The 72,089-nt window shown below is 48.5% G+C and overlaps 1 protein-coding gene across 4 annotated transcripts; it reads right to left on the minus strand.

Annotated features, from left to right (window-relative positions):
* Positions 1–39,992: 39,992 nt before the first annotated feature.
* On the minus strand, positions 39,993–53,684 carry LOC123156340 (probable serine/threonine-protein kinase SIS8). Of its 4 annotated transcripts, XR_006477978.1 has the most exons (14): positions 52,986–53,676; positions 51,820–52,257; positions 51,371–51,474; positions 49,903–51,248; positions 49,544–49,584; positions 48,246–48,314; positions 47,632–47,732; positions 46,669–46,747; positions 46,467–46,565; positions 46,318–46,386; positions 45,204–45,253; positions 44,943–45,119; positions 40,224–40,721; positions 39,993–40,142 (listed from the first exon to the last, which is right to left on the minus strand). XR_006477978.1 is itself a non-coding variant. In XM_044574475.1 (13 exons), exons 1-13 carry the CDS (start codon positions 53,484–53,486, stop codon positions 40,607–40,609), a joined length of 3,189 nt encoding a protein of 1,062 aa, XP_044430410.1. In that variant the 5' UTR covers positions 53,487–53,676; the 3' UTR covers positions 39,993–40,606. The 4 variants fall into 4 exon arrangements, 3 of the variants coding, with proteins under 3 accessions (XP_044430410.1, XP_044430411.1, XP_044430412.1); XM_044574475.1 differs by having other exon boundaries at positions 39,993–40,721; XM_044574476.1 differs by lacking the exon at positions 46,318–46,386 and having other exon boundaries at positions 39,993–40,721; positions 52,986–53,678.
* Between the last annotated feature and the right edge of the window lie 18,405 nt (positions 53,685–72,089).

Genomic DNA, 72,089 nt, shown 5'->3' on the forward strand with positions numbered 1-72,089 from the left:
TGCCCAATCAGATTCGATGGGTACAGATGCACGCGGTCCGGATCCTGAAGCCGGATACGAGTCTGAGGGTCCGGTGACACATATTTATTTCCTTAGAGGCGGAGTCTGTGTTCGGCTCCAACACCGCTGAGTATGCGGCCTCCATGGCAGGGTCTACCCATCCGTCCTCAGGGGGCACGATCTGCTCCAGATTGAAGTCTGAAGCTGCAGCAGGCGCAATGTCCCACATACTGTTCGACGGCAGATCTAAGTCATGCTCATCGTGATCGTTTGGCACTCCTGACGCGGGCTCACACCCGTCGAAGGTCAAGTCTCCATGGATGTTGGCTGTGTAGTTTAAGTTTCCGAACCTGACCTGATGGCCAGGGGCGTAGCTGTCAATCTGCTCCGTATGGCCAAGCGAATTGGCCTGCGGTGCGAAGCCGCCGAATATGAAGATTTGTCCGGGGAGAAAAGCCTCTCCCTGGACCGTGTTGCTGTTGATGATGAAGGAGCCATCAAGCCTTGTCGTGACGACACAGAGGAACTCTTAATGAAAGCACCAATGTCGGTGTCAAAACCGGCGGATCTCGGGTAGGGGTCCCGAACTGTGCGTCTAAGGCTAATGGTAACAGGAGGCTGGGGACACGATGTTTACCCAGGTTCGGGCCCTCTCGATGGAGGTAATACCCTACTCCCTGCTTGATTGATCTTGATGATATGAGTATTACAAGAGTTGATCTACCACGAGATCGTAGAGGCTAAACCCTAGAAGCTAGCCTATGATTATGATTGTTGTTGTCCTACGGACTAAACCCTCCGGTTTATATAGACACCAGAGAGGGCTAGGGTTACACAAAGTCGGTTACAGAGAAGGAGATCTAACTTCCAAATCTCCAAGCTTGCCTTCCACGCCAGGGAGAGTCCCATCCGGACACGGGACGAAGTCTTCAATCTCGTATATTCATAGTCCAACAGTCCGACCAAAGTATATAGTCCGGCTGTCCGGATACCCCCTAATCCAGGACTCCCTCAACCCCTACCCGAGATCCGCCAGTTTTGACACCGACAGTCGTGGCCTGGTGTCGGCAGTGCCTCGTGTGGCCCACGGGGCGGTGGCGCCGGTGGAAGTTTCTTCGGGTGACTCCTGCGGGGGAGGAGAGGAAGACGAAGAAGAAGAGGAGCTAGACTCGGAGGCGACCATTGAGGGGACGGGGAGACCTCTCCTCGGTGCAGGGCCAGCATCCTCTGCACCTTGCCTGACGACAACGAGGCCGACGCCATGCGGGAGGAAGAGTATCCACCCGCGACCCCGAAGAAGGACAGGTTGGCGCTGATCTCTCGAGGGGGTGTTGCTACCCAGGCACCGCCCGAAGCTGCCTCCAGCCCTTCTGCTGTGCCCTCTTCCGCTCCTGGACCTCTTGAGGCTGCACCCCAGACCACAAGGCTCTTGGGCTTCAAGCTTAGCAAGAGTCGGTGACCTATGCCGCGATTCACCGGTAAGTGCTCGAACTCTGTCTTGCTCTTGTTTTTGCTGCTGGGCTTGATGTTCTCCATTGATTGGTTAGGCCGCCGCTTGCGACGAAGAAGAGGAAAGGGGACACGTTGACTCCCTTTGGGGTAGACTCGTCTGCCGTGGCCGCGCCTTCATTCGTGGGAAGGGGTGGCGGTGAAGTTCGCACCTCCCCTGCTCGATCGTCCTCACGAGGCTTGGAGGAGCGCTCTGGCGGGGTGCCAGCCCCCACAGCCCTGCTAGCTCCGGAGGTGCCGGCACCTGATGCGGTTGCTGAGGTAGCCAAGGCTCAGGAGCCCCCAGTCTCTGAAGCCGTGGTTACGCTGCCGCCTTCTCCTCCTGCACCGTTGGTTCCGGGTTCTTCTGCCCCTTCTGCTGTCTTGGACCGTGCCTTTTCTGAATTGGGTCAGCTGCGAGAAGACCTCTAGGGCACCGACTCCCACCTGGTAGCCGGGCGCCTGGAGCTGATCTCTGGCTTGGTCCACTCTGATGCCTCTGTCCGAGCGGCGCTAAGGCAAGCTGCGGCAGCTTCTGAGGAGGATAAGCAAGCCGCCACCCAGGCCGCGGCCGCCCGTGATGCGGCGCTGAAGGATGCCACGGCCACCCAGGACTGCTGCAAGGCGTTGGAGGCCGAGCTGCAGGGCTTGCGTGACAAGCACGCCAAGGAGGCTTGCAACCGCCAGGAGAAGGAGGAGGAGATGAAGGCTCGGGAGAACACCGTCAGGGACCGTGACGCCGAGCTAACGCAGTTGTCGGAGTCGCAAGCTGCTGAGCGCAGCCGGCTAGAGACGCTGGAGCAGAAGCTGAAGGCGGAGAGGGCCGAGCTGAACACCAAGGCGAAGGTCCTGGCCGAGGACCGCGTGGCCTTCGCACGCCTTGAGGAGAGGTCACGCAAGGCACTGAAGACGCTCTACGAGGGCGGCTTGGAGAAGTCGCTGGCTGGTGCTAAGGACAGCCCCGCCCAGCTGCTTCCCTTCTTGGTCGAAGCGCTCAAGGAAGTTGTGATTGGCGTCGGCCCCATGGTCGAGGCTGAGGCTCACGTCCTTTCTTCTGCGGCGCTAACGCGCGTCTTCAGTCATGTCTACCTCCACGATCTTGGCGCGAATCTTGATGAGTTGTTGGAGCCCATGGACAATGAGCGCTTCGCCACTGCTGCTGAAGCTGTGAAGAGCCAGGTGGAAACCTTGCTGGCACAGTTCCGCGCCTTTGCCTCCGCGCCCACGGTAGGTGCTGCTGATCCGCGGCCTCGGGAGGTGGAGCTGGTGGGGGCAACACCACCACGGAGGCGGAGCCCCTTGGCGAATGACGGCGCTGTCCAAGGGTGATCTTCTCGTGGCTTCTTTCCTATTTCAACTCCTGCAATGTGCACCGTGCCTCATGGAGGTGTTTAAACTTGCGTTTGGTATTGCAAAGACAATTATGGTTTGTAATATTTGCTTCTGGATTTGCTTTGAAATCTTGCGGTTTCCTTCCTATTTGCTTTATGTTCTATGTCGGCAGAGCCCGGCCCCGCACATACCTCAACCGCCGTTAGCCCCGACCGGATCACCAGGACGGTACCCAGGAGTGAGGGGCTATGTGAAAAGTTAGGCTCCTGAGTCGCGATGCTCAGGAGTCCCCCTTGACGCGCAAACAACAAATAGGGAGGGAATGTAGGAGTCGATCTGGCGTTCTACGCCGGCAAGGCCCGGCCCCGTGCATACCTCAACCGCCATTAGCCTTGCGGAACTAAGGAGTGAGGGGCTACGTGACCAGTTAGGCTCCTGAGTCGCGATGCTCAGGAGTCCCCCTTGACGTTCAAACAGTCTTTGTACCTTGGCTCCGCTCGGGGAGGGGCGCGCGACGACCAGGTCCGAGGGACCTGGCTGGGTGGCGTGCGCTCGGGCGTGACCTGGGTGCAGCCCCCGTGTCCAGCCCCCTCGCGTGACGCTCCCGAGGGGAGGTGTTGCGATGAGGCCAGACACTGAGCTCTGGGCTCCCTGAGGTTGATACGGCCGTGGGCCGCCCTCAGTTGTTTATCACCAGCGCGGAGCATAGCTTCCGTATGTGTACGGGCATAGCCGCTCCTCGGCAGTGTCGTCAGCCAGCACGGAGCATGGTGCTTCCACTGGTGCGTGGGAGGGGGGCCTCCGGGAGGAGCCCTCGGAGCGTGTACAGCCCCGCCCTGACATGTGGCTTGCACGACAGGGCTAGACGAGGTGTATCTGGCCACTCGTGAGCCAGCCCGGGACTCACGAGGACCTACCTCAAGGCGGGTTGCGCCTGGTCTTGAGCCTTGGACGGCTGTGTGTTCCTGCAAGATGGTTAGATACAAATGCTCTACGTCCTCAGGTCCCGGCCCTTGAGCGAGCTCAGCCGCCGCTGGTATGCAAGGTCGCGATGCCGTGGATAAGGCCAGGGGGTGAGGGCTGGAGAGCCAGTAAGAGCTCCTAAGTCGTGATGCTCAGGAGACCCCCTTTTAACGCGCAAGCGATTTGTATGTAGGAGAAGAGGCCCATGGTAGGTGGCAGATGATAATCATAGGCAGGTTAAGCATGAAAGGCAAATCAGCTTAGATAAACATAGAATGGATACATGCCACCGGGCCAGGCCCGGGCGGCTTGGGGATGATGCATCCCGAGGGGTTCCCCCAGCAAAGTAAACTGAAGACGTAAGAAAAAGATACATGCCGCAGGGACAGACCCATGTGGCCTGGGAATGACGCAGCCCCGAGGGCATTCCTAGCTGAAATGAACTCAGAAGATGTCACCTGGTGCCATTGTAGAACGGGTGTTGGAGTAGCTGAAGATGCACGACGAAGAGGCCGATCCTCATGAGCCACCGGAGCCCTGAGCCTCGGGAGGCTCTAGGGGTCCGGGTGATTCCTCGAGGACCATCTCCGTCTCCGCCAGGGTCGCGTGATGCCTGGCCTCCTGAGCCGCTAGAATGCTCCGCAGATGGCGCTGGTGGGTAGCAGCCATGTTCGGCAGGCTGAAAGGCATGCGAACGTAGCTGTGCGGCGGACCCTCGCAGCATCCCACGCGCGAAGGCCAGAGGTGCTCCTGAGATGTGGATCGGTTGAGCCCTGGGATGTCGATGCAGACGCGCAGCCCACCACATTCGCCTGGATGGGGGGCCACGCCGGGCAAGCAGCGATCGCCGCGCATGCCTCTTGCTTCCTGAAGCTCCTGAGTGACCTTGGTGATGAACTTCTAAACATTGGGCTCTCCACGCTCTGAGACCTCCTGAGGGAAACGTGCTGCGAAGCACGCCTCCAAGTGGTGCCCGAGCACCTCCCTCGTGATTTTGGCAAAGTCAGAGGCCCTCCAGAAGAGAGCCCCCGAGCCCTGCCCGAGGAGGGCGCCAAGCGCGCCTTCCTATGCGCGGGAAGGAGGCGTCCCTTGCACGTGCGCTGATCCTGAAGTAGCACCTCCTGAGATACCAACCTCCCGAGGCCTGGTCCTGAGCGGTGTCTTCTTCTTCTTGGGGCTACCTCAGGAGGATCCTCACCCCTGTTGTCCGGGTCCTCAATTGACGTAGCTTGGAAGGTGGGCTCGAGGGAGCACACTGCATCTCTTTCTTCGCAGGGGACCGTGATGATCTCGCCGCTTCCTGGCATCTTGAGGACATTGTAGCCATGGTGAGTCACCGCCATGAACTTGGCCAGGGCTGGATACCCGAGGATGGCATTGTACGACAGGCGGATGTGAGCGACGTCGAAGTCGATGAGCTCGGTGCGGTAGTTGTCACACTGGCCTAAGGTGACAGGGAGGCGGACCTTCCTTATCGGAGTGGTGGAACCGTCGGTGACTCCTGAGAAAGGCTTGGTTGGCTGGAGCTGATCGTATGGCACTTGAAGATTGTCAAACATCTCGACGGACAGAACTTTGAGCCCTGCGTCGCCATCGATGAGGGTCCTGGTGATTTGCACGTTGCTGATGACTAGGGAGCAAAGCATTGGGAGGACGCCAGCAGTAGCTGCACACTTGAGTTGGTCTGCTGAACTGAAAGTGATGACGCACTTTGACCACCTGAGAGGGCGCGTGGCCTCAAGCTTGGGGAGGACTGCATTCACCTCGCGAGCAAACTGCCTGAAGATGCCCTGAGAAGCTGGGGCCTGGGCACCGCCTAGGATGCAAGCGATGGCACGTGGTTCCTGGAAGCCCCCAGCCCCCTCGTCATGATGATGGTCGTCATTCCTTCTTAGCAGCGGCAGAGGAGGAAGGCTTGCGTTGCCCTGCGGGCAGTCTTCGCGAGGAAGATCCCTCCAGGCGCCCTCGCGAGGCTGGTCCTGCCAGCGATCCTCATGAGGTTAGTCGCGCCACTCCTAGCGAGGGCCTCGGTCGTCCCATCGTCCTCCGCCTCATCCTCCTCCTTGGCCGTAGCCCCGGTCATTGCGCTCGGGGTGTCGACCAAAGCGTCCTTCTCGAACGGCCCTGAGCTCCTGCCATTCATTAGTGTTGTGGGTGTGGAGGTTGTGGTAGGCGCAGAATGGTCGGCTGCCTTTAGACGACTCCGGTTGGTCCCTACCGCGCTTCATGTCCGGCTCTGCTGCAAGCACGGCTGCTCCTTTGCGCTTCACATCCTTGGCCTTGGCCTTCTTCTCTTCTGGGTCAGCAGCTGGGAGCTCGAGGAGGGAGAGGCGTCCTTCCTCAGCCCTTGCGCACTTGGTTGCCAGGTTGAACAGCTCCAGGGATGTGCAGAGATCCTCGTGGATGGCGAGCTCCTCCTTCATCTTGACGTCGCGGACGCCATCAGAAAACCCTGAGATGATGGCCTCGTGCGTCACCCTGGGGATCTTGAGCGAGCGTTGTTAAAGCGCTGGATGTATTTTTGCAGGGTCTCCCAAGGTTGTTGCTTCATGCGGCGCAGGTCACCCATGGCAGGGGGGCGGTCGCGAGTGCCCTGGAAGTTGGTGATGAAACGTATGCGCATCTCGTCCCAGGAAGAGATCGTGCCGGGAGGCAGGTTAAGGAGCCAGGTGCGGGCACCGTCCTTGAGCGCCATGGGAAACTAGTTTGCCATGACCTTCTCGTCTCCGTTGGCTGCCTCGATGCCCAACTCATAGAGCTGCAGGAACTCCGCGGGGTCGGTGGTGCCGTCGTAGCGAGGAGGCAGGTCCGGCTTGAACTTGCCGGGCCATGAGACGCTGCACAGCTCGGCGGTGAAGGCGCGGCAACCTGCCTTGGTCACTGGAGCCTGGTGCGGAGCTTGCTCTTAGTGGTCCCCGCGCGCTGCCACCGGGGCAGTGCGGGGTCTTGACTCACTAGTGCACGAACGCGGTCTTGCCGTGCTGGTGCAGGAAGAACAGGAACGCCTTCTTGGGGGAGGAATTTCTTGGCAGCTTCTTTCTTGTCGCGCAAGCGCTGGACGCGGTGGATCACGTCCAGGAGCCGCGCGCCTTGGAGCCAGGGTGCTGTCTTGGGGGAGAGGTGGCGGAGGCGCTCCCTGAGCTGCGTCGCCCATGCATGATGGAGGGCGAGGCAGCGAGAGGGATGGCGTGGGAGAGCCCCCAGCAGCGCTGACAAGCTCGGTGATGCGGGCGAGCCACTCCTCGTAGAGGTCATCAACGGGGCGATAGTGCAGGAGCTCACGTGCCAGGAGCAACGCGGCCTGCGCGTCCATGGGAGTGCGACGAGCGTGAGACGACGAACCCGCTGGGTGATACGTCTCCGTCGTATCTATAATTTTTGATTGTTTCATGCCAATATTATTGAACTTTCATATACTTTTGGCAACTTTTTATACTACTTTTGGGACTAACATATTGATCCAGTGCCCAGTGCCAGTTCCTGTTTGTTGCATGTTTTATGTTTCGCAGAAACCCAATATCAAACGGAGTCCAAACGGGATAAAAACGGACGGAGAATTATTTTGGAATATTTGTGATTTTTGGGAGGAAGAATCAATGCGAGACAGTGCCCGAGTGGGCCACGAGGCAGGGGGCGCGCCCCAGGGAGGCAGGCACGCCCTGGACCCTCGTGGGCACCCCGTAAGGCGGTTGACACTCTTCTTTGGCTGCAAGAAATCTAATTTTTGGAAAAATATTTGGGCGAAGGTTTCAATCCAATCAGAGTTATGGATCTATGGATATAAAAGAAACAGTGCCAGGGTAGAATTCGAGAGCGCAGAAATAGAGGGAGACAGAGAGACAGATCCAATCTCAGAGGGGCTCTCACCCCTCCCATGCCATGGGAGCCAAGGACCAGAGGGGAAACCCTTCTCCCATCTAGTGAGAAGGTCAAGGAAGAAGAAGAAGAAGGTGGGCTCTCTCCCCCTTGCTTCCGGTGGCGCCGGAACACCGCCGGGGGCCATCATCATCACCGCGATCTACACCAACACCTCCATCATCTTCATCAACATCTCCATCACCTTCCCCCATCTATATTCAACGGTCCACTCTCCCGCAACCCGATGTACCCTCTACCTTAACATGGTGCTTTATGCTTCATATTATTATCCAATGATGTGTTGCCATCCTATGATGTGTGAGTAGATTTTTGTTGTCCTATCGGTGATTGATGAATTGCTATGATTGGTTTGAGTTGCATGTTTTATTATTGGTGCTGTCCTATAGTGCTCTCCGTGTCGCGCAAGCATTAGGGATCCCTGCTATAGGGTTTGCAATATGTTCATGATTTGCTTATGGTGGGTGGTGTGAGTGACAGAAGCACAGACCCGAGTAAGTAGGTTATTTGCGTATGGGATAAAGGGGACTTGATGCTTTAATGCTATGGTTGGGTTTACCTTAATGGTCTTTAGTAGTTGCGGATGCTTGCTAGAGTTACAATCATAAGTGCATATGATCCAAGAAGAGAAAGTATGTTAGCTTATGCCTCTCCCTCAAATAGAATTGTAATAGTGATTACCGGTCTAGTAACATAGTCAATTGCTTAGGGACGATTTCACAACTCCTACCACCACTTTTCCACACTCGCTATATTTAGTTTATTGCTTCTTTATCTAAACAGCCCCTAGTTTATATTTACGTGCTCTTTATTATCTTGCAAACCTATCCAACAAGACCTACAAAGTCCTTCTAGTTTCATACTTGTTCTAGGTAAAGAGAACGTCAAGCGTGCGTAGAGTTGTATCGGTGGTCGGTAGAACTTGAGGGAATATTTGTTCTACCTTTAGCTCCTCGTTGGGTTCGACACTCTTACTTATTGAAAGAGGCTACAATTTATCCCCTATACTTGTGGGTTATCAAGACCTTTTTCTGGCGCCGTTGCCGGGGAGTCATAGCGTGGGGTGAATATTCTCGTGTGTGCTTGTTTGCTTTATCACTAAGTAATTTTTATTTGCTGTTTTTAGTTGTTCTCTATCTTTAGTTATGGATATGGAACACGAAATACCAAAAAAATTAGGTGTACTTGCTACTCATGGAGATGGGGAACCTCCTAAAACCCTCGATGCTCGTTATGTCAAAGAAATTATGTACTACTTTGATAATCCTGAGAAAACCCCATTCAATTATGTTATGGGAGACACGTTGGACCAATGTGAATACTTTAGGGATTATAGCTTGACACAAAAAGGGACACTATTATGGGATCAAATTCATATGTTACATTGGTATGCTCGTCAACTATGCTTGAGATATGATTATACTTGTTGCTCTAGGATGAAGGCTCCACACCTTGACTTTTCATGCAAATTTAATGATAATAAAACCTTGGCTTCTTATACTAATGGTATATATGACTACTATGATGTGGAACAAATAGAAGAATTTGTTGCTTTTATGGGTGCTTATGAAATTGAATCTTTGTTTAAAACATGTGAAAATTTTGATGATTCAGTTTATAGACCTGAAAATTTTGCTAGTTTTAGATATTGCTATGATATTTATGAATATAATGCCAATATTGATGCATTTATTGAGGAAGTCTCGCTGTCCAAGAAGAGACTAATATTTTGCAGGAGTCTATGGAAGAAGGAATTGATGAAACTGTGAGCTCATTGGATGAAAAAGATGATGAGGAGAGCGAAGAACAAAAGGAGGAAGAGCGGATTAGCTACCCGTGCTCACCTTCTAATGAGAGTAGCTCTTCAACTTGTACATTGTTTAATTTCCCTTCGTGCTTACCGAAGGATGATTGCTATGATAATTGCTATGATCCTGTTGATTCTCTTGAAATATCCCTTTTTGATGATGCTTGTTATGCTTGTGGCCAAGATGCCAATATGAATTATGCTTATGGAGATGAACTTGCTATAGTTCCTTATGTTAAACATGAAATTGTTGCTATTGCACCAACGCATGATAGTCCTATTATCTTTTTGAATTCTCCAAACTACACTATATCAGAGAAGTTTGTGCTTATTAAGATTATATTGATGGGTTGCGTTTTACTACTACACATGATGATTTTGATAGATATAATATGCATGTGCTTGCTGCTCCTACTTGCAATTATTATGAGAGAGGAACTATATCTCCACCTCTCTATGTTTCCAATATGATGAAATTGCAAGAAACTGCTTATACTATGCATTGGCCTTTACTTGGTGTGCATGAATTATTCTTTTATGACATGCCGATGCATAGGAAGAGAGTTAGACTTTGTTGTTGCATGATATATGTTACTTTGTGCTCACTAATAAATTAGAAATCATTGCTAATTAAAATTGGCTTTGATATATACCTTGGGATCCTGGTGGATTCATTACTTGAGCACTTTATGCCTAGCTTAATGGCTTTAAAGAAAGCGCTGTCATGGAGACAACCCGGAAGTTTTAGAGAGTCATTTATTTCTTTTGAGTGCTTTTATATAGTCTAAAACAAAAAAATAAAAAAAAAGAGGGGAACCCAGAAGTTTTCAAAAAGGAAACTGAAAGTGAGAGAGACAAGCATTGTTGAAGTGGGAGAGCTCCTTGAACTTTGTTCGTGCTCACGGAAACTTTGTGAATCTTGATTACAAAAACTTCTCATCAAAAATAATTATCCCCTTGTACAATTCCATTGTATTATAAAAATAATGTGCCAAGGTTTGCCTTTAGGATGTTTACAATGCTTGTTGGTTTGTACGGTGCAGGACAAAAACTTTGGCTGTAGTGCGTGATTTTACATTTTTTACTGGAACGTCAAACAATTCTGATTCTTTTTGCAATGTCTTTCTGTAAAAAACAATTATTTTTCCTAATTGTGGTAGAATTTTTAGGGTACCAGAAGTATGGTTAATGTTCAGATTGCTAAAGAATGTTCTGTTTTTAACAGATTCTATTTTTGATGCGTAGTTTGCTTGTTTTGATGAATCTATCAATTTATATCAGTGGATTAAGCCATGGAAAATTTATATTACAGTATACACAATGCAGAAACAAAATATGAATTGGTTTGCAACATTACTTAAAGTAGTGATTTGCTTTATTATACTAATGGATCTTACCGAGTTTTCTGTTGAAGTTTTCTGTGGATGAAGTGTTTGATCGAGGAGGTCTCGATATGAGGAAAAGGAAGAGAGGCAAGAGCTCAAGCTTGGGGATGCCCAAGGCACCCCAAGTAAATATTCAAGGATACTCAAGCATTTAAGCTTGGGGATGGCCCGGAAGGCATCCTCTCTTTCTTCAACAAGTATCGGTATGTTTTCGGATTCGTTTCGTTCATGCGATATGTGCAAGTCTTGGAGCGTCTTTTGCATTTAGTTTTCACTTTTCCTTTATGCACCATGCTGGTATGAGATAGTCCTTGGTTGATTTATAGAATGCTCATTGCACTTCACTTAAATCATTTGAGTATGGCTTTATAGAATGCTTCATGTGCTTCACTTATATCATTTGAAGTTTGGATTGCCTGTTTCTCTTCACCTAGAAAACCACCATTTGTAGAATGCTATTTTGCTTCACTTATATTTGTTAGAGCGTGGGCATATCTTTTTTAGAAAGAATTAAACTCTCTTGCTTCACTTATATTTGTTTAGAGAGATGACAGGAATTGGTCATTCACATGGTTAGTCATAAAATACTACATAAACTTGTAGATCACTGAATATGATGTGTTTGATTCCTTGCAATAGTTTTGCGATATAAAGATGGTGATATTAGAGTCATGCTAGTGGGTAGTTGTGGATTGTAGAAATACTTGTGTTGAAGTTTGTGATTCCCGTAGCATGCACGTATGGTGAACCGTTGTGTAACGAAGTTGGAGCATGAGGTATTTATTGATTGTCTTCCTTATGAGCGGCGGTCGGGGATGAGTGATGGTCTTTTCCTACCAATCTACCCCCTAGGAGCATGCGCGTAGTACTTTGTTTCAATGACTAATAGATTTTTGCAATAAGTATGTGAGTTCTTTATGACTAATGTTGAGTCCATGGATTATACGCACTCTCACCCTTCCATCATTGCTAGCCTCTTCGGTACCGTGCATTGCCCTTTCTCATCTCGAGAGTTGGTGCAAACTTCGTCGGTGCATCCAAACCCCGTGATATGATACGCTCTATCACACATAAGCCTCCTTATATCTTCCTCAAAACAGCCACCATACCTACCTATCATGGCATTTCCATAGCCATTCCGAGATATATTGCCATGCAACTTCCATCATCATCATACATGACTTGAGCATTCACTGTCATATTGCTTTTGCATGATCGTAAGATAGCTAGCATGATGTTTTCAAGGCTTGTCCATTATTTTGATGTCTTTGCTATGCTAGATCATTGCACATCCCGGCACACCACCAGAGGCATTCATATAGAGTCATATCTTTGTTCTAGATATCGAGTTGTAATATTGAGTTGTAAGAAAATAAAAGTGTGATGATCATCATTATTAGAGCATTGCTCTAGTGAGGAAAGGATGATGGAGACTATGATTCCCCCATAAGTCGGGATGAGACTCCGGACTTTATAAAAAATAAAAGAGGCCAAAGAAGCCCAAATAAAAAAAAGAGGCCAAAGAAGCCCACCAAAAAAAATTAAAGAAAATAAAAAAAGAGAAAAGGAGAGAAAAAGAGAGAAGGGGCAATGTTACTATCCTTTTACCACACTTGTGCTTCAAAGTAGCACCATGTTCTTCATATAGAGAGTCTCTTGAGTAATCACTTTCATATACTAGTGGGAATTTCATTATAGAACTTGGCTTGTATATTCCGATGATGGGCTTCCTCAAATGCCCGAGGTCTTCATGAGCAAGCAAGTTGGATGCACACCCACTTAGTTTCAGTTTGAGCTTTCATACACTTATAGCTCTAGTGCATCTGTTGCATGGTAATCCCTACTCCTCACATTGACATCAATTGATGGGCATCTCCATAGCCCGTTGATTAGCCACGTCGATGTGAGACTTTCTCCCTTTTTGTCTTCTCCACACAACCTCCACCATCATACTCTATTCCACCTATAGTGCTATATCCATGGCTCACGCTCATGTATTGCATGAAAGTTGAAAAGGTTTGAGAACGTCAAAAGTATGAAACAATTGCTTGGCTTGTCATCGGGGTTGTGCATGATTTGAATAATTTGTGTGATAAAGATGGAGCATAGCCAGACTATATGATTTTGTAGGGATAACTTTCTTTGGCCATGTTGTTTTGAAAAGACATGATTGCTTTGTTAGTATGCTTGAAGTATTATTGTTCTTATGTCAAATGATATACTATTGCTTTGAATCACTCGTGTCTCAATATTCATGCCATGATTAGACATATGATCAAGATTATGCTAGGTAGCATTCCACATCAAAAATTATCTTTTTTATCATTTACCTACTCGAGGACGAGCAGGAATTAAACTTGGGGATGCTGATACGTCTCCGTCGTATTTATAATTTTTGATTGTTTCATGCCAATATTATTCAACTTTCATATACTTTTGGCAATTTTTTATATTATTTTTGGGACTAACATACCGATCCAGTGCCCAATGCCAGTTCCTGTTTGTTGCATGTTCTATGTTTCGCAGAAACCCAATATCATACGGAGTCCAAACGGGATAAAAATGGACGGAGAAATATTTTGGAATATTTATGATCTTTGGGAGGAAGAATCAATGCGATACGGTGCCCGAGGGGGCCACGACGTAGGGGGGGCACCCCCCAGGGGGCAGGCGCGCCCTGGACCCTCGTGGGCACCCCATAAGGCGGTTGACACTCTTCTTTGGCCACAAGAAAGCTAATTTTTGGAAAAATATTTGGGCGAAGGTTTCAATCCAATTGGAGTTACGGATCTCCGGATATAAAAGAAATGGTGCCAGGGCAGAATTCGAGAGCGCAGAAACAGAGGGAGACAGAGAGACAGATCCAATCTCGGAGGGGCTCTCGCCCCTCCCATGCCATGGGAGCCAAGGACCAGAGGGGAAACCCTTCTCCCATCTAGGGAGAAGGTCAAGGAAGAAGAAGAAGAAGGGGGGCTCTCTCCCCCTTGCTTCCGGTGGCGCCGGAACACCTCCGAGGGCCATCATCATCACCGCAATCTACACCAACACCTCCATCATCTTCATCAACATCTCCATCACCTTCCCCCATCTATATTCAGCGGTCCACTCTCCCGCAACCCGTTGTACCCTCTACTTGAACATGGTGCTTTATGCTTCATATTATTATCCAATGATGTGTTGCCATCCTATGATGTCTGAGTAGATTTTCGTTGTCCTATCGGTGATTGATGAATTTCTATGATTGGTTTGAGTTGCATGATATATTATTGGTGTTGTCCTATAGTGCTCTCCATGTACCGCAAGCGTGAGGGATCCCCGTTGTAGGGTTTGCAACATGTTCATGATTTGCTTATGGTGGGTGACGTGAGTGGCAGAAGCACAGACCCGAGTAAGTAGGTTGTTTGTGTATGGGATAAAGGGGATTTGATGCTTTAATGCTATGGTTGGGTTTACCTTAATGATCTTTAGTAGTTGCGGATGCTTGCTAGAGTTCCAATCGTAAGTGCATATGATCCAAGAAGAGAAAGTATGTTAGCTTATGCCTCTCCCTCAAATAGAATTGCAATAGTGATTACTGGTCTAGTAACGTAGTCAATTGCTTAGGGACAATTTCACAACTCCTACCACCACTTTTCCACACTCTCTATATTTAGTTTATTGCTTCTTTATATAAACAGCCCCTAGTTTATATTTACGTGCTCTTTATTATCTTGCAAACCTATCCAACAACACCTACAAAGTCCTTCTAGTTTCATACTTGTTCTAGGTAAAGCGAACATCAAGCATGCATAAAGTTGTATCGGTGGTCGATAGAACTTGAGGGAGTATTTGTTCTACCTTTAGCTCCTCGTTGGGTTCGACACTCTTACTTATCGGAAGAGGCTACAATTGATCCCTATACTTGTGGGTTATCACTGGGGTCAGCGACGGGGTGGCGGTGCGGCCTTCCTACCGCACTGAAGGATGCAGCGAAGACGCCTGCTGCTCGTTCCCCGCCGAGCCAGTGGCGGCAGGCGACGGAGAACGACGAGGAGGCCCCCGACGGAGATGTCTGGGCGACACGGGCGGCGAGAGCAGCTCGGCGCTCGGCGCGAGCTCGGCGAGCGTCTGCCATGGATGCGATGAAGTGACGGGATGCAGATCACCGAAAAGAAGATTCCAGCGCACCCCTACCTGGCGCGCCAAATGTCGGATATCGGGTTCCGGCAAAACCATTAAGGTTCGAACTCTGGGGTGTGCATGAAGATCTCCTCCCACCGATTCACGCCCACAGCCTCACCGCGATTCTAAGCTAGCACGATGAAGAAAACAAGAGACACGAGGTTTATACTGGTTCGGGCCACCGTTGTGGTGTAATACCCTACTCCAGTTTGTGGTGGTGGATTGCCTCTTGGGCTAATGATGAACAGTACAAAGGAAGAACAGTCTCGCGAGGAGAGGTGTTCTTGTGGTGGTGTGTGGGTGAGCTAGGCTCGGATTTGCTTGGCTCTAGGCAAGATCAGATCTCTCTTTCTACTGTGGTGGCTAGCCCTATTTATAGAGGCCCTGGTCCTCTTCCCAAATATTGAGCGGGAAGGGAGCCAACAACGGCCATTTTGAAAGGGGACAACTAGTACAAGCTATCCTGACTAAAGGTGGTCTTCGACTGCCAAAGGCACTGGTGATGATGCCGCCTTGGGCTCCATGGTGACCTCCGTCCTGCTGGTCTTGGTCTTGTTGCATTGATATGGAAACCTTTGTCTGATGCCTTGGTACTCCGCGCCTGCACTTTCCCCCTTAGCACCAAAGAGGAAACGACAACACTGCGCAGGTTGGCGCCCGCATGGCGCCCGCCTGGTCTCGATCGTCATGGCTTGCGTCATGAGCACCTCGCGAGGTACCCCTTGCCTAGATCTCTCTGCCTCCTCGCGAGCCTGCCTGGTGAGGCCGCCCTTGAGGAGGCCTTGCATCGTACGCCCCGCGAGGCTTGGCCCCTCGCGAGGGTCTTGAGTGTTTGTTGATGAAGACGGGTCGTACTGGGCCACCGGCTGAGCCACGCTGCAGGCCGCAGGCAGGCAAGTCTGGGGACCCCCGTTCCCAGAACGACGAAAATCACCCTTTCCTCTTCAAGGGAAAAACCAACGCATGCTCAAGAGGTAGCAAGAAGGATTTCTGGCACCGTTGCCAGGGAGGTCTTTGCTCAAGTCAAGACATACCAAGTACCCATCACACACTCATCTCCCTTGCACTACATTATTTATCATTTGCCTCTCATTTTCCTCTCCCCCACTTCACCCTTGCCGTTTTATTTGCCCTCTCTTTCCCATTCTCCTCTCTCTTTCGCTTGCCTTTTTTGTTCTTGTGTGTTGGATTGTTTGTCACTATGGCGCAAGATAATACCAAATTGTGTGACTTTTCCAATACCAATAATAATGATTTCCTTAGCACTCCGATTGCTCCTCTTAATGATGTTGAATCTTGTGAAATCAATGATGCTTTGTTGAATCTTGTTATGAAAGATCAATTCTCCAGCGTTCCTAGTGAAGATGTCGCTACTCATCTAAACAACTTTGTTGATTTTTGTGATATGCAAAAGAAGAAAGATACGGATAATGATATTGTTAAATTGAATTTATTTCCGTTTTCACTTAGAGATCGTGCTAAAACTTGGTTTTCGTCTTTGCCTAAGAATAGTATTGATTCATGGAATAAGTGCAAAGATGCTTTCATCTCTAAGTATTTTCCTCCCGCTAAGATCATCTCTCTTAGGAACGACATTATGAATTTTAAACAACTTGATCATGAGCATGTTGCCCAATCTTGGGAAAGAATTAAATTAATGATTCACAATTGCCCTACTCATGGTTTGAACGTATGGATGATCATACAAAAAATTTATGCCGGATTGAATTTTGCTTCTAGAAATCTTTTAGATTCGGCCGCGGGAGGCACTTTTATGGAAATCACCTTAGGAGAAGCTACAAAACTCCTTGATAACATTATGGCTAATTATTCTCAATGGCACACCGAAAGATCTACTAGTAAAAAGTGCATGCTATAGAAGAAATTAATGTTTTGAGTGGAAAGATGGATGAACTTATGAAATTGTTTGCTACTAAGAGTGCTCCTATTGATCCTAATGATATGCCTTTGTCTACTTTGATTGAGAATAATAATAAATCTATGGATGTGAATTTTGTTGGTAGGAATAATTTTGGTAACAATGCTTATAGAGGAAACTTTTATCCTAGACCGTTTCCTAATAATTTCTCTAATAATTATGGAAATTCCTACAACAAATCTTATGGAAATTTTAATAAGATGCCCTCTGATTTTGAGAATAGTGTTAAATAATTTATGATCTCTCAAAAGAATTTCAATGCTTTGCTTGAAGAAAAAATGCTTAAAGTTGATGAATTGGCTAGGAACGTTGATAGACTTTCACTTGATGTCAATTCTATGAAACTTAGATCTGTTCCACCTAAGCATGATATCAATGAGTCTCTCAAAGCCATGAGAATTTCCATTGATGAGTGCAAATAAAGAACCGCTAGATTGCGTGCTAAGAAAGATTGCTTTGTAAAAGCGTGTTCTTCTAGTCTCCATGAAAATAATGATGAAGATCTAAAAGTTATTGATGTATCCCCTATTAAATCCTTGTTTTGCAATATGAATCTTGGTAATGATGGGACTGGAGATGAGTTAACTCTAGTTAAAAAGCGTCCCAATAATTCGGAGTTTTTAGATCTTGATGCTAAATTTGGTAAAAGTGGGATTTGAGAGGTCAAAACTTTAAATAGCATTGAACCCACTATTATGGATTTCAAGGAATTTAATTATGATAATTGTTCTTTAATAGATTGTATTTCCTTGTTGCAATCCGTGTTGAATTCTCCTCATGCTTATAGTCAAAATAAAGCTTTTACCAAACATATTGTTGATGCCTTGATGCAATCTTATGAGGAAAAACTTAATTTGGAAGTTTCTATACCTAGAAAACTTTATGATGAGTGGGAACCTACTATAAAGATTAAAGTTAAAGATCATGAATACTATGCTTTGTGTGATTTGGGTTCTAGTGTTTCCACGATTCCGAAAACTTTATGTGATGTGCTAGGTTTCCATGATTTTGATGATTGCTCTTTAAACTTGCACCTTGCGGATTCCACCATTAAGAAACCTAAGGGAAGGATCAATGATGTTCTTATTGTTGCAAATAGGAATTATGTGCCCGTAGATTTTATCGTTCTTGATATAGATTGCAATCTTTCTTGTCCTATTATTCTTGGTAGACCTTTCCTTAGAACGATTAATGCAATTATTGATATAAAGGAAGGGAATATTAGATTCCAATTTCTATTAAGGAAAGGCATGGAACAATTTCCAAGAAAGAAAGTCAAATTACCTTATGAATCTATCATGCGTTCCACTTATGAATCGAATGCCAAAGATGGCAATACTTAGATCTATTCTCGCTTTTATGCCTAGCTAGGGGCGTTAAACGATAGCGCTAGTTGGGAGGCAACCTAATTTTATTTTTGTTTCTTACTTTTTGCTTATGTTTAGTAATAAATATTTAATCTAGCTTCTGTTTAGATGTGTTTTTACGTTTTAATTAGTGATTGTGCCAAGTAGAACCTATATGACAACCTGCGGTAATAGTTAATTTGATTCTGCTGAAAAACAGAAACTTTGCGTTCACGAGAAAAAATTCAATAAATCACAGAAACTTGATTTTGCGTTGATTCGTTTTGCTGTAGATCAATAGATAAGTTGCCTAGGACTTCCTATTTTTTTAGGATTTTTAGAGTTCCAGAAGTATTCGAAAGTTACAGATTGCTACAGACTGTTCTGTTTTTGACAGATTCTGTTTTTCGTGTGTTGTTTGCTTATTTTGATGCATCTATGGCTAGTATCGGGGGGAATGAACCATAGAGAAGTTGGAATACAGTAGGTTTAACACCAATATAAATAAATAATGAGTTCATTACAGTACCTTATGTGGTGGTTTTTCTTTCTTGCACTAACGGAGCATATGAGATTTCCTGTTGAGTTTTGTGTTGTGAAGTTTTCAAGTTTTGGGTCAAGATTTGATGGACCATGGAATAAGGAATGGCAAGAGCCTAAGCTTGGGGATGCCCATGTCACCCCGAGATATTGAAGGATAACCAAAAGCCTAAGCTTGGGGATGCCCCGGAAGGCATCCCCTCTTTCGTCTTCGTTTATTGGTAACTTTACTTGGAGCTATATTTTTATTCGCCACATGATATGTGTTTTGCTTGGAGTGTCTTGTATGATATGAGTATTTGCTTTTTAGATTACCACAATCATCCTTGATGTACACACCTTTTGGGAGAAACCCACATGATTTAGAATTTATTAGAATACTCTATGTGCTTCACTTATATCTTTTGAGCTAGATAATTTTTGCTCTAGTGCTTCACTTATATCTTTTAGAGCACGACAGTGGCTTAATTTTGCAGAAATTGTTGATCTCTCATGCTTAATTTATATTATTTTGAGAGTATTTTAGAACAGCATGGTATTTTCTATGGTTATAAAATTGGTCCTAGAATAATGGGCATCCAAGTTGGGTATAATAAAAACTATCATAGAAAGTGAATTGAATGTTATGGTCAATTTGATGCTTGAAAATTGTTTTGAGATATGAGGATGGTGATATTAGAGTCATTCTAGTGGGGTAATTATGAATTTGAGGAATACTTGTGTTGAAGTTTGTGATTCCCATAGCATGCACGTACGGTGAACCGCTTTGTGATGAAGTTGGAGCACAATTTATTTATTGATTGTCTTCCTTATGAGTGGCGGTCGGGGACAAGCGATGGTCTTTTCCTACCAATCTATCCCCCTAGGAGCATGCGCGTAGTGCTTGGTTTTTGATGACTTGTAGATTTTTGCAATAAGTATATGAGTTCTTTATGACTAATGTTGAGTCCATGGATTATACGCACTCTCTCCCTTCCACCATTGCTAGCCTCTCTTGTGCCGCGCAACTTTCGTCGGTACCATACACCCACCATATACCTTCCTCAAAATAGCCACCATACCTACCTATTATGGCATTCCCATAGCCATTCCGAGATATATTTCCATGAAACTTTCCATCGTTCCATTTATTATGACACACATCATCATTGTCATATTGCTCCTTGCATGATCTTGTAGTTGACATCGTATTTGTGGCAAAGCCACCCTCATATCCATACATGTCACTCTTGGTTCATTGCATATCCCGGTACACCGCCGGAGGCATTCATATAGAGTCATATCTTGTTCTAAGTATCGAGTTGTAATCTTGAGTTGTAAGTAAATAAAAGTGTGATGATCTTCATTTTTAGAGCATTGTCCCAAGTGAGGAAAGGATGATGGAGACTATGATTCCCCCACAAGTCGGGGTGAGACTTCAGACTTTAAAAAAAGAAAAAAAGAGAAAGGCTAAATAAAAAAAGGCCAAATAAAAAAATGAGAGAAAAAGAGAGAAGGGACGATGCTATTATCCTTTTACCACACTTATGCTTCAAAGTAGCACCATGATCTTCATGATAGAGAGTCTCCTATGTTGTCACTTTCATATACTAGTGGGAATTTTTCATTATAGAACTTGGCTTGCATATTCCAATGATGGACTTCCTCAAAACGCCCTAGGTCTTCATGAGCAAGCAAGTTGGATGCAGACCCACTTAGTTTCTTTTATTGAGCTTTCATACATTTATCGCTCTAGTGCATCCGTTGCATGGCAATCCCTACTCACTCACATTGATATCTATTAACGGGCATCTCCATAGCCCGTTGATATGCCTAGTTGATGTGAGACTATCTTCTCCTTTTTTTTCCACAACCACCATTATATTCCACATATAGTGCTATGTCCATGGCTCACGCTCATGTATTGCGTGAAAGTTGAAAAAGTTTGAGAATACTAAAGTATGAAACAATTGCTTGGCTTGTCATCGGGGTTGTGCATGATTAAATACTTTGTGTAATGAAGATAGAGCATAGCCAGACTATATGATTTTGTAGGGATAGCTTTCTTTAGCCATGTTATTTTGAGAAGACATGATTGCTTTGTTAGTATGCTTGAAGTATTATTGTTTTTATGTCAATATGAACTTTTATTTTGAATCATTTGGATCTGAACATTCATGCCACAATAAAGAAAATTACATTGAGAATTATGCTAGGTAGCATTCCACATCAAAAATTCTGTTTTTATCATTTACCTACTCGAGGACGAGCAGGAATTAAGCTTGGGGATGCTTGATACATCTCCAACAGTATCTATAATTTTTGATTGTTCCATGCTATTATATTACCCGTTTTGGATGTTTATGGGCTTTACTTTACACTTTTATATCATTTTTGGGACTAACCTACTAACCGGAGGCCCAGCCCGAATTGCTGTTTTTTTTGCCTATTTCAGTGTTTCGAAGAAAAGGAATATCAAACGGAGTCCAAACGGGATGAAACCTTCGGGAGCGATCTTTTTGGAACAATTGCAAACCAGGAGACTTGTAGTGGATGTCAAGCAATGAACGAGGCGGCCACGAGGGTGCCCGGCACGCCCCCTGCCTCGTGGGCCCCTCATTGCTCCACCGACATACTTCTTCCTCCTATATATATCCACGGACCCCGAAAACATCAAGGAGCACCACGAAAACCTAATCCCACCGCCGCAACCTTCTGTATCCACGAGATCCCATCTTGGAGCCTTCGTCGGCGCTCCGCCAGAGGGGGAATCGACCATGGAGGGCCTCTACATCATCTCCAAGGCCTCTCCGATGAGTTGTGAGTAGTTTACCACAGACCTTCGGGCCCATATTTATTAGCTAGATGGCTTCTTCTCTCTCTTTGAATCTCAATACAAAGTTCTCCTCGATCTTCTTGGAGATCTATTCGATGTAACTCTTTTTGCAGTGTGTTTGTCGATATCCGATGAATTGTGGGTTTATGATCAAGTTTATCTATGAGAAATAATTGAATCTTCTCTGAATTCTTTTATGTGTGATTGGTTATCTTTGCAAGTCTCTTCGAATTATCAGTTTGGTTTGGCCTACTAGACTGATCTTTCTTGCAATGGGAGAAGTGCTTAGCTTTGGGTTCAATCTTGCGGTGTCCTTTCCCAGAGACAGCAGGGGCAGCAAGGCACATATTGTATTGTTGCCATCGAGGATTAAAAGATGGGGTTTATATCATATTTCTTGAGTTTATCCCTCTACATCATGTCATCTTGGTTAATGCGTTACTCTGTTCTTATGAACTTAATACCCTAGATGCAGGCAGGAGTCAGTCAATGTGTGGATTAATAGTAGTAGATGCAGAATCATTTCGATCTACTTGTTGCGGACGTGATGCCTATATACATGATCATGCCTAGATACTCTCATAATTATGCACTTTTCTATCAATTGCTTGACAATAATTTGTTCACCCACCGTAATACTTATGCTATCTTGAGAGAAGCCACTAGTGAAACCTATGGCCCCCGGGTCTATCTTTTATCATATAAGATTTCCATCTACTTTTATTTGCATCTTTTACTTTCCAATCTATATCATAAAAATACCAAAAATATCTATCTTATCTTATTATCTCTATCAGATCTCACTTTTGCAAGTTTCCGTGAAGGGATTGATAACCCCTTTATCGCGTTGGTTGTGAGGTTCTTGTTTGTTTGTGTAGGTGCGTGGGACTTTTGAGGAGCCTCCTACTGGATTGATACCTTGGTTCTCAAAAACTAAGGGAAATACTTACGCTACTTTGCTGCATCATCGTTTCCTCTTCAAGGGAAAAACCAACACATGCTCAAGAGGTAGCAGCCTGCCATGTTGGCGTCCTTGGCGTCCTAGTCATCGGACGACTGCTGGACCACCAAGTCCGAATCAATGTAGCATAGGATGCAGCGGATGCCGATCTCCTTATCAAGTCAGAGCCCAAAGATGAGCGCCTTGTACTCGGCTAAATTGTTGGAGGTGGCGAAGTGGATCTGCAGTGTGTACTTCAACTTGTCGCCTTTGGGGGAGGTGAGGACGATGTCGGCTCCTAGGACGGTGCGTATCTTTGAGCCATCAAAGTGCATCCACTAGTGTGTAGAATCCGGCACTGGCAGCAGGTACTGGGACTCGACCCAGTCGACTAAGAAGTCGGCCAGCGCTTGGGACTTGATGGCGGTGCGGGGCTCGTAGAGGATGGTTTGGGGAGCTAGCTCAATGGCCCACTTTGCCACCCAGCCCGAAGCATCTCGGTTGCCCATGATCTTGGCAAGGGGAGCGGTGCAGATGACCGTGATGGAGTGCTCTTGGAAGTACTACTTTAGCTTCTTGGCGGCAAAGTACACGCTGTAGCACATCTTCTGATAGTGGGGGTAATTCTGCTTGGAGGCAGACAAGACCTCGCTGAGGTAGTACACTGGTCTCTAGACCGGCTGCACCTTGTCGGCTTCTGGGCGCTCGACCACAATCACCGTGCTAATGACTCGGTTGGTGGCGGCGATGTAGAGGAGCATAGGTTCCTTAGCAGTCGGGGCTGCCAGGATAGGTGGCATGGACACATGCGCTTGAGCTGAAGAAAGGCTTTGTTGCCTAGTCGTTCCATCGAAGCAAGTGGTTTTCTTCATGAGCTGGTACATGGGGAGTGCCTTCTCGCCCAGCTGACTGATGAAGTGGCTGAGGGATGTCAGGCACCCGATGAACTTATGGACGTCACGCAGCTTGGTGGGTCTCTCCATCCGCTTGGTGGGTCTCTCCATCCGCTTGATGGCTTTGATCTTCACGGGGTTGCACTCGATGCCGCGTTCGGAGACAAGGAAGCCAAGGAGCTGGCCGGCTGGTACTCCGAAGACGCACTTCTCGAAGTTGAGCTTGATTTGAAAGCGGCGCAGATTTTCAAAGGTCTCCTTGAGATCCTCCATGAGGGTGTCGCGCTTCTCCGTCTTCACAACAATGTCATCCACATAGACGTGGGCATTGCGGCTGAGTTGTTTCAGGAGGCACTTTTGCATGCATCGTTGGAAGGTGGTGCCGGCATTCCTCAAGCCAAACGTCATGGTGGTGTAGCAGAAGGCGCCGAATGGTGTGATGAAGGCGGACTTCAAGCGGTCAGCCGAATCTATCTTGATCTGGTGGTAGCCGGAGTACGTGTCCAAGAAGGACAACAACTCGCAGCTGGCCATGGAGTCTATCACTTGGTCGATCCGTGGCAGAGCAAACGGATCATTGGGGCGGGCTTTGTTGAGGCTCGTGTAGTCAATACACACATGCCACTTGTTATTCTTCTTCAAGACAAGGACTGGGTTGGCAAGCCAGTCCGGGTAGAACACTTCCATGATGAAGCCGGCTGCCAGAAGCTGGGCGATTTCTTCACCAACGATCCTTCTCTTCTCTTCTGATAGGCGGCGGAGGGGTTGCTTGACCGGTTTAGCATCCGGCCTCACATGGAGTTTGTGCTCGGCAAAGTCCTTCAGAACACCCGACATGTCCTTGGGACACCATGCGAAGATGTCCCGATTCTCACAGAGGAAATCGATGAGATCGCTTTCCTATTTGCTGTCGAGGTTAGTCCCTACGACTGCAAACCTCTCCGGTGCGCTGGGTCCAAGGCGATCTTCTTGGTTTCCTTGGCCAGCTGGAAAGAGGCTCCTGCTTCCGTCTCCTTGGGATCAGTTGGCATGGCCGGCTGCTCGCTGGCCATGGCTACCATCCGATCAAGGAGACGCTTCTCTTGAGCGATGACTATGGACTCGGCCAGCCGGCTGCTGACGGCGGCGCACTCCAGCGACTTCTGGTAGTCATCGAAAACAATGATGATGCCCTTGATACCCAGCATCTTGGCCTTCAGGTAGGCGTAGTGCAGGACCATCATGAATTTGGCCAGCACAGGGCGGCCCAGGAGCGTGTGGTAGGGGTTGTCCAGGTCAACCACTTCGAACCAGATGGTCTCGCGGCGGAAGTGGTTCTTGTCGCCGAACGGGACATCAATCTTGATCTTGCCGATGAGAGAGCAGGAAAGGCCGGGAACTATGTCGTGGAAGATAGTCCGACTGGGCTGAAGCTGCTTGGCCTTGATGCCCAACCGCTCCATGGTTTGGCGGTACAGGATGTTGATGTTGTTGCCTCCATCTATCAGGACCCGAGTGAAGTGGCAAGTCCGCCTCTCCATGGAGAAGGTGGACTCTAGCACCAAAGCGTATGCACCTGACAAGGGCATCATGGCTGGGTGGTCTTCTTGGCTCCAGGTGACAGGCTTCTTGGACCACTACATGAACTGCAGGACCTTGATGTGACCGCATTCACCTCGCGGTGCTGCTGCCGCCTATGGTGCTTATCGTCGGCTTCACTGGTGAAGACAACATAGGTGGCATCCTCATCAGGGAACTCGTCTTGAAGCATGTCGGCAGCTTGGGCTGGTTGCTGAACAGCCGGAGTTACCTGGCCGGCTGGTGGAGGAGGCGGCAGGGCCTCTCCCTTGGCAATTCGGGCAAGCCAGTTGCACTTTCGGGTGGTATGGTTGGACGGTTTCGTGCCATTGTGGAACTTGCACGGGGCATCGAGGACGTGCTCAAAGGAGAAGGCAGGCTGCCAGCCACCCTTGCCGCCTCGCTGACGCTTGGGGCCGGGCTGCCCGGCTGGCTGCTGATCCTCGACTGCCGCCACTTGCCGACTGTTGGAAGCCGAATGCTGGGCCTTGCGCTTGTTGTCGTTCAACTAGCGCCGGTTGGTGCCACCTGCCGGCGTTTGGGAGCTCGGCTGGACCACCTTGCTGGACATGTCAACCCGGATCTCTGACTTCATGGAGGAGTCGGCCGTGGCGTACTTGTCAGCCACGACCAGGAGCTCGTCCAAGGTAGCCAACTCATCGCACAGAAGCTTGTGCTTGAGCAGGGTGCCCTCTCTGCACCCGGCGGTGAAGTACTCGATGGCCTATACCTCGTGGACCCCTCGCATGAGTTGCGCAACTCAGCCCAGCACGTGATGTACTCACGCGTGGACTCCGTTGGCCCCTGGACGCACATGGAGAGTTGGCGAGACTTGAGGGGCCGCTTGTACGTGCTGGTGAAGTTGCAAACGAAGGCGTCGCTGAAATCCAGCCAGCTGTTGATGCTGTTGGGCTTGAGGTTGTTCAGCCACATCCGGGCTGTTCCCTGGAGCATGAGCGGGACGTATTTCACAGCGAGGCGCTTTTTACCGTTGGCAATGCCGACTGCTGTGGAGTAGTCGATCAACCAATCCTCCGGCTTCACGGAGCCGGTGTACTTGGGAGTGTCTCTAGGGAGCCTGAACCCTTTGGGTAAGGGCTCATCATGGATGCGGGGGCCAAAGCAGGCCGGCCCGATCGTGCGCTCTTCTTCCATCGCCGGGGACCAAGCCAACTGCTCGAACCGGTGGCGTGCGTCATTCTCGCTGACTGCTTCACAAGGGCCTAGCCGGCTAGCGAGCGTCGGGTGGTCAGGTGGTGGCGGCGGAGTTGCCGCCCTCTCCCTTCGAGGAGGCGGGCGTTCCTCCGGCCGGCGTCGAGGCTCCGGGTCCTGTGTAATGCCCCAAACACACCCGCCGGTGGTCGTTACTCCTGGCGGGATCTAGAGTGGCCTCATAGATCAATACTAGTCTTTTTTGTGCACTTTGTCCTCACTTGTGCGCACCCAGAAGCAACTTCCCGGTCGGTCACCCATCCTGAAATTACTCCAAGCTGAGCATGCTTAACTTTGCAGTTCTTTCCGAATGGGCTCCCGAAAAAGAAGGAATTCCTTATTGATATGAGTAGTCTATCATCCCTAATAAGCCAGGCTATCACATACACCCCCACTCAGAGGAACCGACGTCCTTGTCGGGCCACGGGAACGTTCCCTCTTGGCACATACGTATGTGCATCCAGTCCGGTACATGTGCCATGTCGTGTGCCACGACGGGTCACAAACATCATGAACAACATGACTGCGCACCTGTCCGCAAACATCCGTGTAACCGCGAGGGTCGGCTCTGATACCAACTTGTAACACTCCGGACACACTCACTGGTGGTCGTTACTCCTGGTGGGATCTAGACTGGCCTCACAGATCAATACTAGTCTTTTCTGCGCACTTTGTCCTCACTCGTGCGCACCCGGGAGCAACTTCCCGGTTGGTCACCCATCCTGAAATTACTCCAAGCTGAGCATGCTTAACTTTGGAGTTCTTTCCGAATGGGCTCCCGAGAAGGAATTCCTTATTGATATGAGTAGTCTAACATCCCTAATAAGCCAGGCTATCACATCCTGGAGCACCTGCTGGTTGTCTGCCATCATGCGGTGCGAATGCTGGTTGTTGCTAGCAGCCGGCTTTGGGTCTCGCAGCTTCTCGCGGCGTCCGCCGCTAGGGGACCGAGAGGTCGCGCTGTTCTCGCGATGGGACAGGTGGGTGTCGACCTGTCGACCTACTCCCGTCGCACGGTTGCCCGTGTCTTACTGTGCGTTCGTAGCATTGATGATCTCCTGGAGGCGCTCCATCTGCTCGTGTAGCTCGTCCCCTCCAAGTACTTCAGCTCGTCTACGGCCGCGTGAGCGGCGCGCATGTTTTGTGCCGGGGTCTCGTAGACTGGGCGTCCGATTCCCAACATGCTGGCAATCGCAGCGCCGCGTTGCCGTATGGCACCGACCCGGCTAGGCTCAGCCGCAGCCGGCGTCCCACAGACTACGCGGTCAATCTTGCGCTGAGTGGCCTCAGCATGGCGCTTCAGCACTGCCATCTTGGAGGCGCTGTCGAAGAGCTTGGTGCGGAACTCCTCCAGCTCCTCCTGGCTGGCGCCAGCGCAAGGAAGGGTCACCAATGCGTGTATGGCCGCATCCAGCGGATCCTGGTTGGATCCGCTAGTGCCTAGACCGTCACAAATGACCATTACCCCCGCGATGATGCCGGCGTCGGGTGCGCCGACAGGGGTGTCGCTAGCGGCAGGAGGGAGTGAATCATCGACGACCTCCACGTTGCTGGGGAAGTCATCGATGGAGGCCGCGTCGGCGATGGAGAGCGTGTTGAAGAGGTCTTCAAGGCCGCTCCCGGGGAGTTGGCCTCCTCAGTAGGCGCGGCGCTGAGGCTAGCGCTGAGGGGCGTGTCGGGTTGGTTGATCGCACCAGCCGCGACATGCTCGCCGAAAAGGAACAAGTTCCCATCCAGAACGTGTCTCCGGCCGACGTCGCGGATGGCCCCAAAGTGGGTGCCAATTGTCATGGTAATATCACGGCAGGTGCCAAGGGATGGCTAATCATGGATGGGGCCAGAAGTACGTCGTCGGGTCCTGGAAGCGGGAGTGAGCACAAGGTCGGATGGACACGAGATGTACCCAGGTTCAGGGCTCTCCTAAGGGATGAAGCCCCTACACCTGCTCTGCGGGGTCTCCACATGATCACTATATCTCAAGGAATACAATGGTGCTCCTAGAGCTGTTTGCCTAGAGGAGGAAGAAGGCAAGGCTAGCTCTCTTGTCCCCTAGCTGTGGTGTGTGGAAATGGTGAGGGAACTAAGATGGGAAACCCTTGCTTGGGTGTGGCCTGGGGGGTTTGATAGGCCAACCCCCCAGGGGTACAATGGTAATCTGGCCGGGTGGTAGGTCCTGGCTGCCAGTGTCTATGGAGGCCGGGTTCTCCGCCGACTGCTGGGGCCCGCCTCTGGTGGGCCCTGCCGGCTGCCAAAGAACCGACCGATAGGTGGGGCCCGCCGCCTACGGGTCCCATTGATGGCTCTTCACGGTTGCGTCGTCCGTGCCGACGGAAGCTGTGTTGGGCGCGCCATGGCTACAGTGTTGCGTCGGGCGGGTCGGCGGCCACCTGGCTGCGCTTACTGTAGCCATGTGGTCGGGATTCGGGGGAGGCATGGCATGTTGTAGCCATGCCCCAGCTTGTCTCTTGGTCGGGCTCAGACTCCTAGGGAGGTGATGTAGGGCGGAACCCTAGGGGCCGATCTTTCACGTTTGGAGAGGATCCCTACGAAGAACACGGAGAACACGAGGAGGGGAACGAGGGAAATCATTGGGAAACACAAGAGAAACACTCAACCAACGAGAATACTGTCACACATGTGCTAGATCATCAAAACACAAAAGGATACAAGATCCAAATCCAACAATGGACGATACATAGGGTAACCGGTTCTTCTCCGTGAGGAGGTCTTGATGATGGTCTTCTCCGCAAAGGAGGTCTTGAATCCAAGATGGATCTTCTCCGAAGAGGTCGCGGTCTCTCACGAGGAGTAAATCCATATGGATGAGCGAAGCTCTATCTCACAAATGAGCTAAATCAATGCTAACCCTAAAACATAGGTAGGAGAAGAGTATATATAGTTTACAGGGCGAAAGGGTACACGGGCCTCTGCCCAAGTCGCTGCACGCAGGTAGCTAGGGCCGGAAGTTCTGGGGGAGGCCGGAAGTTCCGCGCAGCGGAGATTCCGGGCAGGTTCTGGCCTAACCAGAGAGTTGGCGCGGGTGGAGCTGGGCTGGCGTCCGGGGGCCGGAAGTTCTGGGGGCCGGAAGGTTCGGGCCGGGTTCCGGGCAGGTTCCGGGCTAACCAGAGAGTTGGCACGCCCGGGCTGGTCGAAGTCGTCGGAGGCCGGAAGCTCCGGGTCGGCCGGAAGTTCCGGGGGCCGGCCAGAAGTTCCAGGCTGTCCAGAGAGTTGACGCATGTCATTTCTTCTGCATCTCTCGGCTCCATGGCTTGAGCGTTGTACCTGATCACACATATCATCTCGGACTTAGGCAGTAGCCATGTCTCACTGGAAGAAGAGGGAAATTCAAGTAGGAGTGATGTCACCTCGGAATGAATAGCATGGGCCCTTGCTCTTGTCATGGTTCCACTTGGTGCTTGGTGAGACGATGGTAGGTCCATGGAGATGACCGTAGGATGCTCCGCATCATCTCCCCCCCCCCTTGGGAAAGATCCGACCTCGGATCGAAATCCTCATCACCATGGTACGGGGAGAGATCTTTGACGTTGAAGATGTCACTCACGTTGTACTTGTCTCGTGGGAGGTCAATCTTGTAGGCGTTGTTGTTGTAGCGTGCTTGCACCTTGAATGGTCCATCGGCTCGAGGTAGGAGTTTGGAATTGCGTTCGTTGGGGAAGCGGTCCTTGCGATGGTGTAGCCACACAAGATCTCCAATGTGGAATATCATGGGTTGCTTGTTACTTGGGACTGGGAAGACAGTGTATGTCTAGTGAAGCATCATGTATCCATTTTTTCTTTTCTTTTTGTAACTAAAATTTCATGACTGGTCTCACCATGATAACATGTGAATGTCAATGGCCATCAAACAGTAGGCTGATAATACCCCTCAGCGTTAGTAGAATTACATCTACTACAGGGGCGACGCTAGGAGTATTCTTGGGTCTTGTAATTTTGGCAAAATAGTGACAATACAATTTTCGAAAAACAGCAATGATTTTGACAAAATGAATACACATAAATACCCGGAAGCAAATTCCTAGAGCCGCCACTGATCTACTATGACCTGTTGATAGATTATTTATGCTGCAACAATCACTTGTAAATGTACCACTGTTATTGGTGTATTTACATAAGAGCGATCAGTAGTGAAGGTAAGTGGCAACAAGCAGAAACTATTGCCCCCCATATCTACACCACCTCATCATTCAACATAGTAGGATCCAAAGTAAGATTTCATCTTCAACACAGAAGGATCTAAAGTATGATTTCACCATTCAACACATAAGGATCCAAACTATTGCACACTTTTTTTTGCTGTTCTTTGTTAACTATACTTGCACACATCACAAGTTATGATACGGAGAAGAGTAAAATCAACTAGCAAGGGAGATGAAATTTGCCTACACCACGCACTCACATCAATGTATATCACCTGTTATGTTCATGATCATGTTGCTTGTAAACTTACTGATCCCTTCGACTTCAGTGAAGCCGGCAGTTTGCTTAATTCCACGAAGTTCGCCGCCTTCTCATTTGAATGGAGTGGCTACATGTATGATCAATGGGAAGGGGCATATGATAGCCCATCAGCGCGGGACTTGAAGGCTTGGAGGATGAGCGAGAACCCTGACGCGGCGGTGGCGACCTCCTCCTCCTCTAGCCACAACCGGCTCTCCAGCGCACTGCGCGCCCGGAGCATGACCACGGCGTGCGAACGGAGGCTCCCGGAACCACTAGCCGTGCAAGTCCCACATGATGTCCACCGGCGCTCCGTCCACGAACACGATCTGGTTCCCCCTGAAGTTCAGCCACGGCCGCCCGCCTGCACCGCACGCTTCCCGTCGACGCTCACCCACAACTCTTCTTCTTCCGTGCTGCCGCCGCCGCCGCCAGAGCACCCTACACTTACCTCGTGATCTGAGCCATCCTCGGTGAACCGGACGCGCCGTGCGGTGTGCATGATCATGTTGGAGGCAGATTTAATTCAGGTGGCCATGTACTGCGGGTTGATTAGGCAAAACTGTCGGGAGATAGACCCCAGGTAGCCTCATCTACACTTAACCATATTTCAAGACATCGGGCCAAAGTCGCGCCCCTCAAGCCGACAGGTCTCACGACCATCAACCAGAGCCGATTGGTGCCACCCAGCCGGACTCCAGAAGACGGCGTGCTTCAGAAGGCGGCGAGGGTACGGGCCGGCTCCTAGCACACGGCCCACCCCCTTCTGATGTGGAGCATCCTACGGTCATTCCCATGGACCTACCATCGTCTCACCAAGCACCAAGTGGACCCATGACAAGAGCAAGGGCTCGTGCTATTCAATCCGAGGTGACCCCGCTCCTACTTGAATTTCCCTCTTCTTCCAGTGAGACATGGCTACTGCCTAAGTCAGAGATGCTATGTGTGATCAGGTACAACGCTCAAGCCATGGAGCCGAGAGCTGCAGAAGAAATGACAGGCATCAACTCTCTGGACAGCCCGGAACTTCCGGCCCTCGAAACTTCCGGCCAACCCGGAGCTTCCGGCCTCCGATGACTTCGACCAACCCGGGCGTGCCAACTCTCTGGTTAGCCCAGAACCTGCCCGGAACCCGGCCCGGACCTTCCGGCCCCCGGAACTTCCGGTCAGCCCAGAACTTCCGGCCCCCGGACGCCAGCCCAGCTCCACCCGCGCCAACTCTCTGGTTAGGCCGGAACCTCCAGCGCCCGGAACTTCCGGCCTCCCCCGGAACTTCCGGCCCTGCCTGCACGCAGCGACCTGGGCCGAGGCTCGTGTACCCTTTCGCCCTGTAAACTATATATACTCTTCTCCTACCTACGTTTTAGGGTTAGCGTTGATTTAGCTCATTTGTGAGATAGAGCTTCGCTCATCCATACGGATCTACTCCTCGTGAGAGACCACGGCCTCTTCGGAGAAGATCCATCTTGGATTCAAGACCACCTTTGTAGAGAAGACCATCATCAAGACCTCCTCACGAAGAAGAACCGGTCACCCTATGTATCATCCCTTGTTGGATTTGGATCTTGTATCCTTTTGTGTTTCGATGATCTAGCACATGTGTGACCGTATTCTCGTTGGTTGAGTGTTTCTCTTGTGTTTCCCCATGATTTCCCTCGTTCCCCTCCTTGTGTTCTTCGTGTTCTTCGTAGGGATCCTCTCCAAACGTGAAAGATCGGCCCCTAGGGTTCCGCCCTACATCATCTTGGTATCATGAGCCACGTTGATCACGTTTTTGGAGCCCCTACCCCGTGTTTTCTAGCTTGATTTTGTTGATTTTGTTCCTAATTCGAAAATCCCCAACAAAATAGCCCTCCCAATTTTTTTGTGATTTGTTGCTGTGATGAAATTTTGTTGGATTTGATCCGTGAATTTCGTGTGTGGCTCGTAGATCTAGCTTCCCCACCTTCTCCCCCCCCCCCCCCAATTTTTTCCTTTCCCTTTCGGATTTGGGATTTTTCCCCGAGTTTTTCCGCCAAAATCCACGATCCCCAATTCTCTGTTCTTGGTAGATTTGCGACCACCGGAACTTCCGGCCCTGCCCGGAACTTCTGGCCCCCGGACCTTCCGGCCTTCCCCGGAACTTCCGGACCCCGGACCTTCCGTCTTGCCCGGAACTTCCGGCCTGGACAGAAAGTTTGCGCATCTTCGTCAATGACTTCTGCTACTTCGACAACTCCGGCCACGGTGCAGCGGCATCTTCGCCAACGTACTGAAGACCGTGCACTACGTCATCGACTACAATCTCATCCTTTTGGTACTTTCAACCGTAAGCAAGGACGGTAATCTCGACGACACCTTTGTCCAACCCTTGCCATTACATTGATAACCTCATAGCCCATCTTTGCGTTGCTTACCCATTGAGACTAGCCATTGAGTATTGCCGGCAACGTGACTTGTGCGCATTAGTGATCATACTCCATACCATACATACCATATCATAGTGGTACATATCTTGGCATCATCTTTTGTGTCACAAAGTTATCATTGCATACACAATTGCTATCTTGGTTCGTGAAGTTTTGCATGAGAAAATAGCTCAAAAGTGAAAGAGCCAACCAAGCTTTTAAGCAAAGAGGAAAGATAAGCGAAGAGCTTATAAGCAAGAACCATAGCATCATACTACATTAGGATTGTCATATCCGATCATCTTGGATCATATCACCGAAATACCATACATATAGAATACTTGGGATAGAGGTCGTTGCATTTTTGCATAGTAGGTTGTGCACAAGTTACATATCTGCCTATTGTGCAATCGTGCTAGCGTCTCTCTAGTATTGTGCAACAAGAGCATTTTTGTGGACTCCACATTTTGGCTCATTTTTGGTTTGCACAATCCCATCTATCTATTTGCGTGTGTGTTTCCGTGTACCACTACATGCTTGGTCTACTTGTTGCATTTGCAAATTTGTGAATCTTTTCCAACATTATTGAAGCTCACTTATAATTGCATCAAATTTTGTGCCACCATCCTAACCAAGCTCCACCATAAGCTTTTACTTGTGTAGGTGTGAGAATCGACAAGAATTGGTACCAATTGTGCTATTTCATTGTCCGCATTTGAGTGATCATTGATCTATCTTCAACATCGGTCAAGGTACATTTGGTATAAGTTCTTCTCCTTTTACCACTTACATTTTGCTTGGAATGATGGATAGGTCGAGTTCTTCTACCAACCCACCCCTCATCGAGCAAGACGACGGCATGTCCTCATTTGTCACCAAGAGCCACCTCTTTGGTGCTGAATGAGCGTTGCATCAAGAGCAACAAGCAATGAGCGACCGCATCGACAATCTCGCCACCGACTTGCGACTCTCCGAGCAATGTACAAGAGACTACTTCGACAACAAGCTCGATGCTCACAAGAAAGAGAATGATGCAAGGATGGACGAGATCCGTGCCTTGTTGGTGAACCACCATCCTTCAACTTCTTCATACTCAAGACGGAGTCACTCAAGTCGACACTCCGACGACTCCCTTTCCGGCACAAGTACACCAACATCGAACACTCTTCGCCGAGCCGCGTGTCAAGACCGTCATGCATCTCGCAATCCTCTACACGACAAGCATTAACAAGAGCAAGTCGACGAGCAAGTACTTCGTACTCAACCACACAAGTTGCTTTTGCACAAGCTCAAGAATGACAACGTCAACATCGCCAAGAGGAAGAACGAGCGTGTCTACATCAAGAGGAACAAGACACCGAGGCTCAACGTCTTCAACAACAACAACGTGAAGCACAAGCTCTTGAGGCGCAACGTGCCCTTCATGATTCGAGTCGAGCCATTGCCAACCGCAACCGAGATCGGCGCAATCAAGAGGAAGCACTTCGAGAAGAAATCCAAGAGCGGAACTACCAACCGCGAGTGTAACGTCAAGTTCCTCAAGCTCCTCCACAAGCTCGACAAGTTCCTCCTCAACCTCAAGTTCAACAAGAGCAAGAGGATAATGGAATTCCTCCATGCCAAGAGCAACATGAGGTTGATTATCCTCCACGTCAAGGGCGTCATCATCACCCTCGACAACAACACAATGAAGAGCAACACTATGGCAAGCTCAAGTTCACCATGCCCAAGTTCAATGGAAGCAATGACCACGAAGAGTACCTATCATGGGCATTGAAGGTCGACAAAATCTTTCGTTTGCACAACTATGAGGAAGAGAAGAAGATCGCTATGGCATCGAGTTCCAAGACTATGTACTCATATGGTGGGAACAGGTCCTTGAGCGCTGAGAAGCAAGAGGTGAACCACCAATAACCACTTGGGCTCAAATGAAGGATATCATGCGAGCATGTTTTGTGCCCACCTACTACAACCGCGATCTCTTCAAGAAGCTCCAACTACTCAAGCAAGGAACAAAGAGTGTTGAAGAATACTACAAGGAAATGGAGATAGCTATGATTCGAGCCAATGTCACGGAAGATGATGAGCAAACTATGGCACGCTTCTTGAATGGCCTCAATCATCCCATCAAGAAGATTGCCGACTTACAACCCTACTCCAACCTCATTGAGCTCGTGCATCAAGCTACCAAGGCTGAACGTCAAGTGCAAGATGACTTCAAGTACGCCAAGTACTCATCCAAGACCTACGGTTTCTCCAACATCCACGCTTCAATGACTCCAACTTCTACCTCAACCAAGCCATCTACAAGCAACAACGACAAGTCAAGTTACAAGAAAACTTCGACAAGCTCAAGTCGTCCTCCTCCTACTACAAGCAACTTCAAGCCACGCGCTTCATCATCTACTCCAACATATGAGACCGTCAAGACAAGCTCCATCAAGTGTTTCACTTGCGGTGGACGAGGCCACAAATCCTATGAGTGCACCAACAAGTGCACCATGATCCTCAACGATGATGGAACCTATGACTCCATGAGTGAAGAGGAAATGGAAGCCCTTGAGCAAGTGACCATACACCGGCGCGTGAACAAGGATGAAGATGATCAAGTCTTTTGTGATGAAGATTCGAGCCCCGCTCTCGTTGTCTCCAAAGTCTTGACCTTCAACATCAACAAGACGAAGACCAAAGATGCCACATCTTCCACACTAAGGCCGGAATCAGTGGAAGGTCCGTCAAGGTCATCATCGATGGAGGTAGTTGTCACAACTTGGCAAGTGAAGAACTATGCTCCAAGCTTCAATTGGTCAAGAGGAAGCACCCACACCCCTACAAGGTCCAATGGCTAAGCGATTACGGCACTATACGAGTTGAGCACACGGTCCAAGTTTCCTTCAAAATTGGAGCATATGAGGACACTTTGGAGTGTGATGTCATCCCGATGTCCGTTTGCCACCTCCTTCTTGGTCGACCATGGCAATTTGACCGTGGCATCATCCACAATGGGTGTACCAATCACTATAGCTTCAAGATGAAAGGGAAAGAGTATGTGCTACGACCTATGTCTCCTAGTCAAGTGATAGCCAACAAGCAGGCCACCCATCATGGAGAAAAAAGTGAGAGAGTGACCCACTCAAAAGAAAGTGATAGCCATAAGCCAAACTTGAGCGCCTCTTCGCCTAGAGAGAAAAACCTAGTCCTATTTACCACCAAAAGTGAGATCACAGAAGTGTGTGAGAACCCATCTAGTGTTATGCACTTTGTCCTAGTGTGCAAGGATGGGGAACCAAAACCTAACAACTCTCATGATCTACCTTTAGTGTTCAAGTCTCTTTTATAGGAATTCCAAGATGTTTTCCTTGATGAGCTACCTCTAGGACTACCTCCACTACGAGGCATTGAGCACCGAATCGACCTCATCCCCGTAGCACCTCTACCTAACAAAGCTCCCGGTACTTTCATGGGTCTTATGCATTTTGTGCTTCGTCCTTACATTGGAGTGTTTGTTGTGGTTTACTTTGATGACATTCTTGTTTTGAGCAAATCCATGAAAGAGCATCTAAATCATGTTAGGGCTGTTTTGCAAACCCTTCGCAGGGAACGTCTTTATGCCAACATGAAAAAGTGCACATTTGGTGTTGACAAGCTTGTTTTCTTGGGTTTCGTTGTTTCTTCCAAGGGTGTCCATGTTGATGAATCTAAAATCGAAGCAATTAAAACTTGGCCCCAACCCACCAATTTGCAACAAGTGCGTAGCTTTCTTGGCCTTGCGGGTTTTTATCGTCGCTTTGTGAAAGACTTTAGCACCATCGCCGCACCTTTGCATGCTTTGAGTAAGAAAAATGCTCCTTTTGTTTGGGGACCTTTGCAATCTACCGCTTTTGATGAGCTCAAATCTTTGCTTACTCATGCTCCGATTCTCGATTTGCCCAACTTTGACAAAAATTTTGAGGTTCATTGTGATGCAAGTGGTACCAGAATTGGCGGCGTTTTGATGCAAGAAAAACGAGCCATTGCTTACTTTAGTGAAAAACTATCTGGTGCTCAATTTAACTATCCCATCTATGACAAAGAATTGTATGCTTTAGTGCGTGTGCTACATGTTTGGGAACATTATCTTAGACGTCATGAGTTTGTCATATATACCGATCATGAAACGCTTAAGTACTTAAAAGGCCAAACTAAGTTGAACAAGCGTCATGCCAAATGGAGTGAGTTTATTGAATCTTTCCCCTATGTGATCAAGTACATTAAGGGTAAGGAAAATGTAGTTGCGGATGCCATCTCCCGCATTTGCATGCTTGTCACTAAACTTGAGTTGAATGTTGTTGGTTTTGAGCACATCAAAGACTTGTATGCAAATGATCCTTCTTTTGCTACTCCTTATGCTAAGTGTTTGACGCATACATCTTGGGAACAATAATACATCAAGAATGATTATCTTATGAGAGCTAACAAACTTTGCATTCCCGAGTCTTCTTTTCGTTTGCTCCTTTTGCAAGAGGCTCATGGAGGCGGACTCATGGGACACTTTGAACGCGACAAGACATTCATCACGCTCTCCAAGAACTACTTTTGGCCCAAGATGTTTCGCGACGTCTCACGCTTCACCAACCGATGCTCTACATGTCGCAAAGCTAAGTCTAAAGCTCAATCCCATGGTCTTTACATGCCTCTTTCTATTCCTTATCAACCTTGGGAAGACATTAGCATGGATTTTGTACTTGGTTTGCCTAGAACTCAAAATGGGAAGGATTTCGTGTTTGTTGTGGTGGACCGATTTTCTAAGATGGCACATTTCATTCCTTGCAACAAGATAGACGATGCTTCACATATTGCCAATCTCTTTTGTAGGGAAATCTTGTGACTCCATGGAGTACCAAAGACAATCGTCTCCGACCGAGACGTCAAGTTCTTGAGTTACTTTTGGAAGACGCTATGCACCAAGCTCGGAATCAAGCTCTTGTTCTTTTCGGCATACCATCCTCAAACCGACGGCCAAACGGAGGTGACGAACCGTACACTCTCCACTCTACTTCGCGTGTTGATCAAGATGAACATCAAGGAGTGGGAGGTGTGTCTACCCATTGCCGAGTACGCCTACAACCGTGCAAGACATTCGACTACCGGCAAGTCTCCCTTCAAGGTCGTCTACGACTTCAACCCATTGTCCCCATTGGACATCCTACCTCTTCCTCTCCAAGAGCGCACCTACCTTGACGCGAGTGCACGAGAAAGCTACCTCAAGAAGATGCATGAAGATACAAGGCACGCCATCGAGCGCCAAGTACAATGACTCGTGACCAAGCTCAACATCGAGATCCAAACATTTGATGTTCGGGAAGAAACTGTGCATGCCTGCCTGAGTACTCGAGTGTGATAAACAGTCAACTGCTTGAGTGTGATCAACAAATAATATGGTGCTTTAAGAAAAAACCTGAATGAATTCTCATATTTACATCAACTCTCTGTAAAACTAACATATAACAGCCATCCTTGCACACATGAAATATTTTCTGATTCTACACGTCTGCTAAGACTGCAGGAAAAGGAACTTCACGCAGCTTCTAGCTAGGCCTTGCATCATAGCAGCAAGCCAACACCGCGAGGACTCTCTATGTTCGATTTCACTGTCTTGCAAGTAAAATATCTGACACTCTTGTGTTGTAAGCTGTACATTGCCTAGGCTGTGGATAATGTTTCTCTCTTTGCATCATTGAGGTAAGAGGAGACCGTCCAAGAAAAAAGATCACCACCGTAGAGACCAAATGCTAAAGAACGGGGGCATCATCCATAGCGGGGAATTGGAGACAGATTTAATTCAGGTGACCATGTACCACGTGTTGATTAGGCAAAACGGCAATGTGTTTTTTGCAGAAGTGCGGGCGATGGCTGCTCCGGCCAGCTAGCTGCCACTTGTCGCGTTGTGATAGGTCGGGGACTAAATCATCACATCCAGTGCAAGTGGATATGATGAAGTTGCATTTTGCAAATTTGGAACTAAATCATCACTTCCATGCAGGTTGGGGTACCTGGGTGCTTTTACCTCTATGTATATATAGGACCAATGTGCCAACGCGCACACTCTTGGAGTTGATCAGGGTCGAAGCCAGTTCGGGCTGCGAGCCTGCGAGGCCATAGAGACCATCGCATGCTACCTGCGTGACGATCGTCATTCATTGCGAACAGACTGGTGGTGATGGTCTACTGCCACCCCGCCTCCTCTCCGCCAAACGTATAACTTTCTCATTTACGCACGATTTCCACTATTTTTCTTTAGGACCGTAACCTCTCATCTATGCACGATTTCCACTATTTTTCTTTAGGACCGACTTAACCGAGCATGACAATTGTGAACAACTTGCATAGCAATTTATGTTGGCTGAGCAGGTTGTGGCCGAGGATGGCAAGCTTAGTTGACAAGCATGACAAATCCGCCATCCTCGCAACAATACAAATTGCCATAAAAAACTTCCATTAGTCCGTCATTCATATGTCGTCCTATTACCTAGGTGACCTTAAATACTTTAGCTTCAGGGCAGTTATAGAAAACTAATATAAGTATAGTTTTATCTAAAAAGAGCAATTTGCTATGTTCAATAAAACATTTTCTTTCTCATGGTTCCTACCATAAATCATGATAATGCACACCACTACTCCAGGAGCAACTCAACTACCTGAGCACCAGTATTATAAATAAGGTAAATATGGGCAGATATTGAAGATAAGAGAAATGTGGCAACATGTTCGACTCTTCCTTGCCACCTAATTTCAGGGGTAAATGCATACAGTTCATGTTGCAGCAAAGGATCAATTAGCACCCTATTCTATGGGACATTTTTGTACACTTGTTACAGCAAAAAAAGAAAGAATAGAAGAATCAACACTGCTGCTGTAAAGAATAATGATTTTAGCACAAACAGCAGAGATTTTCTTTGGAAATCTAACTGCCAATTCAGACAAATTTGCCATGGTGTGATATACACAAGGCCCTGGCCACGGTGCCTCTTGATGCTCAAGGTGAACGTATCGATAGCATCTTTCTGTTGAATAAACATGAATCATCCAACTTTGGCTGGAAAACTAAAAGACATATAACTAAACAAAGGAGGATCCCATTCTACCTGACACGCTGACTCTGAAATCTCAACTTCGTTATGCCATTGCCCAACATCGCTATTGTGGACTAACTGTCCTGGAATTTTTCTTCCTTTTCCTTCTTTTTCCTTTGCTTGATGGGTGTGTTTATTCTTTGGATTGTCTTCCACCCAATAGATGGACTGAAGCAGTAATGCTCGGCAGATTTCTGCCAGCGTCACTGGAAAATTTACAGCTGCCTTTGGAGGTTAAAACGACCAAAATCTCACCTTTTCCATCATTGGCAAGCATTTGTTGGAGCTATACAAAGAATGGTATAGTTACAGACGGACAGCTGGTGGACAGCAGGAAAAACCAATGCACCCCTTTTGTTTATGTTATATCAGCTGATGTTGATCTCTGGTTTTTCTTAGTCATCTGTTTCCTGTACTCGCTGTCTTCGTGGTTGGTTGGCAGACAATTTTTTCAATACTCGTTTTAAGGCAGCCATAATCTCTGAAAATGATGGACGCGTCTTTGGGTCTCTACAATCAGACAAAATACAAACAGAATTCAGACCCTAAGCATATATGTAAGTACAGTTGGAGATGAAAGACTGATAAGACAGAGAAAAAAAGAATCATGTAACTATCGTTTCTTTTTCAACTTTGTTGAAAGCATGGCTATGGTAACCTGTTGTTTTAGTATTGGTCATCAGATAGTAACATGTGTATGTTGTTATACTAACTACTAATTTACCATTTCAGGTATGGTGTATGTTAGTATTTGTGATATAAAAAAAAGGTATGTAGTTTCTTCAGTATAATGCGAAGTCATTACTTTATTCCCTCACACAATGAGTCGATAGGTTCTCTCTTGGCGATAGGTTCTTTCTTGAACACATTTAAGCATCATATCTTGGCCTCGCCTCCCTCGAGCGCACCATTGCCCGGCAACGTGCCCGCCTCGCCACTCTCAAGGACGGTGATGCCAACACTTCGTTCTTTCATCGGCAATGCACGTATAGGCGCCAAAAGAACAAGATCCATAGCCTCCATGTCGGTGAAAGCGTGGTCACCGACCCCGCGGAGATGGCCGCGGCTGCGTACACCCACTTCGACGCGCTTTTGGGCACGGAGGCGCCCCGGGACTGCGCGCTCGACCTCACGGACCTCATCACCCCCGCCAATCTGGAGGACCTGGATGCCCCGTTCGACGCCGAGGAGATCTGGCAGGCGGTCAAACGGCTCCCGGCGCGCAAAGGCCCGGGCCCCGACGGCTTCACGGCTGAATTCTTGCGCGCATGCTGGCCCACCATTCGGCAGGACTTCGTCGACGCCTTCTGTCAGCTCTACGCGCTGCGAGGCCGCGGCTTCAGCTGCCTCAACCAGGCGCTTCTCACCTTGCTGCCCAAGCGCGCCGACGCCCACGCCCTCGGCGACTTCAGACCCATTAGCCTCATTCACTTGGTCGCCAAGATCTTCGCCAAAGTCCTGTCGCTGCGCCTCACGCCCAAGCTCAACACTCTTGTCAGCACCAGCGAGAACGCCTTCATCCCCGGACGCAGTCTGCACAACAATTTCATCCTTGTCCGGCAGTCAGCTCGTCTGCTGCACCAGCTCGGCGCCCCACGCGTGCTCCTGAAGCTCGACCTGGCGCGTGCCTTCGACTCGGTCAGATGGCCATTCCTGTTCGATGCCCTTCGCCGATACGGCTTCGGTTCCAGGTTCCTCGACTGGCTTGCCATCCTCTTCTCTTCGGCAAGCACCAGAGTGCTTATTAACGGAGAGCCAGGCCCTGCTATCTGGCACCGATGTGGGTTCTGCCAGGGCGACCCCCTTCTGCCCCAGCTCTTCGTGCTCGCCGTCAACACGCTCGGACGCCTTCTCCACCGCGCAACCGAGCTAGATATCCTGCAGCGCCTTCACCCTCGGCGACCGATGCCATCCGTCTCCCTCTACGCGGATGACATGATCCTCTTCTGCCACCCCACCCTAAGCGATGTCACTGCCGTCAAGAGCATCCTGCAACTTTTTGGGCGCGCCTCAGGACTACGGGTCAACTTCGCCAAGAGCACGGCCACGCTGATCCGCGCCGGCGTGGACGAGGCCGCGCCTGTGGTCGATTCGCTCGGCTGCCCCATCGTCGAGCTGCCCATCACCTACCTGGGCATCCCCCTCACGCTACGCAGACCATCCGCAGCCCAGCTTCAGCCCGTCGTCGACAAAACAGCCGGCATGCTCCCATGCTGGAAGGCACACCTCATGAACAAGGCTGGGCGCCTCGCGTTTGTGAAAGCCATCCTCAGCGCGATCCCCATCCACCAACTGCTGGCTCTGCCCCCCCCCCCCCAAGAAGACCATCAAGGCGCTTGAGAAGATCCAACGTGGCTTCCTCTAGGCCGGGCGCATGGAGGCAAACGGCGGGCACTGCCACGTCAACTGGCAGCGAGTTGCTCGCCCGATCCCTCTTGGTGGCCTTGGCGTCCGCGACCTCGCGAGCACCAGCCTCGCGCTGCGCACGCGGTGGCTATGGTTCAGCCGCACGGACACTACCAAGGCATGGGCAGGCCTTGACCTCCAATTCGATGCCGAGGAGTGCGCGTTCTTCTTCGCCTCCACTACCATGCAGCTCGGAAACGGCACAGTCGCCCTCTTCTGGGAGGACCGATGGATCGGCGGGCGGTCCGTCCACGAGATCGCCCCGCTCCTATACGCGTGCATCCCCAAACGCCATCGCAAACTCCGGACTGTTGTGGATGGGTTGGGGGACAATCGTTGGGCGTGAGATATCCAGGGCACGGTTGGCATCCACGAGATCGGGCAATACCTCCAGCTTTGGCACAAGATCGCGGGCACGACCCTCTCTGCCGAGCCCGATCGCCTCATCTGGAGATGGAGCGCGAACGGCGTCTACTCGGCCAAGTCGGCCTACACGGCCACTTTCGCCGGCTCCACGACCTACGCCGCCTGGAAACTCACCTGGAAACACTGGGCACCGCCGCGCGTCCGCTTCTTCCACTGGCTCGCCCACCTCGACAGATGTTGGACCGCCGACAGGCTCGCTCGCCGTGGGCTGCAACACCCCGCACGGTGCCCCCTATGCGACCAGGCGCCTGAAACCATGCACCATCTCATCCTCGCATGCCCCTTGGCCCGGCAAACCTGGCACGAGACGCTAAGCTGGCTGCGGATCCCGTGCACCCCGCCTGACGACGAGCCTTCGCTTCTTGACTGGTGGCAATCGGCGCGACACTCCACCCCTGCGCCCATGCGCAAAGGCCTCGGGACCGTGACCCTCCTCGTCCCATGGATGATATGGAAACACCGCAATGACTGCATCTTCAACGGAGCGCGCCCATCTGTGAACACCATCGTAGCGAAGATCAAGGAAGAAGCTGCCCTTTGGGCAAATGCGGGCGCGCTAGGGCTCAAAGCCATTACCCCCCAGACTTGGGATGTCCACTAGTCCGGTCTCTGTAATCAGCCTCCTAGGAGGAATGTAACCAAACTCTCCCTCTTTACAATGCAATGAAACGCACGCTCTCATGCGTTTTCTCGAAAAAAAAATGAATGTGAAATTAAGAGTACCTCCTTTGCTTACCATTTTATACAAGTGATATTATAGGAACTTCTGACAATTTATCATGCAAGAAGAGAACATACAAATTTGATATTTGAACAAGCTTACAAGATTCGACTTCTAAACCAGAAACTAGCAACTACAACAAACCCGAAAATACAAATATCCCAATAAAAGTGTCATCTAGAACTTCGCTTGTAAGGAAAAACAGAAACATGATGTTCTTTGGCAACTAGGCATAGCACCACTAGCTTTCTCTAGCATGCAAAAGAAGGCGATATTTTCTCTAGGGGTGCTGCTAGTGTCCTTTTAAACAATTAAGGTTAAGCAAAATTGTTCATATTCCACTTTTCTTCCGACTTCTAATAGTTTGGTGTGTGAAACTTTCGATATGAATCGTGAATGTATCTCCCATCGCATTACCTCTTAATTGTAGACTTAGACACACTTAATTACCTCTTAATTGCAGGTATATGTCTCGCAATTTAACCTATGCTTAGTGCCAAGTCTTCTTCTTTGAGCGGTTGGGAAAGAAACAATTATATGGTGGACAAATTATATTCTAAATATGGATTTTCACAACTGTTTGTATAGTCCCTCCATCCGCAAATAGATGGCGTAGAAACTGAGTCAAAAAATCAATGCTATCTAAGTTTTACTGGCGTATAAACTGAGTCAAAAAGCAATGTTTTCTAAGTTTGACCAAGCATATATACAAAAATATGAAGATAAACAATATCAAATCAATATCAATATATCCACTATTAGATATATTTTCATAATGAATTTATCCACTACGGAGGGAGTAGTTGTTAATAGCTTATTAACTGTGGAGGGAATATAATTTCATAATGATCTTATATTTCTTTATGGAGGGAGTACTAAAATTGAGACACTTATTTTGGGACGGAGGGAGTAGTTGTTAATAGCTTCTTCTATATATTTGGTCAAACTTGGAAGTAGTTAACTTTTTAACTGAATTTATAGGTGATCTATTTAGGGACAGAGGGAGTACTTCCCATGCAATATGTCCACAGTTGCTAGTGTAACTATGACGTGAGTAGCAAAATGCACAATGCCTTGAAACAACCAGCATCTTGCAGCAAAGTGCTCCAGGAAAATAATAGAAACAGTGATATTCTATCAGATAATGATGTATATGAAGCAAGTTAAAGCATACTAACGTCTGCCAGCATCTCTCTATTATCTCTGCTATGGCAGGATCCACCTCGGCTGGAATATCAAGGCGTCGTTCCTGAAAACCAACAGCTCCAACCACTTGCATGGGATTCATACCTTCCCATGGCTGTAACAAGGTACAAAGTTCCCATAATATAACCCCATAGCTGAAAACATCACATCTGCAATGTAAACGGTAAATAAATCATTTGTCAAATAAAATAGAGGAAAAGCACACATATGAGGGAGCAACATGAAGAACTTACTTCTCATCCGACGGTTCATTTCGAAGCACTTCTGGTGCCATCCATTCCGCCTGCAATTGATGCACATGTGGCACATGGTCAGTAACCTGTAGAAGTATTTGACCTAGACCCAGCTACCAGATCAGCAAACTTCCATGTTTAAGAATACCCTAGATATGAGAATAGCGAACTTGTACATTCAAAATATGTAATGCTAACTTGCCCATAGTACAGTAAACACACAGTCGAGGAACAAGATAACCCAGTTGTGTCTAAATACATGCATGGAAATGGCCATATCAATGCTGTGTTCTTATTGATGTACTGGTATTTCATCATTTGACTATCATTCCAATCCACTCAGTCTCATACCCACAGGAATGCGTCACTCAGTGGTAGACAAACAAGTAACTATGAATAATAAACGATGAATCGGTATGCAAAGTCCACTACACAGGGGCCAATCTGTACTCTAGGTTTGTTATATCCAGGGACCATGGTCCTTTGTGTAATACTTAGTACAAAGTTGTACTGAAGTTGTATTTTGGGGCGGAGGGAGTATATAGAAAGCCCTTACGTAATTTTATCTTTTGTGAGCGTTTTCCAGGTGTTCAAGACCTTTTGACACACAAATATATGCAAGTTTAAAGAAGATTCATACCACAATAAATCGAAGCAACTGCCTAATTGTGCTTCTGGGCCTGGCCAACAGCTCAACAACCTTCTCCCAACCCCTGAAGCTACTTACAGCAATCTCTAAAATCAATTAGGCTAGCGTTTCAACTTTTCCTACACAGTGGAGTTACAGACCCATATACATGTTTATGGCTATGCTTGGCAATGATGTAGATTATGACAATCCCATTTTCTCAACTAGCTTGTGCATGTTTTATCATTTAGCTAACCAACTTTCTTCTGTTTCTGCAGCTAACCCACAGCAGGTTATAATATAAGTCCAGCACAACAAAGCTCAGCAAGCACAAACTCAGCCTACATTACAGTGAAATAAATAAGTTCATACAAAAGCAGAACCAACACATAAGCTTCTTACTCTATGTTTTTCCAACAAAAAAGGTTTCCTATTCTTAGTTTAGTAGAAAATGTAGAATTAAACATCAATCACAAGCAAGCTTACTGTTCCAGCCGTGGATCTTGAGGAAAGAAAGGTATTGTGCTTTATACGTGATAAACCAAAATCACAAACCTAAATAATAACAAGACAATGAAAATGGTTATACAGCAAGAAATGGCAGAAAGAATCCAAAAAATATCATTGTTTACTACCTTCACAACCCAATTCTTGTCAACAAGTAGATTCGGTGACTTCAAATCTCGATGAACTACAACAGGGGTACAATTGTGCAAATAATTCATTCCACGGGCCTGTGGCAAACAAGAACCAGGTAGGCAAGTTAGATACAGATTGTCAAATTTAGTCCAACATTCTGCACATGAGTGAGCTAGGATAATAAAAACACAGGCATACCACATCAAGTGCCATCCTTATACGTTTTCTTTCATCCAACTGGTTGTTGGGGCGACGGATCAACCGGAACAAACTACCTCTGCATTGTGCCATTGTCAATATCACAGTTAGCAGTTATGGTAGTCAACGAGTCCAGCAGTCTACTGAGAGAAAATATTAAGACCATCACAATCTAGAAAGCTTAAATATACTACTCCCTCCAGTTCGTGATAGAAGTCCTTTTGGATGACAATCGAATCAGGGCTCAAAATACTGATATAGTCGGATTCAAATACATATATAGTCGGACTCAAATACATATATAGTCGGACTCTTACTAGGCTGTGGACTCAAATATGTGGACTCCATTAGACCAAAGTACTAGCTCCCAACAATTATCTGCACGATAGCTAGTGTTTGATTTCCATGTGTGTAAAAAAAAGTGAGAGTTAGGTTCTCTAAGTATTGTTCTCAGACGAGGGTGGTTGTATCTCTCAACGTATGGTTCTCAGCCGGCAATCAGGTCAGGAGTCTCAAAATTGTCGTTAGGAGATTATTTGAAAGTTCGCCACCTCGATTGTATATTCCCAGTTGTTATTTTATTCATTCAAAGATGATACAGTCCAGAAGATCAGGTGACCATAAACTTTTCATGATGTTGATTCGTATCAAGAAATTACACGTTGGTCCTATGGGGACGACAACTTCATCTGAAACTTCTTTGAACAGCGCACACAACTGTTAACCTTTGAGCCAAATACAACCTCTTTCAGTTCCTTTTTAAATGAGGTGACAGTCTGTGAACTAATCACTAATCCGTTATAGCAAAACAAAAAAAATGGTTAGAGGAAAGATATTAGATCAAGATTATCAAATTCTGGGAAACTTTGGCGTGTAAATTGGCCCCAGTAATGTTCAATTTTGGAACAGCTGCACTAAAAAACAAAAGAAAATGCATCAAGCCATCAAGGGAGTAAAACGTACCTCGGAAGAAATTCAGTCAAGATAGAAAGGTTGGGTATACGAGTGACAGCACCCATAAAAAGAACAACATTTGGATGCCGCAGTCTCTTCATAATTCGCACCTATACAACAAATAGCAAGGGGAGTCAGAACTCAGAAGGTCATGAAATGAGAGTCCTAGAGGGAACGGCCATGTTATCCATGGTGTTATGTCTTGGGAATAAAAGGATATAGGTGTGATTATTTACTCATTATGTTGAAGACGGGAAATAAATGAGCGCAGATGAGTGTCGTATTTTCAAACAAGATCAATGAAGGGAGCTTTTGGGAGCTCAACAGACAATTCTTAAGTAATTAACAGTATTGTGAATTCAACTATTGGCCAAAATACTCTTGCCACAGGCTATGCATACATACAGACCAGATCTTATCAACTCAGTCATATGTATTTCTCTACAATACAAAGGTAACATCAGCCAAACCAAAAGATATATTAATGCTTAAATCCCTATTACTGTCTCCAGGGCACAATGATTGGTTCATTCCCATTAAAATAAGTAAGCACATCGGTACTACAGCTACAAGAGAATGCATTTTTTAATCTTTGCGCATTTGAGTTGCAGAAAGCCATATACCTCAGCTTTTAATTCTTCCAGTATATCACTTGAAATATCCTGTTGCAAGAATTTCTTGACTGCAACTTCCTACAGAAGGAAAAAATTAATATGATGCAAGAAAGAACACTACAAAATGGTAGTGGAAGACATTAGTACGACTCAAAGAAAACAGAGTGACTGAGAAGGAATGATAGCTATATCAAATTTTAATTGGTCCATGATTACTATCTGAGGCAAAAGCTAGGAGTCTCTATCTTATCATTATATTGAAAACAACTGTTACGGACAATAAGTTACAAAGCGGAGAGGATTAAAAAGCAGAAGTGAAACAAAAGCAGCAACAGACGGAAAAATTGGCCTCCGCCCAAGCGAAGGAAACAAAGGAAAGCAGGAAAAGTCATGAATTTGTCAGTAACTCAGTACTAGTTGAGGTCAAGCAGGACAGTCCAAGCTATCATGGACAGGCTTCACTTGTCACTGAAGTCCAGAGCTGAAAGTCACCGTGCATCAACCAAGCGATATTGGCCAGAGTAATGATTTGTTGCCGAAGATCAGCATATTCCACGCCTTCCGCAGGTGCAGGGCACAGGCAGCAAACAGACAGGAATGATGATTCACATAGCACTGCTGCCAGCGCATGCATCATGCTCCCACAGTAACACCAACGGTGGCCGAGCGCGAAGCCAAGCGGTTCGAAGACAGTTGCTGTCCGACTCTTTGGGCACTATCATAGTGAAGCACAATGTGGTAGATAGGTCCATCATCCAACTGCAGGACAACAATCACATCTAGCATGAGGACCCAAGTCTTTGTGACCATTACCACGGTGTTGAGGCAGCCATTGAAAGCAAGCCAGAGGAACACCCTGTGTCTCAGCGGAATGGCATGTGCAGAAATATTATGCTAGTTTCCAGCACAGGCTGGAAGCAATGAATGAATTGTGGAAGATAAAGTGGTAGGCACTGTTTCATACACGAGGCATCCATGATTACAATACCAGCAAGCATTTGATGCCTGAGAATGCAATCAGGTATCTAGGTGCAATTTGTAATAAGAGTTGATAGTGTTGAAGTGAAGAAGATGATTCGTCGTTGCTAAGTTATACACGGTCGGAAGTTAGAATTCTTGCTAATCCTTAGCAATATGTTGTGACTATGATACAAACACCGCATTTTTCTTGATTGGAGTTAAACTCATTAGACCAAAAGTGTAAGCTCATTATTCCAACCTGGTGATAATTTCGAAATACGTTACATTGTACCAAGCAAGTTGAATTGATTTCCAAATACAATGAGCCATTTAAATGAAAAACTTACTGTTCCATGCCATTCCCCTCTGTACACTTCTCCAAAAGATCCTACAGAAGACGAGAAAGATGTTAGTCCAAAGAACAGCATATTACAATACAACATCTTTTACGGAGATCTTTATGCTGTCTCGTGGGAAAGCCATGTGAGGCACAAAAGAAAAGAAAGTGGGAAAATAATAAAATAGAACAATTTTTTTCAAGGGCAATACAACACTATTACAGGGTATGTTTTACGTTATGTCATAGCATAAGTGGATAACAATGTCTGGTGAATGGTAGCTCAGTAATACTACAAAGACTCACATAGTTAAAATATCAGCAAAGCTATGAAAAATGATAATTTACAGAAAATCGAGATAATTTTACCTAGCCCAACACGTTCTCCTAGAACAATTTCTTCCCATTGGATCTCAAACTCTGCGACATCGTCCATAGTTACATCAGATCTTACACTCTCTGTGCCGATTGACTTGTCAGAGATCCGTTCAGCTTCCTGAGGCACTTCAACCAAAGCATTTCCTTGCTCGAGAGCATTTTCTTGTCCATGATCAATTTCCAGCTGGTCTTTATCCCAGCAGTCAGGTCGAACTCTATGGACTGGTCCATTTGCCTCTGAAGAACTAGGCAAGCTAATCAATTGACAACCCGGATCCATGTATTCATATTGTTTAACAGCAGCGGATGTAGCAACAACAGCAGCAGCAGTGGCAGCAGCAGCAACAGGCACATCCAGTTTAATATCACTGTTAGATTTAGCTGCAGCAACAACCATTGAAGATGCAACCACTGCAGCAGTTGCAACTGCAGCAGCTGTAACAGGCATTTGCTTTATAAGTTGAAATGGGTATTCCCGGGCAAGTGCAGATGATTCATACAGAGGTAAAGATGGATTACTGTTATCATGGAAATTTGAGGGGTGATAAATACCCATTCCTTGGACAGGTTTAGGCCGATAATGAACAGCCTTTGTTTGGTGTTCATATCCAGGATGAGGCGGCAACGAAGGACCATGATCACTTTCATCATGTGATGTGGATTCAAGCTCATTCATCCGCTTTATCATTTCACCTTTCGTTTGAAACAGAGATGTGTCGTACACAATTAGATCTTTTGGTTGTTCCCTAGATTCTTCTGAAAACAAATCAGGTGGTGGCACAACTCCATTTTCTAGTAATACAGCATGGATCTTCTCAGCTAACTGGGGGTTATCTTTTGCAGCACTAATCATATACTCTGAGACATCTTTCACCTTCGTCCTCCTTACAGCTGGAGCGCTACCCACCTCAGAAGACGAAGGTGAACTTGACGATGACTTATTTGCTGCAGTCGGCTTTTCTTTGTTCTTCACAGCCAAGGTATGGTCTGCATTTCTAGATTCCTTGATAATAGGCAAACTTTCACTAGCATGTGAGCCAGCTGATAGTTCCCCCAATGAACTTGATTGCAAAGATCCTTGGTTACGAGTCTGGCTAGTTGTTACACAATACGGATCCACAACATTGGTAGGTGTGGATCCTTTTGACTCGTTTTCGAAAGAACCACACACAGAACTTGAAGGTTCACTAACAGAAGATCCCAACTGAGTGTTGCCCTCATCTTTGTCACCTTGGTGGTTATCTGCAAAGGAACTTTCTTCAAATTCTCTACCCAAGTCTGCACCGTCTGAAGCAATAAGAGTACCAGGATCTGACATGAGATCGACAATGTACTCCCTGCAAAAATGTGAAAGTAGTACATGTAATACCATGACAATGTATTAATGTAATGCAACTCTCCATTTTTCTCACTGCAAAAGTGGCGTAACATAAAAATCTGTCAAGGAATCAACAAGTACCTTCCATCATTCAATTTCACAATGTTCAAGGCTCCATCGTCTGATCCAGTATACTGCCTTCCTTTGACTAGTCGACAAGGAACATCAAGGTTGTCGGCCAACACCTAGGTTCATGTTTGCAGAAGTGGGTATTAACATACTGTCATTGACAACTAATTGACTAAAGGTCAAGTCTTATGTGTATGCATTGCACCTATTACGTCAGAAATTCAGCTCAAAGACTAGGAAGTGCACAACAAGAATATAGTCAGGTCATGTGCTACTGCTGAGACAAGGAGAGGAAGAATATGCTCACACAAATTTATCAACTGAACTTAAATTTGAGAAAATAGATCAGGTATTGCATTTGAGAAATAGATGGGCCTTAACACTTTCATGTATTCTATATCCTGTCAGATAAACTTTGTAATTAGAAAAAGGAGCTGGCCACAATGAAATAAGTTACTGACCTTAAAAAGCAGCGCACGGTGACGAGCCAGGCCAATTGTGAGGCGGCCAAGAGGCATGACGGAGCTTCTAATACTAGCTCTCAGAGAACTACTCATATTCTGGTACTTCAACAGCACGTTTTCTGGATCAACAACTGGCCCACCCATGTGGTTTGCCACTAAAACAGCTAGCCTCTGAATTAAAACACGGCCAACAGAATGTGAAGTTTGAGAGCGGAAGTCAACGGCCATGATGAGTGCCTTCTGCCCAAGGTCTACAAGTTCGGAGTCTTGTGCTCTGTTAACCAACACAGCTTCTGTTTTAGCTCCAAGAGAAAAGGGTTGCTGATGCAGCTCCATCAGAGAGGGTATGGTTCGCAGTGCGGGCTTGCCCCCAGTGGCCCAAATGTCATAGAAACCATCCAATACTTTGTCGTCATAGCTAAGGGCACTGAAACTCTGTGAAGCACGAACAAATCTACCATATAAGGCAAGCAAGAAAATTGTAAGAATCGCAAAAATGTAGGGCAATATTCACTTAACAGTCTCCATTCTCTAATTACGGAAAGGATCTGTGGCGGATATTCCGGGACTGTTGGTTGAGTGTTCACTAAACAAATTACTGTTAGCCCATATCTTCGAAAGTAGCAGGTTGGCTCATTATTTCATTTGGATTTGATAATGCAATCGACTTAGAACTTCTTATATAAGTGGACTGTGCGTAGCCATCAGAATAGCATCAACATGCCCCCCCCTTTTTTACAGTTGGATGAGAACTCTATGGCTCACGGTTTAGGCTGGGAATTAAGAAATCGTCAGTCGATTGAGCCCTCGAACCCAGGTGCTATTGCTCACAAGTCACAAACATCATTGTGGAGCAACCAGTGAAGCGAAGGAGCATATATCATATATCCAGCTAAGTTGCCTAACTACAGTAGCAACAAAAAATTTGGTCCATCAATTCAGTGACGATTGAATTGAACAGTTATCAGAAGAACAACACCATGATCGGCACGTATTTTCAGCAAACAAATGAAATGTGTGATACAATCGGTTACAACTAACCTACTGGGTGTACTTGAGCAATCCAACGGACAAGTCGCACCATCAGAGCACGAGTAAGATCCCATCGCAGTTACAATGCAAATGTGTAGGATCAAGGGATGGAGGAGGAAGGGATTAGTTACCCAGTAGCGGAAGGCGACGACCTCGGCAGCGGAGCTCTGGAGCGGGCAGGAGCCGAGGCTGATCTGCTTGGCCACCTCGATCTGCATCGCCTCGGGGTCCTCCCGCGCGCTCATCTCCAGCGCCAGCTGCATGTGGTACTCCTCCAGCTCATCCTCCCGCTTCTCCTGCTTCTCAATCTCCCTCTTCCTGTCCTCCTTCCGCTCATCCCTCCTCGCCGTCTCCTCCTCCGCCGCCTGCCTCTCCCCAATCGACGACGCCAGCGCCAGCTCCTCCGCCTCCGTCTCCGCCACCGCCGCAGCCGCCGGCAAGGGCGGCGGCGGCGGGTGCGGGCGCCCGGCCACGGAGCTGAGCCAGCTCGAGATTCCAGAGGACGCGTGGTGGCCCCCGGCTCCGCCGCCGCCGCCGCCGCCCTTTTTGGAGGACGGGAGGGGAGGCGCGGGCGACGAGGCGCCGTCGCCGGCGGAGTCGCCGATGTGGAGCTTCCTGAGGAAGTTCTTCATCGCGCACGCCCGCCGCCGACGCCGCCGACGCCGGCGCTATCTGCTGCGGTGGTGGTGGTTCTGGGGCGGTGGCGGATCCGACATCGCTCCGGATGCAGGCAGGCAGGCAGAGGAGACGAAGCGGCTATAGCCTCCCCCTGTAGCCAAGAGGAGGCGGTATTGACCTGCTGCTGCTGCTGCTTACGAGCGGCCCAAAGCCGCATTAACTTAACTCCGCTTATTATTTTGCTCCGCTGCCACTGCCCGGCGGCTGCCCGCTCGCTTGCGGCCGCGCCACACTCTCTCTGTGTAGCCGACGGGGTGTTCTTAGCTTAATTCCATTTTAAATGTAGAAAAATCACTGGTAAATCGGCGCTTGAGCGCGATTGGTGCGCACTGTGCGCAATCAATAAAGAAAGTTTTGTTTGGGGCAACAGGGAAAGTTCTCGCTCGTTGCGGGCGAGGGGGGCACGGCTGGTTGGGACAGGACTATGCACGCCTCGTGCCGATGACGGATGGGTCCGGGCGAGGTGAGCGCCCGCGCGGCAGGGAGAGGGACGTGCGGTCCGCGGACGTGACGTCGCCGTGACTACTCGCGGAAGCGGCCGAGGAAAGCGACGGGAAAAACTTGCGGGAGGGGCCATGCAGGAAGGGGAGCCGGGAAAGCGAAGGCAGCCAGTCCCGGCGCGCGTGGACCCGGCCCATCGTGGGCGAGGCGGGGCTCCCTCTGCCTCGTGGGGCCCGGCGCACTGGTGACGGCAGGCAGGACCGTGGAGCCGTACCACATCCTGGCGTCCCACTTGCCGCCGGACGTGCCGCGGCGCTGCGAGCAGGGAGGCAACTTGGCCGGCTGCGCCTCGAAAGCCCCGCGCCAGGCCTTGCGGGGCCTTGGATCCCGGGTGCGCCCGCGCGGGCCCGCCTGGCATTGGGCGGAGCGAGGACCCACGCGAGCCACGCGGTTGACAGTGGGTGGGGTCGGGTGGCTGAATGGCTCAACTTGGACGCGGGTGGGGGTGCCTGCTGGCCTGCAACTGGGTAGGGTGATGGGCGTGGTGGATCGGCTGGCCCCGCGGAGCAGCCACTAGGCGGTGGGCCCTGACTGCTTCATTGTGGAATTTGAGGCTGTGACCGGGTTGGGTGGCGTGTGTTTCCTAGTGGCGGAATCTTCTAGGTTTGCGTTGCGATTTGGGTCTGCGCACGTGGCTCTCGCTGCCAAGTTGGCATTCAAGATTCTGGTAGGTTCGAGCGAGGGCTGGACGTCAGTCTCACTCGGACGGCCAGAGCTCCCGGTCCTCGGGTAAGAGCATCTCCACCCGCGTCCCTAAAGCCAACTCCACGGCGCGACCCTATCCTATCCGCGCGCATTCATTTGGGATAAAACGGACGAACCAGACGGCCCAGCGCGTGGAAGCAAACAGACTTTTGTCCGTTTTCTGTCCGCTTTTGACCCATCCCGGCCCAAGTTTGCGTCGATTTTGAAGTGAAACGGACAGCACACGGACGGGCGGGACGCGCGTGCTTGTCCGCCCCTGGCCCGCATGTCGGTGGCACAAAGCAACCCCTCCCCCCGCGCGCCTCATTTGACGCCATTTTCCCCCAAACCCTTCCATGTCCCCCCCCCCCCCCCCCCGCGTCCATGGCCGACGCCCGGCCAAATTTCGGCGGCCTGGCCGTCAACCCGCCCGGAATGGTCAAGAAGAAGAAGGCCAAGGGGCCAAGGAAGCCGCGGTCGGAGTGCACGCCGGAGGAGATCGCCAAGTTGGACACGGAATCGGCGAAGAGGAGGAACCGGAGGACGGTCGTCAAGGACAATGCCGCCGCGGCCAAGTTCGCCGGCGAGCGCGATGCGATGGAGGCCGCGTGGCGCAAGGCCGAGGTCGAGGAGAAGGAGGCCATCGTCAACAAAGTGCACGCCCTCCTCATGGTTGGCATTTGTCGTCTGGCGAGTTTCTCTGCAGCGGCCGTCGGCCCGGCGAGCACAGGCTCGTCGGTCGCCCGGCCTCGGCACTGCCAGTCCCCGATGTCGCGGACCACGCCTATGTCGCCCAGCTTTCCCCCGCCAAGGCACGACGGCCAGACCCGTTTCTCGGGGTTGCCGGACGTTGGCGTGATCGCCGTCCACCCCGCGCCCCTGGCCGTCATCGACCTCAACGTCACACCTCGGTCCAGCAGCAGCGGTCGCCCGTCCGTCGAGATGCAAAGAAAGCAAGCACGGCCGGCATTTACGGGCACCATGTCGTCCCCCTGCATTTATTCGACGGATTGCCAACACCAACGCCACCGGTCGACGACCCCTTCTACAACCAGTTCATGGAGGATGTGATCTACGACGGTGGGCATGGCCCTGTCTACGATCCCGAGGAGACCCAAAGTCAGGATGGCCGCGCCCAGTACGTTGCCATGAAAGAGGGCGACGACCATGCTGACTACGACCATGGTGACTCGTGGCATGAAGACGATGACATCTATTGCGAAGGTGATGGTGATGAAGAAGAAGAAGGCAATGACATTGATATTAGTGGCGAGCCATTGTTCATCGACGAGCTCACCCAAAGAGTAGAAGCACAAAAGAGGAGGAAGAGCATTCGCGCGGGTTCATATACACAAGAGGAGGACAAGTTGATTTGCCAATGTTGGATGGAGATTAGCCATCCGAGGATGGGCGTGCAACAAAAGGGCCTAGTTTTTTGGACGAGAGTCCACAAAACTTTCCATGAAAGGAAGATGTTTGAGCCCCACCAAATTACAAGCAACTGTGGCATCACCTCGATTCAAAAAAGGTGGTTGTTCATCCAACAAGAATGCAACAAGTATTGCACCGCATTTGAGAGCGTTGAAGCACAGCCCGTGAGTGGTCTCGGCGTTGGGGACATGGTATGTTCTCCTCATCCTAGTCCTTTCCTTGCTACGGCCATGAGACTTCGGCCTTGTATATGTTTGCATGTCCATTTCTTGTTGATCATGTGGTGTAGGCATTTCAATCTTTGGAAGCATTCAAGGCCCTACACAATGATAAGCATTCACTCTTACGCATTGTTGGACGATCACCAACAATTGCCCTAAGTTCAAGGATCAATACCGTGAACTTCAAAGGAAGAGAGGCAAGAAGACGGCCAAGTTCGCCAGAGGTGGAGATGGCGAGGCGTTGAAGAGGCCGAGGGGCAAGACCAACTCCAAGGTGGACGACATACATGATGCCTCATCCATGGCCTTGCATGAGACTTTGCATGGCATGATGTCTCAAAAGGATGTGAGGGATGAGAAGAAGCAGCAAAGCAAGGACGAGCAAATGAAGCAATACCTAGAGCTTCAAAGGAAGAAGCTTGAGATGGAGGAGGCGGCCAAGAAGAGGAAGATCGACATGGAGGAGACGTCCCGGCAAAGGCAACTCGACATCGATCCCGCCAATGTCAAGGCCAGGCAGGGGCAGCTCGACATCGAGGCCACCAATGCCGCAACCAAAGCAAAGGAGGTGGCCCTTGCGATCATGAGCGTGGACTTGACCAAGATGAGCAAGAAGACGAGGAGCTGGTTCGAGGCCAGGCAGAAGGAGATGTTCGACGCTGATGGCCTGAACTAGGTCGTCCAATCGGTCGTGGCTATTCTTTTTGGAGGCTAGCATGGGTGCCGCCCGCTAGGCCGCTGGCTGTGTGCCGGCGAGAAACAAATTCATTTTGGAGGCTGTCTGTGTTGCCGACGAACAAAACTATTCATTTTTGGAGGCTGGCTGTGTTGACAGCCACTGGCTGTGTTGCCGGCGAGGACGTGTAGGTCGTTGGCTCTGTTGCCGGCGTGAGCTAGGGCCGCTGGTATTTGAAACGTTGTTCTCTTTTTAATATGGAGGCGGACAAGATGGGGCCAAAGGGTGCGGCCGTGCGCTGGGCGCACGACCACCGCATCCCAGGACAGGCCTAGACACGACCCCATCACCCTACCCAAATAGACAGAATTCGGGCAAAGCGGACATCCGTTTGGGTCACACGGTGGAGTTGACCTAACAGGCCCCAGGGCGCCTTTTTTTCGTGCCAGCGCCGAAAAAAACCCAGTCGTGCCCCCAAGACGCCGAAATCCGCCGGCTCGGCCCATTTTTGGGCCCGGCGATCCCAGGCCGAACCCAATGCGCTGGGGGGTACTTGGGGGCTCCGACGGAAGGGAAAAACACTCCTGGGCTACACTGTCATGCGAAAAGTCAAGGCAATCGTCCAGATTCGTCCACCACCCCCGCGCGCTCGGCCACTACCCTGCTGATCCCGACGCCGCCCGCCACCCAGCACCACTAGATAGGTCATTCCCCGCCGGAAAAGAGAGAAGGTTTCGCCGCGGCAACCTCTTCACCACCTTCCAGGCGAGTTTTCCGGTGCTCCGGCCACGCAGGGTGGTATATCGGCGGCTGCGCGCCCACCACGCCCGCCAGGTGTTCGGCGGTTTGCCTGCTCAGACGACGAGGAGACGCTCACGGCGTTGTTGGAGGAGGAAGCCGATGCCGACGTGCAGGAGGAGGAGCATCTCATGGTCCTCGCCGGCTTTCTCACAAGCAATGAGAAGCCGCGGCAAGGTGGCTCGGCGTTAGGGCGGCTGAAAGCAAAGAACCGGCATCGTCTGGAAGGCTGTTGCATGCTCTACTCCAACTACTTCGCCGAAGCTCCATTGCACGATGACAAAGTTTTTTGGCACCGTTATCGAATGAGCCGAAAGCTTTTCCTCATGATTGTGAATTCCATCCGGGAGTTCGACAGCTACTTCAAATGGAAGAAGGATTGCACCGGCACACTTGGATTCACCTCAATCCAGAAGTGCACGACAGTTATGCGGATGCTTGCATACGGAGCTCCCGGTGATTCACTTGACGACTATGGGCGCATGGCCGAGTCCACGACCATTGAGTGTTTCTACAAGTTATGAAGAGCAGTCGTGGCAGTGTTTGGACCACAATACTTGCGATCACCCAATGCTGAAGACACTGCTCGGATCCTAGCACATAATGCAGCAAGAGGATTTCCTAGGATGCTTGGAAGCATCGACTGCATGCATTGGAAATGGAAGAACTGTCCATTTGCTTGGTAGGGGATGTACAAAGGCGCCAAAGGCGGTTGCAGTGTGGTACTTGTGGCAGTGGCCACACAAGATCTCTCGGCTTGGCACCCTTATTTGGTATGCCAGGAACTCACAATAACATCAACATGCTGCAATGCTCCCCTGTCTTTGCCAAGCTTGTTGAAGGTCACTCTCCTCCAGTGAACTTCGAGGTCAATGGGCGGCACTACAACAAGGGGTACTACCTAGGTGATGGCATCTATCCAAGATGGTCTACATTTGTGAAGACTATCTCAAACCCTGTGCCAGGGGGCAAGAAGTCCCACTTTGCGAAGGTTCAGGAGGCTTGCAGGAAGGATGTCGAGTGGGCATTTGGTGTGCTCCAATCTTGATTTGTTGTTGTCCGATACCCTGCTCAGACTTGGTCGAAAGATCAAATGTGGGAGATCATGACTTGTTGTGTCATCTTGCGCAACATGATCATTGAGAGCGAGGAGGAAGAGCCAGTGTTTGGCACTGAACCATATTATAGGCAAGGTCCTCTTGGGCAAGTTGATCACCAACTACCGGCAACCTGGAGTGCCTTCCTCAATATGCGTCAAGAGATCCGATACCCACAGGTGCATCAACAACTGCAGTAGCATCTGGTGGAGCACCTATGGAGGCTCAAGGGCAACGCCTAGCTCGACGTGTGATGAAATATGAGTTTTTATTTGTTGAGCTATATAACTTGTATTGAATTATTTGTGTTGAACTTTTTGATTTCTACAGATTTTCGATGATGAACTATGTCATAAAAAATTACTTGTGTTGAATTTGCGCCGAACCACGGCGAATATGGGCCGATTTGCGCCGATATCGGGCAGATTTTTTGCCGAAACTGTTGGAGAACGTAGCATTCAATTTAAAAAAATTCCTATGCTCACGCAAGATCTATCTAGGAGATGCATAGCAATGAGAGGGGGAGAGTGTGCCTACGTACCCTCGTAGACCAAAAGCGGAAGTGTTTGCCAATGCGGTTGATGTGTTCGAACTTCTTCTCGTTCTGACCAATCAAGTACCGAACATACGGCACCTCCGAGTTTTGCACATGTTCAGGTCGATGATGTCCCTCGAACTCTTGATCCAGCAGAGTGTCGAGGAAGAATATGAGTTCCGTCAGCACGACGGCGTGGTGACGGAGTTGGTGAATTTATCCGCGTAGGGCTTCTCCTAAGCACTACGTGAATATGACCGAAGGCATAAACTGTGGAGGGGGGCGCCGCACACGGCTAACAATCGTTGGTTGTGTGTTCTAGGCGCCCCCTCCCCACATATATTTAGGTGGGAGGGGAGGAGAGGTAGCCAAGGGGCGCCCCAAGTAGGATCTGAATCCTACTTGGGGTTTCCCAAGTGGCGCCCCCCTTACCTTGTATAAACAAGGGGGAAGGAAAGAGGAGGGGAGAGGGAAGGAAGGGGGAGTCCTACTCCACACTTTCCTTGCCCCCCTCTTTCCTTCACCTCCTCATAGGGCTGGCATGTATAGGGGCGCACCAGCCCCTTGTGGGAAGGTATGTTCCCTCTCTTGGCCCATAAGGCCCATATCTTTGTCGGGGGTGCCCGAAACTCCTTTCGAGTGACCCGATAAGTACCCGGTACCCTCCGGAACACTTTCGGTGTCCGAATACCATCATCATATATATCAATCTTTACCTCTCGACCATTCCGAGACTCCTCATCATGTCTGTGATCTCATTTGGGACTCCGAATAACATTTGGTCACCAAATCACATAACTCATATAATATAATGTCATCATCGAACGTTAAGCGTGCGGACCCTATGGGTTCGAGAACTATGTAGACATGGCAGAGACACCTCTCTGGTCAATAAAAAATAGCAAAACCTGGATGTGCATATTGGCTCCCACATATTCTACAAAGATCTTTATCAGTCGAACTATTATGAAAACATATGTTATTCCCTTTGTCATCGGTATGTTACTTGCCCGAGGTTCGATCGTCTGTATCTTCATACCCTAGTTCAATCTCGTTACTGGCAAGTCTCTTTACTCGTTCTGTAATACATCATTCTGCAACTAACTCATTAGTCACTTTGCTTGCAAGGCTTCGTATGATGTGTATTACCGAGAGGGCCCAGAGATACCTCTCCGATACTCGGAGTGACAAATCCTAATATCGATCTATGCCAACCAAAAAAACACCTTCGGAGATACCTTTAGAGCATCTTTATGATCGCCCAGTTATGTTGTGACGTTTGATAGCACACAAGGCATTCCTCCGGTATCCAGGAGTTGCATAATCTCATAGTCGAAGGAATATGTATTTGACATGAAGAAAGCAATATCAATAAAACTGAACGATCATTATGCTAAGCTAACGGATGGGTCTTGTCCATCATATCATTCTCCTAATGATGTGATCTCGTTCATCAAATGACAACACATGTCTATGGTTAGGAAACTTAACCATCTTTGATTAACGAGCTAGTCTAGTAGAGGCTTACTAGGGACACAGTGTTTTGTCTATGTATCCACACATGTATCAAGTTTTCGGTTAATACAATTCTAGCATGAATAATAAACATTTATCATGAAATAAGGAAATATAAAATAACAACTTTATTATTGCCTCTAGGGTATATTTCCTTCAGTCTCCCACTTGCACTAGAGTCAATAATCTAGTTCACATTGCCATGTGATTTAACACCAATAGTTCACATCGTCATGTGATTAACACCCATAGTTCACATCGCCATGTGACCAACACCCAAAGGGTTTACTGGAGTCAATAATCTAGTTCACATCGCCATGTGAGTTAACACCAATAGTTCACATCGTCATGTGATTAACACCCATAGTTCACATCGCCATGTGACCAACACCCAAAGGGTTTACTAGAGTCAATAATCTAGTTCACATCACCATGTGATTAACACCCAAAGAGTACTAAGGTGTGATCATGTTTTGCTTGTGAGAGAAGTTTAGTCAACGGGTCTGCCACATTCAGATCCGTATGTATTTTGCAAATTTCCATGTCTACAATGCTCTGCATGGATCTACTCTAGCTAATTACTCCCACGTTCAATATGTATCTAGATTGAGACTTAGAGTCATCTAGATCAGTGTCAAAGCTTGCATCGATGCAACTCTTTATGACGAACTCTGTATCACCTCTCCATAACCGAGAAATATTACCTTAGTCCTCTTTAAGGTAACTAAGGATAATTTTGACCGATGTCAAGTGATCTACTCCTGGATCACTATTGTACCCCCTTGCCAAACTCATGGCAAAGTACACAACATGTTTGGTACACAACATGGCATACTTTATAGAACCTATGGCGGAGGCATAGGGAATCACTTTCATTCTCTCTTTATCTTCTGTCGTGGTCGGATTTTGAGTCTGTACTCAACTTCACACCTTACAATGCAGGCAAGAAGTCCTTCTTTGACTGATCCATTTTGAACTCCTTCAAAATCTTGTCAAGGTATGTACTCATTGAAAATCTTATCAAGCGTCTTGATCGATCTCTATAGATCTTGATGCCCAATATGTAAGCAGCTTTACCGAGATCTTTCATTGAAAAATTCTTATTCAAGTATCCTTTCACTACAAAAAAAGACACAACCGTGACATTTTGGGCCGAACGAAATTTTTTTCTGCATACTTATGACACTTCTATGACGATAATTGTGACAAAACCCGGTATCATCATAGATGTGGTGGGCTCCTACTTCTATGACAAAAAATCATGACAGAAAATGGGCTTTTTGTCCTGGGCGGGCCAGAGACGCAGCTGCATGACATTCTTTGGGCCATCCATGACGGAAAAAAACGTGGTAGAAGCGAGGGCGAGGAAAATATCAGGGCGTTCCCGGTTACGGTGGGTGTTCCGGGCCGAGCGATGCATGGAGGTTTGCACGTTTCTCTCGTACACGCACGCGCGTGGGTGCAAGGCGTTGGGCTCTAACTGAACCCGAGTGAGGCGTTCGCCTACTGAACCCGAGCGATTGCACTACAGGCTACGTGTTACTGAACCCGAGCGATTGATCGATGGCTGTTAACTGAACCCGATTGAGTGATTCCTTCGCTACTGCAGCTAACTGCAGTTGATCGTTGCCGCCTCTGGATGAACAGTGAGCGTTGCTAGGGGTGGTTTGGATGAACAGTTCCCAGTGGGGGTGGATGAACAGGACCCTGTGGTGTTGCCTCTGGATGAACAGGACCCCGATCGATCGAGCCAGTTGGGGTTGGATGAACAGGACCCGTGGAGGGCTGGATGAACAGGACGACCCCGTGGAGGGCTAGATGAACAGTAGATGGTGGAGGGCTGGATGAACAATAACCCGTGGAGGGGTGGTTGAACAGGAGCCCGTGGAGAGGGCTGGTTGAACAGTAGCCGGTGGAGTAGCGCGCGGTGGAGGCTGGATGAACAGGAGCCCGTGGATGAACAATCACAGGTGGAGGCTGGAGGAGGTCGACGGTGGATGAACAGTAGCCCATGGAGGCTGGAGGAGGTCGACGGTGGAGATGAATAGTATCTCGTGGAGTCCCGTTTTGTGGTACACCACACCCCTCCCGATGAACATGACCCCCGTTTTGACCGTAGCGCTACAACACAAGTCCATTTCCTCCGTTTTGTGGTATGCCACACCCCTCCCGATCAATAGGACCCTGTTTCGACCGTATGAGGTCCAACACAAGTCCGTTTCCTCTGTTTTGCGGTACGTCAGATCCCTCCCGGTGAACAGGATCCCGTTTTGAACATGGTCGGTCGAAGACAAGGCTGTTTCCTTCGTTGTGCGGTACGCCAGGCCTCGTTTCCATCGGCTGTTCCGTCCAAGCCGGTTGGCTCCCACGCGTTCCGTTGCCTCCCGATGAACACGACGCATTCGTTGCCTCCCCATGAACACGACAACGACGCAGTTTCTCCGTTCCGACCTAGCCATGTACACGAGCCCTGGCCATACGTATGCGCGAGTAGGCGCTCGAGACCCCGCCCGTATGTACGTATGTGGCCGTATTTACTTTCTTGCACCCTGGCCAATGTACGTACGCGTACATGCTACGTGCGCGCCTCTACTATAACACGTGCGCGCCTCTACATCGACCAATATGTACGTACATGTTTGCGACCAGAAAGACAATGGTACGTATGCTTCGACCAGGTGGGTCCCGACTGTCACGCACTTCCTTGTGTGCGAAGATGTAGCTGGTGGGTCCCAGCAGTCAGGGGGGCGAATCTTTTTTTGCCCGGACGCACTTCCTTACGTGCGAAGATGTAGCTGGTGGGTCCCAGCAGTCAGGGGGAAACTTTTTTTCATGAAATACGGTTACCCGTCTGGTGGGTCCCTGCTGTCAGATGGAGGAATCATTATTTTCTTCGTAATAAGGAGAAACTTCCTTGCTGCGGCCGTGGACCCAGCTGTTAGCCTCTCCACGTACAATACTCTTCCGATGGAAGTCGGTCATTGACCATAATGACCACGCCGTGCCGAGAGCACCAAGGCGGTGGACGACGGCGAGGCCTAGGAAGGGGACGACACGGAGCCGGGGAAGACGCGGTAGTGGATGCCCACGCGGAGAGGAGTACGAGGGTTCACTGCTTCGGCTGTAGTGTGAGGCTGCCGTCGCCGCAGAATAACAGGGGGTGTTGGTGAGTAGAGGGATGGCCGGGCCAGCGGTGGGAGTAGTAGGGGGCGGTGAGGCCTCCGCGGCATCACAGTCGGCCACGGGAGGCAGGACCACGCGGCACGACCGGCGCTAGTTTGGGCAGCTGGAGCAAGAAGACCAGAGGGTGGAGAAGCACTACGACTGTTGGATGGATATCATACGGTCACTGGAGCTAGAATCATTCATATTGACTAAGTTGACAAAGCCCTCCGTCCCTGTCAACTTAGTAGGCCCACAAGTCAGCCTCCCACCAAGGTGGGTCCCAACTAGCAGGGGGAGTATTCATTTTATTGTGCATAATAAGGAGGCACTTCTGGTGGGTCCGAGCTGATAGCGGGGGGAACATTTTTTCGCGAAATACGGTCGCCCGTCCGGTGGGTCCCAACAGTCAGGGAGGAAACATTTTTTTTGCAAAATATGGTGGCCCGTCCGATGGGTCCCTGCTGTCAGGTGGAGGAATAATTATTTTGCGCGTAATAAGGAGGCACTTCCTTGCAACTGCCATGGACCCAACTGTCAGCCTCTCCACATATAGTACTCTTCTGATGGAAGTCGGCTGTTGACCACATTGACCACGCCGTGCCGAGAGCACCATAGCGGTGGACGATGGCGAGGCCTGGGAAGGGGACGACACGGAGCCGGGGAAGACGCGGCAGTGGAAGCCCGCGCGGAGAGGAGTATGAGGGTTCACTGGTTCGGCTGCGGTGTGAGGCTGCCGTCGCCGCAGAATAACAGGGGGTGTGGGTGAGTAGAGGGATGCCCTGGCCAGCAGTGGGAGTAGTAGGGGGAGGTGAGGCCTGCGCGGCAGCACAACCGGCCACAGGAGGCGGGAGTAGGCGGTCCCGCCGGTGCTGGATTTGGCGGCTGGAGCAAGAAGATCAGAGATTGAAGAAACACGGCGGCCGTTGGATTGACATCCAACGGTTACGTCTGCTAGAATCGTTTGTTGACGTATATAATAACTAAAAAAATCTTGCATACGCATCAACTTAATAGGCCCACAAGTCAGACCATTCCCTCTTTTTTGAATAATTTATATATAGCTCATTGCAACTTCTTATGCAATTTATTGCAGTCCGTTTTTTTGGTTGGCCAGGGCCAATTTCGCATATTTCTGTGGGTTCCAAACTATTTTTAATACCAAAATGTCAAGCCAGATTTAAAGGACTTTGAAGATATATTTAAATTAGGTTAATGCCCAGTGAAATAGGAATCTGAAAATGTGAAAAAATTCAGAAATTATAAAGTAATTGCCAATTTGTCATCTGTTTTTATATTTACAACCCATTTCATACTACTTTCAAGATTTGCATGCGTCTTGAAAGAGTTGCAGCCCATCAGGGCGTAGAAAAATAAGTAGGCCTGGATAGGGTATTCTTCAGAAAAAATAAACTGGGCTCATTTTCACAAAGAAAAAATAGCTGGGCTGGTCACATGGTGAACATAAAATATAAGCCTGGGCTAGACGGGCCACAGCCCAGTTCAAACCCTGCTCCGTATCAACAATAACAAAAAATACTACTCGAGCAGCTACGTCCCAGGTGTCAGCCAATCTTGTGTTGTTCTCTTGTCTATTGACTATATACGCTCACAATGTCGTGGGTCCTAGATGTCAGGAAAACACTAGGAGGAAGCATTTTATTTTTCCATACGCTGACATGGTGGGCCCCTACTGTCATCCTTTCCACGTGCTTCCACCGATTCCTGTTGTTTGTTGACCATGTTGACAATGCGAGAGGGCGGTGCCGCGGCGAGCGCACCAAAGCACACGGAGGACGACGGCGAGGCCTCGGACATCGGCATTAACGATTTAGGTGACGGTGTGGCGGCGATGCATGCGCTGAGGCGTAGCCAGCTGTGGGAGGCGGAAGCAGGTGGCCCCGCCGGCGCTGGTTTGGTTTTGGTGGCCGGAGGAAGACATGACTGAAGAAACACAACAAACTGTAAAAGCAGCAGGAGTACTTAACAACCTTAACTGAAACCAACATGGGCACTTAACAACCATAGCTGAAAGCGGTATGAGTACTTATACAGGTTCAATCGTACAAAGCACACCTTGAACAATGCTACTTTGCCTATAGTTAACCAAGGGTGAGGCCTCCAAGCCCCAGGACAAGGCCCAGGCGCCACCCCGCACATCCACAACCTTCTGAAAGCGGCTTCATCTTGCACTGTGGTCAATAAACAGGATATTCGCTTTAGAGCCATTGAAAAGTAGGAACATAATCTTCTGTCCTATTCTCCAAGATGGACGGGCCTTCATTATTCAAGACCACCCGTGAATAAGTATCTTTTCACCTCCAAGGGGAATGGAGTAGGTCGACATAAACATCATGTTGTAACCAAGCGCAAGTCTGACCCAACCATGGCCAGGCATCTATATAGGAACAATAGAACCGGGCAGTTTCTGTTTCAAGAAGATCACATCTATAAAACTGTGTATAAGCAATAGTTTATGAACAACATATATAACATAAAACAGCTCGTACCATAAGTTTCTCGACACAGTTGGACCTGTTCAACGAGTGCAACAGTGGCACACATATCCCACGTGGCCTTCCACCATTGAAACGCCCCACAAGGACCTCAAGACGATCAATAAAGTGTAGGAACTTGTGGATGTCTTCCCAGTCAACTTCAGTGCCATCAGTAGCAGCCGAGTTATTACAGAATAACAAACAAGTAGCCTGCTTAACTCTGAAAAAACCTACACATGATACCAATTATAAGAAAATATTAGTTAGAAGTAGCATCTTCGTGAGAGATTTGTTGCTACTTCTGAAGTTAAATTGTGATTAGTTAGACAGAATAGGTGGATTGAGAAGTAATCGAGGCAACAAGCAAGAACCAGATACAAAACTAACATGGATGAACAATTGGAACGATGTCGGGGTGGAAGACCGTAGTGAAGATGAGACCAGGTTCTGCTATTTCCATCAAAATTTGTGCGCCAACTTTCAGTCGGTAACACCTGAGAAAGTTTATCCAAGTTCGGCCATAAAAAAGCAGCGATCTTCTTGGTTCATGAACCCAACTCGGAACTTATATCCATGGCTTGTCTTCACTGTGACCATTAAACTGGTGTATTCAGTTATGGCAAGGTCGAGCATCTTGAGTACATGTGTTCTGGCAGAGCAAATAATGCACTGCAGGAAAAATAATATGAGAACACAATGTATTCCCTATCCAAATCTAGAAATAACTTCCTCCTTCATGTTAGTGTTGACCAGCGTACTAGTAGTACCTTTTATCCAAATATAGTAATCCAAATTTCCAAATTAGTCGACAATATGTTAAAAAAATCCACCCTCCCAGATAGAAAAGAGGATTCTAGGAACATACTGTGTGCATTTTAAAATCCTATGTTAGGATGAGAAGGAACAAGTGTGGCATCTCGCCGAGGGCGCAGAAACCTGTAGGGTCCTCACACTTTGGGCACTGCAAATGAAACACACTAGATTCAGTAGGAAGAAAAATGCATCAACGGCGGCGGCTACCATCCTAGGATTACCCGCGACCAAGGGACTTAGATTTATCGGGGATGGATGAAGAATTCGTACCTGGTTCTCCATGAGAAAACCCTATGCAATCGTCGAGAGGGGGTTTTCTCTGAACAAGCAGACCAGGGAGAAAGGGATTCAGGCCCAGTGAAATATTGCCGCTTCGTCCGTCCAGCTTACTGCTAAAGCTGGAAGGGGGGGTGTGATTTGACAGCTCATTGGGCATTACTACGGCGCTACGACCGGGATGTGTCTACCGTGCAGTTGTGCACTCTAATTTGTGCATATGGCATGTGGACCCCGTTGCCGGATGCCCACATATCAGCGAAAGGAAGTAGAAATACATGAGTAACTAGTTACACATAAATATATTTTTGACAGAGAGATACTCCCTCTATAAAGAAATATACAAATCTTTTATATCACAACTTTATACATAAGAAAAATCAAGGGGAATATATATAACATATATAATTATAAAAACAGAGTTGTTTTTAACACAGTATAGACGAGTTGGTGATGATGGTGTGCCTGCCATCCTGTAATATAGGCCGTCCGATTTATATCTTATGGATAGGAAGGAAACTATGGCAATTTTGCAAAAAGGTACCCACACACCTCTCCACATTTGCAAATAAGGGCTTCCCTCGTTCATCCTTTTCTCTCACAAGATAAAATACTCATACAAATGCATCTTAATGTTACGTGCAACGCATGGGTATTATGGGGGTTCAACTTTTTTTTGAGGTTTTTTTAGGTTTTTTTAGGGGTCATATGGGGGTTCACCTGAGAATATAATACTCAGACCGGCTCACAGTTCTGGACTTTGGGCCATAGGCCCACCCTGCATGTTTGGGGGCTCATGTGTTCTACCTCAGCGCTTTTCATATTGCAAGCGATCGGTACGGCGCTGGTTATTGATGTTGTTGCAAGGCGAATACACAAAATTGAATGAAGCACGACATCTGTTGGAATGAAATCGAACGACAGTTCCTAACCAGCAATGAGAGTTGCAATTCTATCAATGATATACCATGTGATAAATAATACTGTCGTACTACTTATACATACATGACACTTCTTTCACCATGCCAGATTATTACATCAAAATCTCCCAGAGGATAGATCAGTTCGGCTGTTGCGTGCTGCTACTGAAGAATTTCAAAGTTGATTTGGACCAGCTCTCCTTGCCGAGAAAGTTTGATTTTGACATCATCCCCTATGGCAAGATATGATTTAGATTTGAACCTTGACCATCCTTTAGCATCAATCATCATGCGACCATCCTTTGTACTTACGGTATATTGAGCAGGTTCATTCACACCAAGGTTGCGCATGGTAAGAGAAACTTGGCCGCGGTGGCCCGTATTGTTGAACGACTCCCTCGTTGCTCTAGGAGTTCAGGACACGTGGCGACAAGGACACAACAGCTGGATAGTTTAGCAGTAGAACTCATCCCCAGGTCTTCCAGTTCACACGGCATGACTTTGAGAACTTCATCTTCACCTCAGACCTGGTTCTAATTCAAACAGAAACCATATTTTATTACTATCTCCTGTCAGAAATATAAGATGATTTTCGATATTATACTCCATATATGACTACATATACGCACAGAAATGAGTGAACAAAGACACTAGAACATGTCTTCAAAGGCATGAGAGCAGAGGGATTATCCATAACACAAGTTACCGAGGCAAATATACCCTCTTCAAAGGTAGCATTGATGTTCATAAAGTACTCCCTCCGTCCCAAAATTCTTGTCTTAGATTTGTCTAGATACGAATGTATCAAGTCACATCCGTATCTAGACAAATCACATCCGTATCTAGACAAATCACATCCGTATCTAGACAAATCACATCCGTATCTAGACAAATCTAAGACAAGAAATTTGGGACAGAGGGAGTAGTCGAAAGTAATCTATAAGAAATCAGTGTCAACCTCTCGCATGTTTTGGTCAAAAGAGGAATTTAGAACCGTCATTTGGCACACAAAAATCACATGCAAGATCACCCAGAAAGTTGTACTACTAGTACTAGTACTTCGTGTTAGATGAAAAAACACGATCAAGATTGAGAAAAAGATCGTCAAGAAGAGATATTACCTAAACTTGCTTAATGAGGGATCCCGGAGAGGGGGGCTTGGACAGAGCGATGGCCTGGAGCTTGTCTGTGGTAGTCTCGGCGGGGTGCTTGCGCTTCTTTGTACCATGAGCCTCGATGGTTTTGTCCAGAGCCATAGACATCACGTCGGCCGGTGCTCCAGCGTCCATCCAAGAGAGGAAGCTGAGAGAGAAGAGTGAAATGATGGTTGCTTCGTCTGTCCAACTTACTGCTGGAAAAGAGGTTTTTTTAATTTGACGGCTCATTGGGCATTACTGCGGCGCTTCGATCGAGGTATTCTACCGTCACTGTACTATGGAGTAATTTAGTGCATGGCTGGTGGATCCCGATGCTGGCTGTCCCACACGTCGGCGAAAGTGAGTAATTTAGTGCATGGCTGGAGGAGGATCCGCACGGTAGAGTGTGTCCACTATTTTTTGAAGAAAAAATTATTACAACAAGCGTTTCCACTCTTACGACGGAGGAGTGCGAAACACGGCAGCCACTTGAACATACACAATGCTCCTACTACTAGGCATGTGCAGTGGTTCATACATCAGTACTACATAATCTTGTTGCTAGTGTAGTAAGATATGACAATAACAAATGATGTCGTGCGCATGTCAACTATATGAACAATAATGTAGTAACATAGTACCGCTTTTTTGACTGTCCGGTCGAGAATGAACGGTGAGATCAATGTTAACAGAACTAGGTCTACATCGCATGGAGAGTATGGTGCTATAGTACTCCATGAAACATGAAACATATGAAGCACGAATAGTGCTAGGCAGGGTGTATGAAGGGTGCACGGGATGGGAGCAAAAGTTCCCTTTCGACCCACTTTTGGGTGTTTGGCAGAGTGCATGAAGGGTGCATGAGTCCATACTAGTAGGTTAACACAAATACACGAAGAGGGAACAACTATATTGAGATGAGAACGCAACCAAACACACCCACACGCTTTGTGCTATAGTGACTGGTCTGCACCGTCTGAGTTTGATCCAACAGTCATGTTGCGCCAAGACATGGACATGCCCATGCAGAGGGCGCCTAAACACCATCGAAGTCCCTCTGCTTCTCGAGGTGCATGACGCTGGTGATGCAGGGCGCAACCGCCCGCAGAGCCTACTCCCGGTCGACGGGAGCCAGCTCGTCAAAGATGGCGTCCAATGGCACGAATGGATTTCGATGACGGAGCCCTGAAAGGATTCGCCCGACAACGGAGATGGCAGCCTGCAACCCCTCCTTGTCCAGCTCCGCCCCCACCATCCCGCGGAGATGGCTCAGCTCCTCAAAGATATAGGTGAAGAAGGAGACCAAGTCAGGAAGCCGCGGCTCATTGAAGTTGACCGGGTGGTCGAACAGGTTTAGCCCGATGGCCGGCATGGTCGCGCTGGCACGACGGTAGACATCAGCAGCCGCAACACGTGTGTGGCAACTTGGTTCACCAAGTGGCTGAGGCTATCCTGGACCTCGTCACGATCGGCCTGCTCGCGCTCCAACCAGCTCCCCTGACGGCCTATCGTATCTCCTGCTTTCTGCAGCAACGCCGCCGACGCCTCGAGTATCTTTGTGGTGGACGCTTGCCGCTTTTGAAGCTCCGTGAACTCCCACACATAATGGAGGGGCATGGCACTCCTATCCTCCTTGAGCTCACTGAGCTCCACGTCCTTGGCCCTGAGCTCCGCATCCTTGGCCTGGAGCTCCTGTGTCAGGCGCCTCACCTTGAACTCTGTGATCTGCTGCGCCGCCATGGCATGAGGTAGAAGCAATGGGGAGAGGAAGCAAAGGGGGCGAAACGGCTGAAAGGCAATGCAATCTACGGGAAGGCAGAGGGAGCCAGCCGAGGAGCGAGGAATCTTTTGGTTTTCACCATGGTAAAACACTAGTCGACGACTTCTCACATCAGGGAGCAGTGGGTTTTACAGGCGGAGTCATCGTGACTAATTGCTGGCGCGCCTGCTCCTATCAATCAAAAAATTAAAAATCCTGCCGCGCCTGCTCCCGTCAATCAAAAAAATTAAAAATCCTGCCGCACCCAAGCACCAAAGCAACGCCGCAGTGGATATTTAAATTTACCTGCCAGCAAGTAGATAAAAAAGGGGTGGAAAACCAATTGTGGCGGAGGCCTAGCTAATCGGTCGAACTAGCCCAACTAGCTAGCCACTGTGCTTCACTGATGTACTCGGCAGGAAAGGTGGTCTTTCGTGATTTGATGACTCATTTACTTGCTTCGGCGCTACGACCGAGGAGGACCCAGAAAACGCGCGGTAGGGCGTCCCACGTCAGGAAGAATATATGCGTGCAC

This window comes from Triticum aestivum, chromosome 7B, assembly GCF_018294505.1.
Source record: "Triticum aestivum cultivar Chinese Spring chromosome 7B, IWGSC CS RefSeq v2.1, whole genome shotgun sequence".
Classification (NCBI taxonomy): Eukaryota; Viridiplantae; Streptophyta; class Magnoliopsida; order Poales; family Poaceae; genus Triticum; species Triticum aestivum.

Excerpts from the sequence above, each read along its gene's own strand:
- LOC123156340 (XM_044574475.1), bottom strand. The coding sequence starts at position 53,486 with ATGAAGAACTTCCTCAGGAAGCTCCACATCGGCGACTCCGCCGGCGAC. Across the intron at positions 46,748-47,631 it reads TTGACTGAATTTCTTCCGAG|AGGTAGTTTGTTCCGGTTGA; the intron begins GTACGTTTTACT and ends GGCACAATGCAG. Across the intron at positions 46,566-46,668 it reads TAAGGATGGCACTTGATGTG|GCCCGTGGAATGAATTATTT; the intron begins GTATGCCTGTGT and ends TGTTTGCCACAG.